This window comes from Gossypium hirsutum, chromosome D06 (assembly GCF_007990345.1).
Source record: "Gossypium hirsutum isolate 1008001.06 chromosome D06, Gossypium_hirsutum_v2.1, whole genome shotgun sequence".
Taxonomy (NCBI): Eukaryota; Viridiplantae; Streptophyta; class Magnoliopsida; order Malvales; family Malvaceae; genus Gossypium; species Gossypium hirsutum.
In genome coordinates, this window is record NC_053442.1 from 6,495,747 (window position 1) to 6,567,408 (window position 71,662).

At 32.4% G+C, this 71,662-nt stretch overlaps 5 protein-coding genes and 1 long non-coding RNA gene across 11 annotated transcripts in view; 4 read left to right on the forward strand and 2 right to left on the reverse strand.

The window, feature by feature from the left end:
- Positions 1-2,626: 2,626 nt before the first annotated feature.
- LOC107901412 (uncharacterized) lies at positions 2,627-4,436 on the forward strand. Its single transcript, XM_016827407.2, has 3 exons — positions 2,627-3,454; positions 3,887-4,008; positions 4,106-4,436. The coding sequence occupies exons 1-3, from the start codon at positions 3,053-3,055 to the stop codon at positions 4,254-4,256; spliced, it is 675 nt and encodes a 224-aa protein (XP_016682896.1). The 5' UTR covers positions 2,627-3,052; the 3' UTR covers positions 4,257-4,436.
- Positions 4,437-9,699: 5,263 nt separating this feature from the next.
- LOC107901413 (uncharacterized) lies at positions 9,700-11,620 on the reverse strand. Of its 5 annotated transcripts, none has more exons than XR_001685242.2 (3): positions 11,272-11,620; positions 11,004-11,121; positions 9,700-9,940 (listed from the first exon to the last, which is right to left on the reverse strand). XR_001685242.2 is itself a non-coding variant. In XM_016827409.2 (3 exons), the coding sequence occupies exons 1-2, from the start codon at positions 11,570-11,572 to the stop codon at positions 11,072-11,074; spliced, it is 351 nt and encodes a 116-aa protein (XP_016682898.1). In that variant the 5' UTR covers positions 11,573-11,620; the 3' UTR covers positions 9,700-10,940; positions 11,023-11,071. The 5 variants fall into 5 exon arrangements, 2 of the variants coding, with proteins under 2 accessions (XP_016682898.1, XP_016682897.1); XR_001685241.2 differs by having other exon boundaries at positions 9,700-10,929; XR_001685243.2 differs by having other exon boundaries at positions 9,700-10,940.
- A 688-nt stretch (positions 11,621-12,308) lies between these two features.
- Positions 12,309-19,725, forward strand: LOC107901414 (small glutamine-rich tetratricopeptide repeat-containing protein beta). 2 transcript variants are annotated; one of them, XM_016827410.2, is made up of 11 exons: positions 12,309-12,596; positions 13,568-13,629; positions 13,740-13,824; positions 14,684-14,717; positions 14,860-14,996; positions 16,273-16,339; positions 17,033-17,105; positions 17,929-18,092; positions 18,698-18,744; positions 18,813-18,863; positions 19,132-19,725. In XM_016827410.2, the coding sequence occupies exons 6-11, from the start codon at positions 16,276-16,278 to the stop codon at positions 19,510-19,512; spliced, it is 780 nt and encodes a 259-aa protein (XP_016682899.1). In that variant the 5' UTR covers positions 12,309-12,596; positions 13,568-13,629; positions 13,740-13,824; positions 14,684-14,717; positions 14,860-14,996; positions 16,273-16,275; the 3' UTR covers positions 19,513-19,725. The 2 variants fall into 2 exon arrangements, with proteins under 2 accessions (XP_016682899.1, XP_016682900.1); XM_016827411.2 differs by lacking the exon at positions 17,033-17,105 and having other exon boundaries at positions 12,313-12,596; positions 13,568-13,824; positions 17,106-18,092.
- Positions 19,726-38,887: 19,162 nt separating this feature from the next.
- LOC107901415 (long chain acyl-CoA synthetase 9, chloroplastic) lies at positions 38,888-44,140 on the forward strand. The gene is made up of 12 exons (XM_016827413.2): positions 38,888-39,195; positions 39,951-40,443; positions 40,544-40,624; positions 41,021-41,275; positions 41,434-41,565; positions 41,692-41,865; positions 41,958-42,187; positions 42,587-42,704; positions 42,933-43,064; positions 43,168-43,302; positions 43,377-43,583; positions 43,774-44,140. Exons 2-12 carry the CDS (start codon positions 39,997-39,999, stop codon positions 43,936-43,938), a joined length of 2,076 nt encoding a protein of 691 aa, XP_016682902.1. The 5' UTR covers positions 38,888-39,195; positions 39,951-39,996; the 3' UTR covers positions 43,939-44,140.
- A 763-nt stretch (positions 44,141-44,903) lies between these two features.
- LOC107901416 (uncharacterized protein At4g08330, chloroplastic) lies at positions 44,904-47,170 on the reverse strand. The gene is made up of 2 exons (XM_041095155.1): positions 46,784-47,170; positions 44,904-45,566 (listed from the first exon to the last, which is right to left on the reverse strand). Exons 1-2 carry the CDS (start codon positions 46,876-46,878, stop codon positions 45,170-45,172), a joined length of 492 nt encoding a protein of 163 aa, XP_040951089.1. The 5' UTR covers positions 46,879-47,170; the 3' UTR covers positions 44,904-45,169.
- A 24,373-nt stretch (positions 47,171-71,543) lies between these two features.
- The window catches only part of LOC121218255 (uncharacterized), a 3,309-nt gene continuing 3,190 nt past the window's right edge, over positions 71,544-71,662 (forward strand). Inside the window, exon 1 of the long non-coding RNA XR_005914439.1 lies at positions 71,544-71,662. This exon is cut by the window's right edge and continues 33 nt beyond it. This is a non-coding gene — a long non-coding RNA (uncharacterized lncRNA).

Genomic DNA, 71,662 nt, shown 5'->3' on the forward strand with positions numbered 1-71,662 from the left:
TTATTTTATAGAAAAGAGATGAGATTATGACTCTCATGTAAGTGAAACTTAAATTTTACCCAGGTTAAAAGATACCGAGAGATTGAGAGAGCACAAATTTGTGCAAGTTAGGAATGCTTTATGTATGCATTGTTTTTGCAAGCAATCAAAATAGTCTCTTGTATTTCAAAACTAAGCTTTCGAGGGAGAAGTTTAGTGCGAGAGCGATTTACTCTTTGTACAATGGTGAGATCGCTAAATTGGAAAGTATTATGTCGATCTTAGGACTTAAATTGGTAATATATACTATTGAAAATGTGCATATTAAAATTAAAATGTATAAAAAAAGTTTTGATTAAATGGTAAATTTAAGGATTTATCAATTCAATTAGTACGGGTTCCAATCTTTTTATATGCATATATTTCTTAAATAAAAAGAGTAAAATGTTTTTCAAATAATATAAATTATTTTAAATACAAAAAAAATATTTTTATAATTTTTTAATAAAATTAATATCTTTAAACTCATGACATCAATTTAATATAAATAAATGTATAAATGATTAAGTTGATTTGAGAAAAAAAGTAAAAAAGGGTATAAATGTAATTTAGAGAGTAAAAAAGAAGCAGTTAAGGGCGGGTTACCCGGGAGCAATAATTTGGAAGCGAGGGAGTAAGGAGAAAACAAAAAAGGAAAAATCCAAAATAATCCCAATTCACGAGGGGTCTCCTCCTTTTTACTGACGTTGCTTTTTCCTATCTTAATTAATTTAATTTAATTTAAACATTATTATCTTCAAAATAATTTTAAAAATGGATGTAATTATAGGATTTGTGTCAGAGCAGGAATTCGTACTGTTGCTAACGTACCAATTAATAATGATGATAAGGCAAAATAAAATTAAAAAAAAAGAAATATATCCTTTTTATTTTATTTTCCCTTTAAAATTCATCTCTAGAGTTTAGGTAAATGCAAAAAAAAGAAAGAAAAAAAAATAATTAAACTTTTGAATATTAGTTTGATTTTGAGCTTTGACATGACATTTCAGTAAGAATCTAAATCTTATGCATCTGTCTTTCAAACTCTTCTGAGATTATGTATAATATAAAAGTTAAAAATATTATTTTTAAAATTTAAATTTAAGATTGTTCATTAAAATTGTAAATGTATTTTATCGTTGCATCTAATTATTTATTAATAAAAAATTAAATTTTTAAAGCGTGCTCAAAAAGTCCATAATCTTTTAACTTGGTACTGTAAAAAGAATTTACATCTTTTAATATTTAATTCATATCTAAATAAGTGCTTAACATAAATCAACTTTTCACATGAAACAAAGACTTGCTCAAGTACACAAATTAGAAGATAATAATAGCTTATTTTGAGTCTAAAAGTTATGATGTTTTAACTTTTCACATGAAAATGTGCATAAAAAGTTCTAAACAATCTCTAATCGGATCATATCTGTTATTTTTAATACAATGCCTAGAACCGCCATATAAATAGAAGGATAATACAATTCAGCAGACTGAAACTACATCTTCTTGCATAAACAACAATACCCATATTAATCGAACTGAAATTCAATCCGTTAAACTATTGTTTATTTTCTGAAAGAAGTATTGAATTAGGTAGATAAGAATAGGCATAGGGAAACAACATAATTCAAGCCATGAATAAAAAACCGACCAAAAGAACAGTGTTGAGGGGGCATAGGCTATAAAGTAGAAGAGGGGGGTCCATAAATCCATTTCTGGTCACGAGAAAAAGAGTAGGCAAACATAAATGGTATGTTGCAATTTATAAGTTGGCCCCAATCTTAATATAAAATGGACCCTATTTTTGCTGGCATGAAAATCACTGTTCATCTTAGAAAGACAATGGGCAAATTTATTAAATTATATTGCCATTTCATTTACTTTGTCAGAAACTAAATTAAATGAAAAGAAAAAAGTATTGTACTCAGAAGAGAATCTGTAATAATAGAGACTGAAATAGGTAAGGGATTGGCATTTCACAGTACAAAAAAGAAATAGGTTTAATTCTGCCCTTAATCCCTTTACTTTTTGGTTCTTTTAACATTTAGTGCCTTCTGAAAAATTAAAATTCAATTCATAACTCTTGCTATGGATTCTCATTAAATTTGAATATTTAAAGGTCTGATTTAAAGATTATAATTCAATCAATATTACATTTCTAATTTAATAAAAATTATTTAAAATAATATTTAATCAAGGTTAAAATATGTTATAAGCCCCTTTATTTTTCACAATTTAAAATTTAATCCTTGTACTTTTATTTTCAAGAATTTAATCTCTGTACTTTTCAAATTTTCAAATTCAAATCCAGTGTTGCCACTGTTAATTTTTTTGTTAAATTTATAAATGTAACATTTTAAAAAAAATATTTACTTGGTAAGCATGTAACTAAAAAAAATATTGTGATGAACTTAAATTTAATAAAAATAATTCTATCAGTATTAATAATTAGAATTAAATTTTGAAATCTAAAAGTAAGATTAAATTCTTAAAAATAAAAGTAAAGGGACTAAATTTCAAAGAGTATATAGACTGAGGGTATAATTATGAATTAGACCAAATAAATAAACATATAATATAACTAAAGAAACCTGTTTTTCAGCATCATGAACCTGACATTTGCAAATTATTTTTTTAGAACAAAAAGGCCACGAAATAGCCAGTGATTCCCGTGACTTTAACCTGCAACAAAGATAAAAATTATCATGGTTTTGCATCATCACGGTTGCCTCCAAACACCCCCCACTTTAACCCCTCCCTCCTCCCATCCATTACTCTTTTTTGTCTCTCTCTCTCTCTCTCTCCTTTTTTTTTTTCAGTATTCAGTTCATTTTTGGCCCCCGTTGGCCTGTTACTACAGTATCAGTCTTCTCTCAATATTAAATCCCCACACCTGCCCAGAAGCACCCCCACCAAGGCCCTCAACATAACCCTCCATTTCTTTTTTCTCTCTCTTCTATCCTCTTTCTCTTTCCCTTGGTTTTTAGTTAAGTGTAGTAAGTGTCTTTGGCAGCCAAATTTAGGTGGAAGGAAAATGCCAAGTTCAGGGTCATTTTTGAGGCAGTTAAGTGGAAAAGAAGGTTGGAAATCAACATCTTGGAGGTGGGGAGGAGGGAACAGCAAGTATAACAATGTTGGTGGGAACAGTTGTGGTGGGTTTGAGACAAGTTTGACTCAGATGGAAGGGCTTAACATGTATGGCAATGGGGTTGATAATGGGTTGGTGTTAAGGAAGAGAGTGATGGTTGTAGTGGATGAGAGCTCGCATTCTAAGCATGCAATGATTTGGGCACTCACTCATGTGGCTAACAAGGGTGATTTGCTTACTTTACTTCATGTTATTCCCCCAACCCAAAAGACTTCTTATTCTTCTTCTTCTTTTTCTCCTTACCTTGCTAACTCTCTTGGGTCACTTTGCAAGGCTTGTAAACCTGAGGTAATAACATGAAAATTTCAATTGTCTTTTTTTTGGGGGGGGGGTTGTTTGATTGATGGATCCAATAGGTTAGGAGTTAAGAGCTGGAGAATAAAGTAATCTTGTCTTTGTGTTTGAAAGATCCCACTTGATTTGATCTTCCTTTTTCCCCTCCTTTGAGCACCTTTTGGGTGAGAGGGCAATTTTCAAGTTATTCTTGGGTGTCATAGTTTTCTACTCTACTCTTTTTAACCCATTTTCTCTTTCTACTTCCTTGCTTTTGCTTTACAAGACATGAAGTCTTTTCCTGCTACAGTTTGTCTTCCCCATGGGAATTTTTACAGATGTTTAGTCTTCATATGTTTTCTTTAAGTTGCCATCGCACTATTGCCATAAATCATGTTTGTTTGCAAATTTAATCTGGGCTGGTGTGTTTTACTTGCATGTGCACAGGTTGAAGTGGAAGCACTGGTAATCCAGGGGCCAAAGCTGGGGACAGTGATGAGCCAAGTGAAGAAACTTGAGGTTTCAGTGTTGGTACTGGGTCAAAAAAGGCATTCTCCATTTCTAAGCTGGTGACTCCTTTTAACTCTTCTTCCACTACTTAGATCTTCATCTCCCTCCCTACATTGTGATATATCTAACTGGTTCAACGCATGCTTTGAATGGCAGTGTTTGTGGGAGCAGCAGCACAGAGGAGTTCGTGGAGCGGTGCATCAACAATGCAGATTGTTTAACCATTGGGGTTAAGAGGCAAAGCAAAGGCGTGGGGGGCTATCTTATCAGCACCAGATGGCAGAAGAACTTCTGGCTCTTAGCTTAGCTTAATTTTCCTTTAGGCAACTAATTATATGGTCCTTATAGTTAAGACATATCTAATATCATCATGTGCATGCTGTAATAATATTATTAGCTTGCTGATCTTAGATTTACTATTCCCCTGATATAAAATTATTACTGTAGTTGATCTCCATTGATATAAAAATCTATGACTAGTTCTGCCTCTTCCTTCCTTTGATTGAATGTTTCATGTTCATGCAATAAATACAAGAGATGAGCTTTAAATTCATAAATTTGCTGTTTTGGAGAGAGGAAAATATAAAATGTTAAATTTCTTCCAACTAATGTTTCATTATCCCAACTTCCAAATGCCAACAACTCTGGACATCACAGTTTCTTTTACTTTTTTGAGGGTGACATGTTGTAAGCAACCTGTAGATTCAATTGCAAGTGCAGCACTCTTTCTCTAGTTGTAGAAAAATATATTAATACACGTTCAAATTATGACAATATACCATTGCACTTCGGATTCTAAAAGTGTTTTTTCTTCATTGCATTTGGAGTTCCAGAAGTGTTTGCATTTAGGATTCTAGAAGTGTTTTTTTCTTCGTTGCATTTGGGTTCTAGAAAGTAAAAATGTATTTTTGATTTTAAAGTTTTGTAATTATCACAATAACCTTATAAAGTATATAAAAATTTAATTACATTAAATTATTTAAATAAATTATATTTAAGTTTTTAAAATATGTTATGTACGGTTTACTTTACAAACAATTTATATTAATTACATAAAAAGGTATTAAAAATTCATACTTCAAGTACTGTTATATTAAATTATTTAAATGTCATATAACTTAATTAACTTTTAACTTTCTATTATCATGTTCAAAAAAGACATTTTAACTTTCAATCTCAATATTTTGTAACAACGGGGAATACTAAAAATTAACTGCATTTTTAATAACACTTCTCTACTACAATTTTCAATAGCATTTTTTTTAAGAACACTTTTTTATCGCAACAACAATGGAGAATTAGCCCTAAAAACTAGTAAAGTCCAAACCAAAGTCCACAAATGGTAATCACACATGATGTGACTAGAAAACCTATGTATATAATTGCCCATAAACACTTTTAAATCCAACAACAATGGAGAATTAGCCCTAACAACTAGTAAAGTCCAAACCAAAGTCCACAAATGGTAATCACACATGATGTGACTAGAAAACCTATGTATATCATTGCCCATAAACACTTTTAAATCCAACAACAATGGAGAATTAGCCCTAACAACTAGTAAAGCCCAAACCAAAGTCCACAGATGGTAATCACAAATGATGTGACTAAGAGACTTACGTATATCATTGCCCATAATAAGTTTCGAATCAAAGGTACTCAGGACCTAGAACCTTTGCTTTTGCCAATTGAGCATACTATTAATTACCTAATTATTAGTAAACTACACTAGTTGTCATTCAATTATTAGTAATTTTTTTCGATCATCCAATTATGAGAAGTTGTAAAATGATCACCAATTATTCAATTTTGTCTTTTTTAGTCACCAATAAGCTAATGGTGACAACTTTTAAAATTGACATAATAGTACTTTAACCCTCAACATTTATAAATTGTGTCAATTTAGTTTTTAATTCTAAAAAAATTGACCCTCAACATTTACACATTTTGTAATTTGGCCTTTTTTTTTTGCAGTTTTATTTTTCTTTGTGATATTAAGAGTTAATTTTAAAAGAATGAGAAAAGACGAAAATTGTTATTTTGGAAAAGACGAAAATTGTTATTTTGGATTTTTAGGTGTTTCTATTTTTTATATTTTCAATCAAATTTAGCTGATAAATTTATTTTTTAGCTTTTTAGATAAAAAGGTTACAAAGAAAATCAAAACTGCAAAAAAGCCCAAATTAGTGTAAATGTTGAGAGTTAAATTTTTTAGGATCAAGACTAAATTAATATAATGTATAAATGTTGAGAGTTAAAGTTGCTATTATGCCAATTTTAAAAGTTATTACCTCTAACTCCGAAAAAAAAAAGTCAAATAATTGAGTTAACAAAAAAAATTACTAATAATCGGATAATTATTATGACACATGCTTAACATATCATGATTTGCAAGGGTAATAATTTCCAGCTTGTTCCCACAAAGCTGTTGAGAAACATTTTATAGACAAAATCTGCTTCCTACGAGTGTGATATCCAAAAAAACTATTAAGACTCGCCGGTAAGTATGAAATCCAAAAGTACTAAAATCGAGGGTTTCGAAAGTACTAAGTAATGGGAAAGAGGATCGAAACATACTATTGAAAGAGTCTATTGAGACAAAGATGGACTGTCAAGAACGTAGAAATGATAGGATGGGTGATTGGTCAGACCTAGTATAGATTGCACATAGACGGTAGTTGGAGTTAGCGGTTCCCCTGGGTTCCCCTATTTAGGATTCCTGGGGAAGAGGATCAAGTTGACGCTTGCGAATAGCTTGATGCATTATCTCCTTTCAACCCTTTGAGTAAAATTCGGCAAAAGGAAGGAAAATCCATGGACCAACCCCATTGTCTCCACCTTGTAGGAACTACGAGATTACCCCAAGGACGCCTTCGGTATCCATGGGTTGTAGACCGACCTTAGAACCCTGTTCAATAAGCGGAATGCATTAGCTGTCTGCTCTCAAGTTGGGCAATAAGGGTCGAAAAAAGACAATTACTCATTCAGAAGGGGGGAGGGGGGAGTTTTTGCCCATCCTTGGCCTCTATGGTAGAATCAATTGGAGGCCTAGAACTACCCATAATCCCTTCCCAACCCATAAATAGGATAATAATGTATTTCAATGCACTCGAATCTATGTCCTCCTACATTGACAACAATATCCATACCAATCGAGTTAATATTAATTTTCAGATCAAGATTTTCATTTGAGATTAAAATTGAAAGCAAATTCAGGGGTCAAAGCCCAAAACCCAATTCAAAGGTTCAAAAGCCCGATAATATATTAAATCTATGTGTTGTTGATTTATGTATCGACAATTGAGGTAGTTGATTTATGTGCTGTCGCTATCTCCATCAATGGGTGTCGATTAAATAAGTAGCAATAGCCTTAAATATGGCTCCAACAACAATAACTGCTTTTTATTCCCGATGCTATGAGGTGGCAGTTAGTAACTATAATACCAACATAGAAGGGACATAGAGCGTCAAGCTCGATATACAACAGTTAAGGTAATAATCTATCCTTCTCTCCCATCTGAGTAAAACTAATTCAAAATGAGTGAAAGGATTAGATTCAACTTCCCCATCTTTGATATCAATGACTTGATAGGTGGCTCCTTTACAGACTTTCCTTATCAAACTAGTTGGTGTAAATGTGCAATATTTACTCTTTCTCATTAATTAGTTCTTGGTGTGGTGACAAATGATTTGTGTTATTTAAGTTCTTGTTGACATCGAATCGTGAGTTCAAACTTTGGAACAGCTTCTTTCCTTTATCGTTGATTAAATAAAACTAACAATTTCTCTAAAAGCTTCAAATTAGGATAAGATTGGCTGATTTTCTTGTTTTTCCTTTCGATAAAAATTTCAACTTAATTATCTTAAACTCGTCTTATACTTTAGAATTGTGGAGTATTAAGGGCGTGTTTAGTTGGGTAAAAAAGTGGAAAGAAAATAAATTTTGAGTATGCTTGGTTGGGAAGAAAAGTGATAAAGAAAGAAAAGAAGAACGGTGATTATTTGCCATCCTAATATATAAAAACCAATCCTTCCAAATTGGAAAGATGAGAGAAGAGAAAATAGAAGAGAAATGTAGGTTAGTTCAAAATTTATATCTTTCCTACTTAAAACACCTATGAAAAGAAAAATTATATTTTTCATAGTACTAATTTTTTACCCCTTTTAATTTTCCATCTTTCCAAATTTCTTTCCTTTGTACCAAGTAAACCCTAAGTTCTCAAGTTCCTCATTGATTTGAGAAATGTGACTAAAGAAATTCCAACCACCAAGTCAAGCTTCAAGAATGTTTCCCTTTAAATTCCAATGTAGTATTCGTGCTCAGGTGAATTCGGGCTCTCTTTTTACCTGTTCTCTTAGGCTCATCAGAGGTGGGCTTGGATGATATTAATTGGAAGGTGTCTGAATTTGGCAAACATTGTCATTCAATTATCTTTTTTAAAAAATAGGGAATGGCATGAGTGCTACTTTAGAGTTTATTCTAATGTCCTATCTTTATTGTTAAAATGTTTAATTTAGTACATAAAAGTTTAATTTTATCAACCAATCTAATTTTTGACCATTTGATATATGAAGTTTTAATTCTATTAACCAATCCAAACTGTTTCAATACATGGGTCAATCATGGGATGACTCAGGTATATTCGTTGACTTTGATTTTGACTTAAAGTTTAAGGATTTAAGACTAAGTTACCAATAATTCTTAATAAAAGATTTAATAAATTTTTTTTTATCTCAAGCATGGAGTTTAAACTAGGAATTGATCTCAAACAGATGAAGGAACACTAAAAAACCCCAAAATGCTTTAAAAAAAGAGAGAGAACTTCAAAGTCGTTGCACAAGATCAGACATCAATCCAACAACAAACGTGAAAAAACAAAATCATCCAAATGGATCCATTTTCAAAACTAAGCCCACTTTCCTTTTCAAGTTCCTCTTGGAATTTGACGCAAAACTATCAAATGTCGGTTGAAATGTGAAATATATTGCATGATCTAATTGATTCAAAGTCAAAATTTCAAATTGCTGGATTTTTGAAAGCTCTCCAAATTTTTATTTTTATTATTATTGCTCTTCCTTTTTTTTAAAACCCCCCCCATTTTTTCCCTTTAAAATTTTGATTTGGCTTTAAATAAATAAATTAATTAAAAAGAGTCTATGTAGAAAGAAGGCTTAAAAACAGAGAAGGGCAGTGAAATCTGAAGGAAAAGGTTCATGGAAGTCCCTGTCACTACCTCCCTCTCACACAACTCATCATCGGCAACGAAGCTCCAAGCCACGACGTAGAAAAGACACATTTGAAGAAATTTAAATTAAAATTCAATTGATAGCACTTTCTATGGATTCTCATTAAATTTGAATATACAACAATTTTAAATTTAAAGGTCTGATTTAAAAATTAGAAATCTATATTACATTTCAAATTTAGTAAAAATTACTTAAAAATAATATTAAATCAAGGTTAAAATATGTTATGCGTCCCTTACTCTTCACAATTTCAAATTTAATCCTTATACTTCTATTTCCAAAAATTTAACCTATGTACTTTTCAGATTTCATAATTCAAATTGAGTGTTTAAAATTTTTTTTGTTAAATTTGTTAATGTGATATTTAAAAAAAAAATTCACTTGGTAATCATGTAATTAAAAAATAATATTGTGATCAACTTGAATTTAACAAAATAATTCTAACAATAATAACAATTGAAATTGAACTTTGAAATCTAAAAGTAGGACTAAATTCTTAAAAATAAAAGTAAAAGGACTAAATTCTAAATTTATGAAGAGTGACAGATTTTAACCTTAAATAAAATAAGGACTAAATTTCAAAGAATACATGGACTGACGGCATAATTACGAATTAGACCATATAAATAAACATATAATATAACTAAAGAAATCTGTTTTTCAGCATCATGAACCTGACATTAGCAAATTATTTTTTTAGAACAAAAAGGCCACGAAATAGCCAGCGATTCCCGTGACTTTCACCTGCAACAAAGATGAAAATTATCATGGTTTTGCATCATCAAGGTTGCCTCCAAACACCCCTCACTTTAACCCCTCCCTCCCTCCTCCCATCCATCATTCTTTTTGTCTCTCTCTATCCCCTTTTTTTTTTTTTGAGTATTCAGTTCATTTTTGGCCCCCGTTGGCCTGTTACTACAGTATCAGTCTTCTCTTAATAGTAAAGCCTCACGACTTCCCAGAAGCACCCCCACCAAGGCCCTCAACATAACCCTCCATTTCTTTTTTCTCTCTCTTCTATCCTCTTTCTCTTTCCCTTGGTTTCTAGTTAGTGTAGTAAGTGTTTTTGGCAACCAAATTTAGGGTCTTTTTTGAGGCAATTAAGTGGCATGAAGGTTGGGAATCAAAATCTTGGAGGTGGGGAGGAGGGGACAGAAAGTATAACAACGTTGGTGGGAACAGTTGTGGTGGGTTTGAGACAAGTTTAACTCAGATGGAAGGGCTTAACATGTATGGCAATGGGGTTGATAATGGGTTGGTGTTAAGGAAGAGAGCTCACATTCTAAGCATGCAATGATTTGGGCACTCACTCATGTGGCTAACAAGGGTGATTTGCTTACTTTACTTCATGTTATACCCCCAACCCAAAAGACCTCTGATTCTTGTTCTTGTTCTCCTTACCTTGCTAACTGTCTTGGGTCTCCTAGTTTACTACTTCTACTCTTTTAAACCCATGTTCTCTTTTTACTTCCTTGCTTTTGCTTTACAAGACATGAAGTCTTTTCCTGCTACAGTTTATCTTCCCCATGGGAATTTTTATAGATGCTTTAGTCTTCATTTGTTTGCTTTACCAAGAACACAAGCTCTTCGACTCTTTATTTCTTTACGACAAAGACAGTACTTTCAAGCTTTCAGTATATATGAATACTACAACATTTATTGCTTCGATTTTTAAGAGGCTAAGGCAGGAAAATTCCACTCTTCTCTAAATCTGTTGATTGGTTGATTTGATTCTACAAAATTACTGCAGTTGATCACAGAACTGTATTATTATCAGAAATTTGATCTCAAAGAAGAAGATATTCACCTCTCAACTACGAAAATACCCAAAAGTTCTAGCTTCCTCGCAAAGATTACTAAAATCCGATTCAGAGTTCAAACAACGAACTTTGCTGGTGGTGATTTTACACCTTTTGCAGCATCTCCTGGCAAAAAAAGAAAAAAAACACAAAAAAGGTCAACAAAATGCATTTAAAGTGCTTCATATTAATGATTAGTGCAGATCCATGAGATATTTTTCAATTGAAACATAAACCCAAATAAACCCTAATAAACCGTAGAGGAAAGGAAGTTACCGGTTGGAGGGGTTGGGGATTCGCCGTAGATAGCTTTGAGGGAATCGAGAGGGACAAGAGGAGACGGGGAGGACGCTTCGGCGAAGAGCTGCTGCTTCCAATCCCACATAACCTTTTTGAGGGCTTTGTTAGATTTGGTCAAGGAATCTTTCTCGGCTTCCAAGGATTCAATAACATTTTGCTGGTTCAGAGATCGAATGCCTAATACCGCAAATGATGTGACCAAGCACACATCGATCACCACGTTGTTGTTGGCGGCTGCTCTGCTTGCTAGCCCCACCAATTTGTTAGCAAACTCCATTTCCCTTTTGGGTTTTGGGGTTTTCCAACTTCCAGAGATTTTAAATTTTCCATGAAAAAGAAGCAAGGACAAGTTTCACAAAAACGGGGCTGGGCTTGGGCTTGGTCTTGGGCCTAAGCTATAAATATCTCCATGTCGTAGGAACTCACATCAAAATTTTCTTTTCCAAGTTTTTATTTTTTAAGCTTAAATTCTATGTTAATCCTTATTGTTTATATTTTAATTTGATTATTTTTAATCTATATAATTTTTGAATTTTAAAATTTAAATACTAATTTAATAATAGTTGTTAAATTATCTATTAAATTAAGTTTTTTTTATTAAAATATGAAACTAAAATTTAGAGCAATTTAATGAATATATTTTATATTTATTGTATGATATGATTTATAAATAATGTTTTAGCTATCTAAAGTATGGTCATTGGTAAACTCTTTGGTCATGATGATATGTGTTAATTCACTTAATAAGTGTATAAAAAATTAAATATTAAATTTAAGTTATAAATCTATTTAGAGTATTATTTAAAATTAAATATTGATTATAATTAAATTATTTAATAAATAATAATTTAAATTTAAATGAAATGAAATGAAATAAAATAAAAAACAATTAATTTTATTGTATGTGCTTATCTATTTATTATTTTTTATAAAAAGAATAAATTTTATCGTGAAAAAAATCAATTTATCAAACAGGGCTTACTTTATAGACGAGTAGAACAAATTCCTAATAGAAAGATAGATACGCTTACTCCACTTCCAAACAAGAAGAAAATTCGTGGGTGCCCGATTTGGTTCTTGTAAGCAAAGAACAGAATACTGTTAACCCAGCATCCAAACATAGTATAATTGAATTGTTTAGCTTCCTTTTCTTCTTCTTCTTCTTCTTGTTGCTAAATTAGAACTGAAGTGAATTGAAGTCCCCAAATATTCTGTTTGCAAATTTTGGATGGGTAATTTGAAGACTCATTCTCCCCTCTCTCGTCGCATCGTTCGTTCCTTCTTAGATTTCCTCAACTCCGGTACTCTCTTTCTCATCTCTCATTTTTTTATCCTGTAATTTTCTCATATTTTGTCATTCAATTAGCTTAGCTTAGCGTTTCTCACTAATTCCTTTTTTGTTTCTTTATTTTGCTATGCTTCGATTGATTTTGGCTTTTGAGAAAGCAAAATTAGGCAGTTATTGTTGGGAAGTAGGTTGTGTATAATCTATGAAATTTAAAGTCCGAGTTGAAGTGAAAACTTGCTTAGTTTCATGAAATGTGATTAGTCGAAAATTAAAAAAGAAGACTTGTATGAATAACGAGTGCTGTTTAGGTAGAAATATATAATCGGATTAAGTGCTTGTTTCGATTCGATGAATGTGAAAATGATAGTGCGTCAATGGTGTGGCATCGGTGATATAGGATTTGGTTGGTCATTGATCTTTAAATTATCTGGAAAAAAAGTTATAACATTTGAAATTTTTTCCTTGGAGCAGCAACTGGAGTTTCTGTAACCATGAGCTGATGGTGCTATTTGTTAACTAGTTAAATTGTCTTAGGATGCAACCTCAATAGGTTGGAAGGAAACAAGTGGATTGGTATTCGTGGGCAACTTCTTTGAGAGTAATTGTGGAAGGGTACTTTTGGAATGCGTGATTGGTATCATGTCTGTTAAGTTTCAAGACTTTTGAGATCATAGATGTCATCAGATAATGATGGTTGCTGGCACTGAGATTATATAAAGTTTCTCCTTTTCTTCCACCTCTCTTTATTTATTGTTTGCGGGGTTAGGGCGATGGAGGGCTTAGGGGTTGTGAAGTGGGTTGATTTGAGGTTTGCCTCAAGCATAAGATGAATTTGTTTCTGGATCTTATTTTGTTTAGATTGTGTGTCACTATTATATCTCCTTGTTGTGGTTTAATCGTATTTGATTATTTTCTACTTGATTTACTGTGTTTACTCAACCTGTTAAAACATTTCTACTAATAGGTGTGTTTTCTGTTAAATAGTTGAACCTGCCCCAGGGGTTGATTTTGAAGGCCTTGAAGTTGCCAGGGAATGTTTGACGGAGGTGTTTAAACTTGACTCAGCTTCTATAAATGATGTGAAATCTGATAGTTTAGTTGACATATTCAGTTCATTGGAAGCAAGTGAGGATAAGAATATTAAATCTGATCTCAGTCACAGGGGAACTTCTGATAATGACCCCTGTTCGTCGTCTGCCTGTGATGTAAGAAGTGCTAATTCTGTGGAGGCAGCAAAACTGGTATTTTGTCTGTCTTCTTGTTTTGGAAATTTGTTAAAGCATTCTGGGCTTTAGGTTTTAAATTAGGCAAAATTTAGTGTGGAAAAATTTTCTCTGGAAATGAATACCTTTCTTTCTGATTAAATTCATGTTGTTGTCGAGGTAACTAACTTTCAGTAACATTTTTATTGGAAATAGTGGGATACAGTCTCATGTCCAATTCTGGATGCAAACTGTTCTATGTGACTTGATGTTTGATAAAGTTAAAGGGGGATCTGGTTGGGTGGAAGGGACTGTGTACTGTAGCATGGATATAGTCATTTCATGAAGGGACTATTATTAATGGTTTGTTACCATCTTGCTGTGTCAACTGCTGTGATAACAAATTGCATTTAGAGTTTTTGTCTTGCAGAAGTAAGTAACTACTCAGTTTTGAATTTATTCTCTGACTATGTAATGTTAAACCTCTAGGCATTATAGAGGCTGACCAATTTGCTTTCTGAATTAGATTTGCACTAATTTTTCTGTTCTAATTCTCCAATTGGTCTCTTATCTTTGTGATTAGCATTTTATTCAATGAGCAACTGAAGAACAATGAAGGGAGAAAATGTTCAAATCAATTGCTTCATATAAATATTGACGCATACTTTTATTCTGCATTGTCTAAGAACATAATTAAAGTTCTTATGCTCTTATGATAGCATTGAATTATTACAATATGCGTCTACAAGCTATTAAAATTCACATGACATTTTAGAGGCATTATATTATTGCGGTATGCATCTCTTGTAGTACTTGTGTTCCTTTCTGAGTACTTGGACAATATTTTTTTTTCTGATTTCTTCCTAATGCGATTTGTTTGTTGGTTTTGCTGAATCAGGGGGATAACTGGACTAGAGAAACTCAGTCTTCTGGTATGACCATGCTATTTGTCTTGATAATTTCACATTTTTTATTTTTTAGTTTTGGAGTTGAAATGGTTTTACATTTGTGTCATCTATTTCAATGCTTTAGTTTATACAGAATAATTAAATTTGATACCAATGTAACTTGCAGGAGTCTCTAAGGATGAACTCTTTGGGCAATTCTTTGCTGCACTGGAGAAAATTCACTTTTTTAGGCCCATGCCTGATGGGAATGATGGTCCTGCCCAACTGGATAAAGCCACTTGTTTATTTTAAGATGCTTTACATGTATGTTTTGCTCTTTTATATGTTATAAATGACGAGTTGGTTGTTTCTTAATTTAATTATTCCAAAGTGATTGTTCTTATTGAGGTATCGTCTAGTTTGCCATATGGATTCTAGTTTAATGTTACATTGTCCACGTTCCATTTGAATTAGTTTCTGTGTATTCCGAGCTTCGATTCCATTTTTAACCCACTAAATAAATTGGCTGAATCACATGGGACAGGCCATCTAAGATGATTTTTTAGTCCTCATGTTTAGTATCTTTACTGTAGGACATTCAGAAGGTGCACTGAAATTAAATAGCTAAATTACTGGGTTTAAAGGCATTAAACAATAATATTTATCCTGTGTCTTTCCAGAGACTTGACTGAAAGTCAATGTCCAGGGAAGTAAGTTCTAGCATCAAAGGATAGCCAAGGATATGGGGGGTCATGAATGTTTCAGAAGGGCATGGATTTATTCATCAGTAATGATCTTTTTCCTAAATATAGCGATTTACTATTCGGATCTCTGGTGGGTGTCTTCTGATTATGTAATCAGAACCAATCATGTCCTGCCTAATCATTGACCTTGGAGAATTATGCAAAGTATTTTCATTTCTTTCTTAAATTGCCAGTTGATCTGGCTCAGCAGACAATGGCATCTTTATTTCCTCTAGTTGATTGATGAAACTTCTTCCTTTCAATTGGCCAACCTTTGAAGCCTTACATGACACATTACAAGCTCCAGCTTATGTTATCCCTTATATAGAACTCTATAAATGCATATATCTTAGCATCATATAGGTATGTGGCTTGTGAATCTGAAAGTCAGATGCTAACGGTTGAACTTCTGTGAAATAAGCATCCTTGACCAAGTTGCTTCCAGTATTTAGACGGAAAGGAGAGTTTGCAGGTTAGCCAGTAATGACTCAGAGGAAGGTAGAAAGTTAAGGTGGAAGTGTTGTCAGTTGCATTCTATCTAGCTGATGTAAGCATGTGCCTTTGTGGTTTTCCTGTGTAGAAAACATTAGGAGGGATTTTTTGTAGGTTTGATTCTCGATAACTTTTCATTTTAGTGCTTTGAACTAGTTTAGAATTGGGGATATCAAAATCCATATTGCTTTTACATCATTAAATCAAGACAGTTTTGGATTTGATCTTCTTCATCGTATTCTCATCCAGTTTAGATAATTTTTTGCTAATTACGTTTAGTGTCATATCTTTTTTACTTATTCTTTATAAATATGCCAGTTACCTTCTGTTGTGCCTTTATTGATACCTTAATTCTGCTACATCAGGAGATGGAAAGATCTGGATGTCCGGCATTTGACTGTAGAAATCTGGCTGAGACATTCAAATGTCAAGGTAATAAATTATTTGTGTGCCTTTTTCATTTTGTTGAAAATTATTGCTTTAAATGTGTAACCTTTACTTTCACATATTATTTGTAGAGTCCAGGAAAGTTTTTTTTTCCTAAGTTGTAATGTTTAAATAACCAGACTGAAGATCAAAGTGGTGAGACATCCGGTTATCAGTTCAACTAGTTAGACCGGTTGAACCAGAAAAAGGAATTTAATCAGTAGGTATTAAATATTGAAAGTATTTAATGAGAATCTCTATTTTACTACATGGGTCTGACTTCAATATAAACTTCAGGGGTTAAATGTCCAAATTTCATCACTTACAATAACTGTCCAAATTTCATCACTTACAATAACTTTCTCATTGAAAGAAAATTAAAAGCCAACAGTACAAAAGAGCAGTGGTTAATCCCCTTGTTGGCATCTCAAAGACCAGGGTTCAACCCTTTCGTTGTCATCCCTTCCCCCAATTTGTTATATGTACCAAAAAGAAAAAGAAAATTAAAAAATGAGTTTAAAAACGACTTTTATGGATTTTCCGGTTCTTTACTGGTTTTTGCTTGTCTAGCTGGTTCTTGGCCAATTTGAAAGATTCTCAGTTGGATATTATATATCTGGCTGGGTGGACCACCAATTCCTGGTTCAACCGGCTGGTTTGGTCTGTTTTTTTAAATACTAATTTGTGTGTGTTTATCAGTTGTTTTGTTAATAGTCATGAAGAAGAGGCTGAGAAAAGCAGACTCAAACTGTCTGCATGTCTTTGCTTTCAGGTAATAGGGCCATGCAGTCAAAGCTATACTCTGATGCGATAGAATTATATTCTCTTGCTGTTTCTCTTTGCGATGATCATGCAGTTTATTATTGTAATTGGTGCAGTATTATTTGTCCATGCTGATTGGTTGATGTATATAAATTTTATAAATTTGTGCATGCAGTTTACCATATTTATTGGTTTAGTGTTAAATAAACTTTATAAGGATGTGAAAGTCCTTAATCCTGTTTTGCCACATTTTTTTTTGAGTTATTTGGCCATACTACTGCTGTAAAAGCTTTTAGTCTTTGACTTTTAGAACTGGTAAACCTGTCTTTTATGTTCATCATCTCTTGATAATATCAGATTTAGATCATCCTAGCAGTGTCATTGAACACCGCAAAAATCCCTAAGCCTGTTATGCCACATTATTCATGTGCTATTAGGTCATCCTACCAGTGTCATTGAACACTGTAAAAGCTTTTAGTCTTCGACTTTTAGTTTAGAACTGGTAGACCTACCTTTTATATTCATTATCTCATGATAATATCATATTTAGATCATCCTACCAGTGACATTGAACGCTAAAAATCCCTGATCTTGTTATGCCACATTATTCACGCGCTATTAGGTCATCCTACCAGTGTCATTGAGCACTGTAAAAGCTTTTAGCCTTTGACTTTTAGAAATGGTAAACTTGTCTTATGTTCATCTTCTCTTGATAATATCAGATCTAGTAATTTCAAGAGATTTATTTTATTTGATTGTAGCGAGTTTCTACATTTTCCGATATTTGTTCCATGAAATTGTTGTGTTATTGAATTATGATGTATGCTCATCAGGGCTGCTGCTTATACTCAAATTTGCAAGTACAATGAAGCCATTAAAGACTGTCTTAAATCCATTGAAATCGATCATAATTACTGCAAGGCGTACAGTCGTCTTGGTTTAGCATATTATGCTCAAGGCAACTATGCTGATGCAATTGAGAAAGGATTTAAGAAAAGTTGGTTGAAATTATTTCTGAGCTATACATGATGTTACTGTTGACTGAGAAATGTGGGTGGCATTATCAAATTTTGTTCTCTATCCTTGTAGTTTTTGGCTAATGTGGTACTCTTTATTATTCTATCTGACTTTTGCGAGTCCGCAGTCTTATCTATTTACATACTTTGCAAATTTTATCTCCGTCTGTCCATGATGAGATGCAGTTGGCCTTATTATAAAGTACCTGAATACACTGACCCATTTCTGTGATTATTTTATGCTTGAGAATATAGTCAATTGACTTTGAATCGTATGTTTTAGAAGCTATTTGATCCATGCAAAAGGTTGTAGCTATTTTATATAGTTCTCTATTAGCGAGGCTTCGGTTTATTGTGTTAATCTTTTGTCTTTAATAAAAGACAGATCCTGATCTAGGATATTATTTAATAGCATTTCTTTGATGTCTTTTTGTGTGGATTATCATACATTCAGTTATAGAAAATTCCCACATTTGCTCAAGGCCTGTATTTCCTTCAACCATATCAATAACAAATTGATGTCTATGGATTCTTGATGCTGTAAAAAAAATGTAGTTCCTAACTCCTTTACATTTAACTTGTGCAGCCTTGCGATTGGATCCAAACAATCAATCTGTTATAGAAAATATTCGGGTATGTTTCCGTGTTCCTTCTCTTACATTGTCATATGGTGTTGTCTTGACATACTGATTGTGTAACAGGTAGCTGAGCAGAAATTGAAAGATGAGCCGCAGAGAGCAGACTGGGATCGGGTAATATGAACATTTACCATTTTATTGAAACGTAATTGTAGTTGTTTAATAACTGAAAGATTAGTCCATCGTAATTAACACAATATAATTACCATTACCACAATTTGCCACTAAAGCTAGATGGTATGACTATCTCAAACCTGTTCCCCTTTAAATTTGTCTTTGCTATTTGAATTTTATTTAAAAATAATTTTTTGGGTGTTTTTCTGCATATAAATCACTTACCTTTTTTTAAAAAAAAAAAACAATAGATTTCATTGTCTTGCAGAGTGCTAGTTCCAGCCATAATAATCAAGGATCTAATAACCATTCAACTGGATCAAGAAGTCACGGTGCATCACCTCCATTTTCGATGCCTTTCGATATCAGTGCCCTTCCCACCAATATTGCGAACATGTTCATAAATATGGCTGGAAGTGCCTATCAGGGACAACCATCTCAAAACCGGCAAGGGGAAGACAGGAACGTGAATGGATCAGAAGAAGCCGGAATAAGAATGGGTGGGGGGAACACCAACTTGAATTTCGGGCAAATGAACATGCCGGAGGAGTTAACTGGAGCCTTCAGATCTATGATGGGCATGTTCTCAGGGACATCACCCCATGGAAACAACACTCCGGACACAAATGGAAGATCAGCTTCCAACTAAATAATTGCACTACACTACAGACATAAGTATGTATATAACAATGGTTTTCTGTCCATTCCCTTTGAACTAGAGTTTAATCTATTCAAGCCCTCGAGCTTAAACTCATAACTTAAAAGTTTGATTTTCTTTTTAAAAATTAGAGTTGATGTGACACGTGGCAATGATACAATCATTTGAACTTTTTAATCCGAACAATTTATGTTTTAGTCCCTACCATATTCTTTTTGACGCAGTAAACAGAAATAGAAATCCTCAGTATTATCAACTGACCCTTTAAAAATAGTTGGTTAACTAACAATTATGTCATTAGATTATAAAATTTTAGATTTGGCTTTTTTAATAAAATTTTTTATAAAAAAGTTTCTGCCATTTAAATAATTTACGGAAAAGATGATATTAAATTAATACATAATAGAATAAATATATATGAATTTAAAAGTTTGCAAATACTATTAATGTAGATTGATAAGAAGTTTTTGTACTTTCTAAAACATATTAGTGATGTTTATAATATATAATTGTTATTAAACTTTTAAGTTTAAAAGTAGGATAATTCTCTAGATATTTTTTTCTTCAAAATACTTATTAAATTATTAATAAAAGAAGCACAATATATTTATAAATTTAACGATTGGATAATTAAAATATTAATCGTACCAAAAGATATAGAAAATTAATAGAAGAGGTAAATAAATCCCTTCCCTTATTAATATCTCAATACTTATTAATAATATTGTAATGACTTGAATACTTATTTAGCCTCTCAACTTTGACACTTTCTACCAATTTGGTACCCAATTTTTTTAGTCAACCATTTCGGTAATTTTTATAACACCATTAAATTTAAGACTCATGACATTTTGAGATTATAATACTTGGCTGTCATCATATGATTTTTTTTAAAATATATAAAACTAAAATAGTAATAAATAATAAAAAATTATAAATGAAAATTAATATATATTTAATTCAAAAAATACAAAAAAATCAACCGATAATTACAATTTCACAATTCTACCAAAACTCAATGGATTGCTAACCTAGTTGCTTGCAACTATTTCGAAGTCTCAATTTCTATTTGTCATGATCTTATTAATGAAATACCCAAGTTGTCAGCCTCACTAATGCTGGCCCTTTTAGTGTTCTGGATGTTTATCGTTTTGAAATGTTTTTTTTTTAAACTAGTAATCCAATTATTAATAATTTTTTTCAGACATTAATTATGAAAATTTATAAAATGTTGGTTAGATATTCCTTGTAAATGTAGCTGTAGATGTGTTGACATTGAAATGGCATGTTCACGAGAGGCGGGAGTGGTTCAATAAGTTTATGAATGATCACCCTAAGATTCTCCTGCCTCGTAATATCGTTTAGGCTCTTTCGAGAGTTATTTTATTGTTATTTTTTTAGAATTCATTATTATGCTTTTGTGGTGTGCATGTATAATGGTTAACACCCCGAGAAATGATGAGGTTGAAGTTGAGTAGGCACTACTAAATAGTATGAATGCCGGGACTCGCCAAAAGAGCTCCCAAATTGATGAGTGCCCATTCTCGGAGCAGCACCGGTGTATATGGTCTTCCTCCTCATCCTGTTTCTAATGGAGGGGAGACTACTGTTGCCTCAAATCTAGCTATTTCAGTTCCATCTGTTGCACCTTTTAGTGCTTACGCTGAGAGTGCTTTTATCAAAAGAGTGCTTGGTACACCTTCCAGGACCATTATGATGGTTGGTACCTCCCATGCTGCACAGCCCCAGCCTGTCTTATGCAACATGCCTACTGTCTCTTTTAGCTTAGGTTTGTGTTCGTTCTTTGTTATGGTTTTTGGCTTTATTCTTAAGAACTGTAAACTTTCTGATGCCTTTGCCATTATTTTGTTCATAGGTACACCTGTCTTTATGCCCCTTTTGAGGGTAAGCACCACTGCTGGCAGTTTTTATGGGATTCGTCATCCCAGTTTTGTGGAACTAAGGATCCACCTTTCTCAAGCGCGTGAAGCTTGGTTCTCTATGTGCCAGGAGTTGCAAAACTTTTGGAGTTTGACAAAAAAGAGGCTGCAAATGGCTCTTCAAAAGGTAGAGGGTGTGGCTGAAGCAAAGAAAGGAATTCGATAAGAGACATTTTAAAGATACTTCTCGAGTTCAAGGAGAAAGAAAGGGAGCGAGTAGAAGTTGAAGTAGCAGTTCGCTGCTTGAGAGGAGGAAGCAAAAATTTGTATCAAGCAATTGATCTCAAAGGATAAAGAGCTACAAAGGTGCAACGACAGCTAGGAGGTTGAAAGGTAGGTTGGCTGCTTACGATTCTTTCGATCCCGCATTGAGAAATAGCATCGTTGGTGCTGTGCAGGTGCTTTACAGAACCTTAAACTTCGGTAATATGGATTGGAATGCCCACTAGGCTGTTGCTAAAGGGGGACTAGTTTTTTATGCGATGAACCCTTCGAGGGAAGAGTGGCCCAGCTTCAAGGCCATGATGCGCGATAAAGTATTGTCACCTCCAGGTACTTCCCAAGTTGAGGGATCATTAGTGAAGGGTTATGAAGCGCTTTTAGAGGACGACATTGGGAGTTAGACCTAAGTTGAAGACCCATTTGCTGTGACCAAGCCCCCTGCCACTGTTACCACTCCTGTTGGTGTGTCTTCCTTTGACTCCCCGAATATAACAGTTTATTCTCTTGCCGAGGAGTAGATATAGCTTTGCTTGTAAATTTTTCTTCTTTTAATGAAATTGCCCCTTGTTCATTTTTCCTGAGTTTATCATTTACTACTTTGCTTTTGTTTTGGACTATTGCATATGGATTCTAGTAGTTTGGAAAGGTTTCATTGTAGGAACTGTTTTGTTATTTCGTTATACCTTTAAAGAGTATGCATGTTTGGATAAATGAAATTTGGTTGTGACTTAAAATGCTAGCAATGGCTCTGCTATTGACTTAGCTAGTAGTACCCTCGAAGGGTGTGTGTCGTTTTAACTTAATGAAATTTGGCTAAGTGCCTTTGAAGGCTAGCAATGGCCCTGCTATTGACTTAGCTAGCAATATCCGTGGAGGGTGTGTGTTGTTTTAATGAAATTTGGCTAAGTGCCTTATAGTAGTGGCTTTGCTATTAGCTTAGCTAGCAGTGCCCTCGAAGGGTGCATGTGTTTTAACGAAATTTGTCTAACTGCCTTAAAAGGATAGTATTGGCACTGCTATTAACTTAGGGCCACTTCTTCATTGCTTTTGAAAAGTGCTATGGAAAAGTGCTTTTGAGAAGTGCTTTTGAAAAGTTTGATTTAAAATTTGAGTGTTTAACATTACTGTCAAAAAGTACTTTTGAGAAATAAAATGTCTATTTTAGACATGTTATTATCAAATAACAAATATGCATTTAAATAATATTTAAATTAATTAATATTATTATATTTTAGTAATAATATAAAAAAATATTATATCTTGTTGTTAATATTTTAATATATGAAATATAAATTGTAAATATTTTTAAGCAATAAATATTAATTATGTATAAAATTTAAATATTAGAATATATAAACTATATTTTAAATATTTAAATATAACCATTAAATATTTGTAATTAGTATTTTAAAAAATATTTTTTTTATTTTTAATTAATGATTTTAACACAATTGTAATTAAGCACCAATAAAAAAAATACTATGTTATTGGATGGGTGAAAAAGTAATTAAGCACCAAAAGTGCTTTTAGGAGAGGAAAAGCTAAAATTTTTAGCTCCTCATTTTTAGCACCTTTTCAAAAGTGCTTTTCAAAAGTGCTTTTCAAAAGCACTTCTGAAAAGCTAAAACTTTCAACCAAAAGCAGCTTATTCTTCACAGCTTTTCTTTCAAAAGTGCTTTTAGAGTCAGAAGTGCTTTTTTTAAGCAATGAAGAACTGACCCTTAGTTAGCAGTACCCTCAAAAGGTGTGTGTTGTTTTAATGAAATTTAGCTAAATGCCTTAGAAGGCTAGTAATGGCTCTGCTATTGGGAGTGTTCATACATAAAATTTCTTTAAATATCTGATGTTCCACATTTTGAGAACTATTTTGCCTCTCATATCTACTAGTTTATAGGCATTGAAGCTTAACTTTTTGATGACCTTGTAAGGGGCCTTTCTAGTTGGGGTCATTTTTCCTTTTTTTTGTGTAAAAGTATAACTAGCTAACATGTTTTTCATTACTAGGTCCCTTACCTAAAATTGTTTACTTGACTCTGGCATTGTAATAGTTGGCCACTTGCTAATTTCAGGCCACCAACTTGATTTTAGATTCCTCTTTCTTTTCCTCCATCAGATCCAGGTTAGCTTGGAGCATCTCGTCGTTGTGGATAGGTCAAAATATGTAGTCTTGAAGGAGCTTATACCAGTTTCTGCAGGGATAACAACCTCTATCCCAAACATTAGGTTGAAAGGGGTTTATCTTGTTCTTGTATGTGAATTGGTCCAGTGGGCCTATAGTATTTGGGCAACTCCTTTAGCCATGTTGCCTTCGCTTTACCAACCTTTTTCTTTAGAGATGCCAAAATCTTTTTGTTGGTGGCCTCGGATTGACTGTTCGTTGAGGTATCCTCACTGAACTTTTCGCTGCCATAATTTTCAAATTTTGACATAAGTCTTAAGTTTTCCTTGGAACTGCATGCCATTATCGGTGATAATAACATTGGGATGACTATACCTATATATGATCACCTTCCACATGAAGTTTTCAATTTGCCTATTTGTGATAGTGGCTAGTGGTTCTGCCTCCATCCACTTTGTGAAGTACTCCACAGAGACCATAATGAACTTCTTTCTTCCTATGGCTTCTAGAAAAGGGCCAAGGATATCCATCCCCTAGGTCGCAACGACTAGTGATTAGAAATCGCCTGTAGGGATTTAATTGGAGTACAAGGGATGCGGGTAAATTTCGGCAAGGCTCACATCTTACCACTAAGTCTAAGGTGCCCTTGTGAATGGTTGGCCAGTAATAATCTTGCCTTAAACTATTTTGGGCAAGTGACCTTTTACCCATTTGATGTCCACAAATGCCCTAGTGAACTTCTCGTGGAACATAATCTGCCTTATTGGGGCCTAGGCACCGAAGTAGGGGCTAAGAGAAACTCTTCTTGTACAATACGCCATTAATAAGTATGTACCTCATAACTTTGTTTCTCAATTTCACCTGTTCTTAGAATTCAATGGCTTCTTTCATCTGTTAAGAATTTCATGATTAGTGTAATCCAATTGCGTCATTCATCAAGATAGTACACTTGCCGTTGGACATAGCTTGGATGGACCTGATGTTAGAGTAATATCTTACCCCTCTGTTGAACCTCGATTGTAGTTGTGAGTTTGGATAATACATCTACTCATGAATTCTCATTGTGGGCTATTTGTTACAGGTTCATGGTCTGGAACCTTAAAAAAAGCTTGTAACCTATTAATGATATTTGGCGAGGGTAGGCTCTTTAACCTTGTTTCCCCAGTTACTTGGTTGGCCACTAACTGAGAATTTATATATACTTGTATTTTTTGGCCCTAAGTCGGACTATTAGTTCAAGTCTTGCCATCAATGCATCATACTCTGCCACATTGTTAGAGATACTAAACTAAAAAGATAAGCCATATTGCTACTTGTTAGAACAAAACTCCGGTAAGGAAAATCTAGAACACGCGATCAAAACTCGAAAAGAAAAAAAAGAAATAGGACAAGGCTTTAAGGCGTGTATTAAGCCACTATATTTAAGGTTGTATTCGCCCCCACTTATCTTTGGTATGCAAATGAGTTCCAAGCAAATTAACCTCGAGGATACAATGAAGCCAATGACTATTTGCGTTTTGCACTGACGAGAACAGTCCACTATGCACTGAGCAATGTATAACAAAACTCAATTTCTACAAAGGATTTCTGCAGTAATACTTTATAGAATAATCTAATAATATTAGAAAATAAAGGAAGAAAAGAAAGAATATTAGAATTTGTTGATATATTTTCAAATGAAATCCCATTCCTATTTATAGGAATTTTCATGTCTCTTCATAGAGGCATATTTCAATAGGTGTCTTTATGAATAAATAAATAATAATTCATTTAACTTTGTAACTATTCAAATAATATTTTTTTGAATAGTTATAATTTTTTTAAAAAAAATCAAATGATATAACTTTTGACCAATGACCAAAAGATTTATCTTTTGATTAATTACACCTATTCATTTATAGTTATTGGGATACTATAAATATTTAAAAATGTTCCAACAATCTCCCCTCATTTTCAAAATATTTAGATTTTGATATTCTTGGAAATCAATTTGCATAAATAAAGGTGTCTTACGATTGAACATTCACTTAGTGAAAACATGTTAAAGTTAATCGAAATTGCATGGTAGACTAAGCTTTGAACCAACTATTCCATTTGATTAACTGAACACATTTCACACAATAATTTCAACATCAGTCAATGCATAGTATCTAGGGACACTATTATAGCCATGTGTCTATGTCCTGTTTTCATGAGTGCTGTCAGAGCCAAGCCCTTAAGCTCCTAGCAGCGGCTACACTTCCACTCACATAGGTAGATCCCATCAAAAGTGTTCCCGTAATTATAACACTCTAACATATTTATGTTATGGGTCCATTAAGAGTACATTACTCATCCTTCCCTTATCATTACGGGTACCTAGCACTTTAATCTTATGATGAATTTATTTATAGTGCTAACAGTTACATACTAATGATGTACTTTGTCTCATTGAACTTAAGACTTGACGTTATACCAAGTGTTGAGTCGAGTTTCCATCACGGGTGACTCTAATTAATAGGCTTGAGTCCCATCCCTCTTGAGGTCCTTTTTACTGCATCTCTAGCAAGACTTTTTGTCAAAGGATCTGCCAAATTTTCACTTGACCTCACATAATTAATAGTGATCACTCCATCAGAGATTAATTGTCGGACATAACTATGTCTTAATCTAATGTGTCTAGACTTTCCATTATATACTTGGTTATATGCCTTTGCTAGAGTAGCCTCACTATCACAACGGATAGAAATAGGTGAAATTGGCTTAGGCCATAAAGGTACATCATAAAGCAAATTTCTTAACCATTCTACTTCTTTAGATGCAGCGGCTAATGCAATAAATTCCGCTGTCATGGTGGAATCAGTAATACATGTTTGTTTATTGGAACCCTAAGAAATGACTCCTCCACCAATAATGAAGATCCATCCACTAGTAGATGGATGATATTCCAAACTTGTAATCCAACTAGCATCCGAATACCCTTCTAAAACTGGAAGATATCCATTATAACACAATCCATAGTTAATAGTTTTCTTTAAGTACCTAAGTACTCTATTCAAAGCTTGCCAATGCAAACTACTTGGATTACTTGTGTACCTATTCAATTTTCCAACAGCTTGTGCAATATCTAGTCTTTTACAAGTCATTATATACATAAGACAACCAATTAGACTTGCATATTTCAATTGATCAATTTTCCTACCAGCATTAGTTACTAATTTTAATTGAGGATCCATGGGTGTAGATGTTGGTATACAGTTGAAAATATCAAACTTTTTAAGCACATTTTCAATGTAACGTGATTGTGATAAAGCTATAGTGCTTTCATCTCGGGTTATTTTAATCCCAAGAATAACATCTGCTATAACCATATCCTTCATAGCAGAGTTGTTTGACAAGAATTTCTTTGTGTTTTCTATTTGTTCCAAATCCGTGCCAAAAATAAGCATGTCATCTACATATAAGCAAATTATGACACCTTTTCCATTTTCAAATTTGCTATATATGCACTTATCGGATTCATTTATTTTATAGCCATTAGCTAAAACAACCTTGTCAAACTTTTGGTGCCATTTTTTTGGTGCTTGTTTAAGCCCATATAAAGATTTAACAAGCTTACATACCTTATGCTCTTGTCTTGGAACAACAAATCCTTCCGGTTGCTCCATGTACACTTCCTCTTCCAATTCACCATTTAAAAATGCAGTTTTAACATCCATTTGGTGAACAACCAAATTATATATAAAGGTAAGTGATATTAAGAGTCTAATTGTAGCAATTCTTGCTACTGGAGCATAGGTATCAAAGTAATCAATACCTTGTCTTTGTGTAAAACCTTTTGCTACCAATCTTGCTTTAAATTTATCAATGGTTCCATCGACCTTCATTTTCTTTTTGAAGATCCATTTACAACCTATTGGTTTGGAACCTGGTGGAAGATTAACTAAGATCCAAGTTTGATTTCCCATTATTGAATCCATCTTGTCATTTATTTCTTCTTTCCAAAAAGCAGAGTCTTGAGATTTCACTGCCTCTTCAAATGTAATAGGATCAGATTCAGTATTATAACAATAAGGTATCTTATTGCATATACTTTCACCTTTTCCTTCTACAAGAAACATAATGAAATCTGGTCCAAAATTTTTGGCTTTTTTAATCCTCTTACTTCTTCTTAATTCTTGACAAGATTCATCATTATTATCAGTTTGTTTCAATGGAATCTCATTCTCATTTGATATAGAATCAATTGTTGTGTTTGTAATTGTCTTGATATAGAATTAAATCTATTTTCATCAAAAATAGCATCTCTTGATTTAATAACAATATTAATTGAAATTGAATCATTTGGTTCAATTACCATGAACCTATATGTCTTGCTATTATGTGCATAACCTATAAATATGCATTCAATTCCTCTTTCACCTAACTTTTTACGTTTAGGTGTTGGAACTTTTACAAAGCTCTACAACCCCAAACCTTCAAATAATTAAGGTTTGGTTTCCTTTTCTTCCATTGTTCATAAGGGGTTATTTTAGTTTCCTTATTAGGAACTCTATTCAATATATGACAAGCTATTAGAATAGCTTCTCCCCAAAAACCTTGTCCAAGACCTGAATATGATAACATTGAATTTACCATTTCAGTCAAGACTCTATTTTTTCTTTCAGCTACACCATTTTGTTGTAGTGTGTAAGGGGCTGAAACTTGATGGACAATTCCAGTGAGTTCAAAATAACTTGGATTATAGTATTCTCCACCTCTATCCGATCTTAAGCACTTGATAAATGATTCACACTGAAGTTCAACTTTAGATTTATAAACTTTAAATTTATCAAGTGCTTTATCTTTTGAATGCAATAAATATACATAACAATATCTAGAACAATCATCAATAAAAGTAACAAAATATTTCTTTCCACCTAATGTATGAGTATTATGCATGTCACATAAATCACTATGTATCAAATCAAGCAATTTTGTTTTCCTTTTAACCTTAGGGAAAGGGTTTCTTGTAATTTTAGTCAACATACATGTATTGCATTTTTCAATATTATTATTAAAAACAGGAATTAGATCTAATTTATACATGTCATTCAATTTTCTATAATTCAAATGACCTAATCTATAATGCCACAAACAAAAAGATTCAACCATATAAGCAGAAATAGTATTTTTATTCTTATTAATAATATTAAGTTTGAACATGTTCTCATACATATACCTTTTCCCCACAAAAATTTCTCCCTTAGACAAAATAAACTTATCTGCCTCAAAAACAAGTTTGAAACCAAACTTATTCAACAGACTTCTAGACACTAAATTCTTTCTAACTTCTGGTACATAATATACATCATTTAAGGTTAAAACCTTTCCAGAAGTGAATTGTAGTTCAACAGACCCTTTGCCTTTGATTGCTGCGGTGGAAGAATTTCCCATGTACAAGACATTGTCATTTTCACATTGTGTGAACTTTGTGAAAATGCTTTTGTCTTTGCACACATGTTTGGTTGCTCCGGTATCAATCCACCATGTATTATCATCTTGTGCCATATTAATTTCAGATATCATTGCAACAAACTTTTCGTTATTATCAGCCTTAGAAGATGATTTCTTCTTTAAAAATCGACATTCATTCTTGAAATGTCCCGGCTTTCCACAATGATAGCATGGGCCCTTTTGTTTCTTTTTGAACTTAGGTGCTCTATCAGTCTAATTGAACTTTCTCTTGAATGGTTTAGTAGTCTGTACTTCCTCTGTAACATGTACTTTGGAATTTTCAGAATTTAGGTTCTGATCTTGTTTTCGATACTCTTCTTTAATACGAAGATGATTTGCCAAAGCCTCAAGAGATATTTCCTCTTTCTTATGTTTTAGACTTCTTTTAAAGTCTTTCCAAGATGGAGGAAGTTTGTCATTATGGAGGATACCACAATTATTTCATCCATTTTCATATCATATTGCTTAAATTGATTCAGCATATTTTCAATATCACGAAATTGTTCCATAACAGAAAGACCATCAACCATTTGATAATTATTGAAATGACTGACAAGAAATTTCTTACTTGTAACATCTTCGGTCATGTATCTTGCCTCCAATTTGTCCCATAATTTTTTAGCGGTGACCTCATTTTGGTAGGTGTCGAACAAACCATCAGATAAACCATTCAATATGTGGCCCATGCACATATAGTCAGCATTGTCCCATTTTTGTCTTTCTCGGGTTGCAGCAACAGATTCATTTTCATTCTCTTCAAGTTTTGGAGTATCCAAAACATAAGCAATCTTCAAAGTTGATAATAAGAAGTGCATCTTTTTCTGCCATCATCGAAAATTGGCACTATCAAAACGATCAAGTTTAACAAAGTTGGAAGCCAACTCCCTTAGTGTTCCACTTTCATGTGTTGTGGTAGTCATCATGAAATATAACCTTAAAATTGTAAACTCCGGTAAAGAAAATCTCGAACACACGATCGGAACTCGAAAAGAAAAAAAAATAGGACAAGGCTCCAAGGTGTGTATCAAGCCACTATATTTAAGGTTATATTCGCCCCCCTTATCTTTGGTGTGCAAATGAGTTCCAAGCAAATTAACCTCGAGGATACAATGAAGCCAATGACTATTTGCGTTTTGCACTGACGAGAATAATCCACTATGCACTGAGCAATGTATAACAAAAACTCAATTTTCACAAAGGATTTCTGCAGTAATACTTTATAGAATAATCTAATAATATTAGAAAATGAAGGAAGAAAAGAAAGAATATTAGAATTTGTTGATATATTTCCAAATGAAATCCCATTCCTATTTATAGGAATTTTCATGTCTCTTCATAGAGACATATTTCAATAGGTGTCTTTATGAATAAATAAATAATAATAATTCATTTAATTTTGTAACTATTCAAATAATATTTTTTGAATAGTTATAATTCTTTTTTAAAAAATCAAATGATATAACTTTTGACCAATGACCAAAAGATTTATCTTTTGATTAATTACACCCCTTCATTTATAGTTATTGGGATACTATAAATATTTGAAAATGTTCCAACACTACTCATTGCATTGTGGGTCTATGAGCAAGACTCTAGGAACAGCTTCATCCTTACCGATTGAAACATCTACAAATAGGGTCCACCAAGCTTCAAGCAAAGGGCTTACCCAATTCACATGTTTTGACTCCTTTGTCTATCTAAAGGTTGCCTGTATTGGTTAATTCTCTGCCATATCCTAATCCTTGTTTTCTTGTGATGAAGAAAGGAGCATTCAATAATACATTTTGCTAATACTTGAGCTTTGATGGCCTTTCGTGAGAGAAAATCTAATATAAATACTATGAGCTCAATGCTTCACCTAAACATTCTTCTCGATGACTCTATTCTTTGTAGGACTTCTTTCAACGGTTGATCAGATAACACTAAGATCAAATAGGCTTGGAAGTACTATCTCGACTTCCTAACAACTACAACCAAAATGAACACAATATTCTCAATCACTGCATAGTTAACTTCACCATTTTAGAGGATACGACTGACATAATACACTAAAAGTACACATGTAACTTATCCTCTAGCTTTGGAGAGGTGAGCTTAAGCATTATTTCAGCTCTACAAATGATCTATGACACTCTAGGGTCCACTGGAATGGTGTCGTATGGAGAGTTTTGAATAACGGAAGGCATTTTTCAGCCATCTTTGAAACAAATCTATTGAGGGTCATTATCCTTCCTGTTAACCTCTGCACCTCTTTGACTATTTGAAGGGGGTTTATTTCTAAAATGGTTGTTATTTTCTCTAGATTGGCTTCTATACCCTTACTAGAGATTAAGAAACCCAAGAACTTCTCCTACTCCAAAGGCACACTTCGCAAGATTCAACCTCATGTTATAGGAATGCAACACTTGAAACAGGTATTGTAAATCTTTTAGATGTTGGTCCATGATAGTGCTTTTGACCATCATGTAGTTAACATAAACCTCCATGCTTTGAAAACCTTATTTACCATCCTTTGGTATGTGGCTTCTATGTTCTTCAACTTGAATTACATCACCTTATAACATAAAAGGCTATCTTTTGTATAAAAGAAGTTTTTTCCCTGATCATTGGAATCTATTAACTTGTCAATAGACGAGGGAGGAAAGCTTTCCTTTGGGCATGACTTGTTGAGGTTGGTAAAATCTATACACATTCTCTAATTTTCGTTGGGCTTCTTGACCATTATCACATTTTATACCAAGCTGGATAAACCACCTCTTGGATGAAACCAATAAGGAGGAGCTTACTTACCTCTCTTCTGGCTCCTTGGATTTTTTCAATCGAAAAATTCCTTTTTTTTTTTGCTTGACTAATTTTACCGAACTGTGTAACACCCCAACCCGAGTCCGTCGCCGGATTAGAGTTACGAGGCATTACCGATCAAAATCTGACCCAAAATTATTATTATTATTATTATAATTGAATCAAGTAATAGATATTTATTATTACCAAAATTGGTCAACAATTTACTTACAAAATTCGGACCAGATATTAAAACATAAATAGACACAACAATTGCCACTTTTGGACGGTATTGCTACAAGTTTCAGTTAGTTTTAACCTTTATTACTCCAATCATTTAATGTTCGCATGACTCAATCAAAGATGTCCTATTTTGGATAGCATAATTACATGCTTTAGATAGCAATAATCCTCCTCCTAACGACAACATTTAACAACTAAAATACAATAAGTGTCTTAAATCGGACAACCAATGATTCACATCACAACATTAGCATATTAATTATCTAAATACCATAATTGTGCCCTAATTAAGACAGTCAATGCTTCATAATATAACAACAGCATATTAATTAGCTAATAACTTGTCCTAAGTTCAACTTTAACTCCCTTATGCAGTATAAATCGAACAGCATGTAAATTAACTTCAAATTATTTTTATATATCGAATGCAATAATGAATGAGCATCAAATTAATTAAAATTTCAAAGTATTGAGTTCAGCAGATTAAATAACACTTACTTATCTATCATAGCTTATAATATAATCAACTATGCATAAATAAAATCTCCATCTTAATGACATTTAAAAACTATATGCATAGGCACCAAAATGGATTAAAACAAAGTAAGCCATTTTCGCATGGCTCATATTCACATATCCCAAAATTTAAACATATTAACTAGACTATACATGCCATAGGTTCGAATTCAAAATTTATAAAATACCAAAGATGGTCGATAGTGTGATAGACTATGCTGACGATTCCCGAGCTCGTAACGCGACTTCAAAATCTATAAAATAGAGGTAAACAAATACAACACACATTAAGCTATTAAAGCTTAGCAAGTCATGAGCAAAAATTTAAATATATGTATATATATACTTATACTTATTCCATCATTAAGTTAAAATAAACTAACATCATTTATATATTTATATATGTATATCAAATGCATATAATCACTTAATTTAGCATATTCGGATCACCGGTACTTAACCTGCTAGGTTTATAACCTGATTAATATCACCGGTACTTAGCCTGCTAGGCTTATAGCCTGATTCAGATCACCGGCACTTAGCCTGCTAGGTTTATAACCTGATTCATATCATCGACACTTAGCCTGCTAGGCTTATAGCCTGATTCAGATCACTGGCACTTAGCCTGCTAGGTGTATAACCTGATTCAATTCACCAATTCTAAACTTGATAATTCAATGATTCAACCGAATACATTTATATATATATTTGAGTCTATCATATACATATATAATTACGTACTTATAATCAAAGCATGAATTTATACTTGTATACTCATACATATTCGAGTCTAATATATACATCCCTAATTTCATACTCTAATCCATATAAGGTATCATACATGTGTATACAAGCTTGTTCGATCCACATATATATATAAATATAATTTTATATATATATACCTTTGATTAAAAAAAACCAAAAATTGTACATGTATATACCTTAATATATATTCGAATCTTTTATAAACTTATTTAACATTCATACTTTAATTAAGATCAAGAATTTAAATATTTATATTACACACATATATATTCGCACATTATATAAACACAACCATAACATTTGAACTTTTAATTGAATCCAAAAATTTACACTTTTATATACATACCTATTCGAACATCACATATATATATGTATAAAATTCACACATCAACTAACATCAATTTTATACTTGTAGTTATAGCTCATTAATTATAAAATAAATATACTTATATATATATTGATTCGATAACATAAATTTTACTAACAGACTTACCTCGGATATCAGCGAACACGATCGACTATTCTATTACTTTCGTTTTCCCCCGATCCAAATTTGTTTTCTTCGTTTCTTGATCTAAACATAATCAAATTTAATCTTTTTTATTCATCAAAAAATTCAATTAATTCAAAAAATACATAAATGGGAAAATTACTATTTTGCCCCTTATATTTTGCACTTTTTGCAATTTAATCCTTTTTGCATAAAACACAAAATACACAAAATTTGTGCATACCATATCTAGGCCGAATCTTCCTATAGTTCATCTAAGTTCACACATTTATTTATTTCACATTCTAGTCCCTAAAAATATTATTTTTGCAATTTAGCCCTAATTACTCAATTTCACCAAAAATTCCAATACAAAATATATTAATCTAAAACATATCTTTCATTATTCATTATCAACATCACAAAACACAATTATTCATCAATGTCATAGCTCAAAATATTCATCAAAATCAAAAATTCAAGCATGGGTCAAATAGTATTCGAAGCAACGATCTCAAAAACATAAAAATCATCAAAAACCGAAAAAAATTCATACCTTAATCAAAGCTTGAAAGTGCCGAATGAAACAAAGTTTTAAACCCTTTTTTTTCTCTCCAATCCGGCTAAAAGATGAAGAACATGACATTTTAATTTGTTATATTAAACATATATTAACCTTATTATTAATTTACTATATTAACCTTTACTAATATATATATAAAACATATATAATAAGGTTACATTAGTCCTTTGCCATCCACTAACTTACATAGTGGGCTAATTGCATAATAAAACCTCTAAATTATAAAGACAACAACAATTAGGCACTTTCATATTTAACCATTTCATTTTTATTTTACGCTATTTAATCCTTTTATTTAATCAGACACTCAAACAGCGAAATTAAAGCACGAAATTTTCACATTAATAATTTCATACATAATGAACACAGAAAATAATATAAAAATATTTTTTTAAATTTGGATTTGTGGTCCCAAAACAACTGTTCCGATTAGGGTCAAAACCGGGTTGTTACAAACTGTCTGCATTGAGAGAGTGAACGATCATCGAGGGATTGGTACGTGGCATATCTGCAACGGTCTATGCAAAGATGTCGGCATTACTTCTTAACAGTTGCATTGAGACCCTTCTCTCCAAATTACGAAGACTCGCTGCAATCTTAGTTCCTTTATCTACCTTACCTTCAAAAAGGGAGAAGGCTTCGATTTGCTCAGCTAATTCTACCTTGTATAGACTCAGTTCTAGCTCCATGTCTAAACTTTTCAAACTTAAAGTGGTTTTATCCAAGAGATTCACCTGGTTGTCTATATTCATCTGGACGGGCCTTACCGTATCCTCTTTTCTTTTAGCCTTGTTTTCCAAGGGGCCCTTTTGTGACATTTGCAGTGATAAAATGTGATAATGTCTTGCTGTCTGCTGGTTGACCTTTATATAACCGATTCTCTAAAGAGTTGAGAACTTGACCGTTAGGCTGAAGGTGGCCAAAATCAATTTTGTCTTCCCTATTAAGGTCGCCCGAATATGGCGTTGTATGTTGAAAGCTAATCTACCACCAGGAACTATGCATTAACCATGACTATGTGTTCCCCATCTCCCATGGTCACTAGTAGGACAACTAATCCTTTAACTTCAATCGATTGATTCGCAAAACCATAAATGAGTCTAGATTTCCCCAATCAAGATTTTGAAATTCCCATATGCTAAAATGCTTTCCAGTGCAACACCTCCATAGAGTTGCCACTGTCGAAATTACCACCAACGGATCGTCAACATCTTCATCCAAGACCATTGCAAAATTCATATAATGGAGTTAAAGTCATGTACCCTTGCTATAATCGAATGACTCTACTTTCCACGTTGTCGTTTTAAACTTATTCAATGGGCTTTATGTTTTTGAAGTAGTCCTTTGTTTCTTTAAGATGGTGTATGAAATGAGAAACTCTACCTTTGCTTTCATATTTTCTTTTTCTCAAATAATTTTCCACCCATTTGTGCCTTCACGTTTAAGTTTTTAGGTGATCAATTATTTTCTAGAAGTGAATTGTAAGGTTCATCAGTTCAATCATTTTTTAGAATTGAATTAGATTCAATCATTTTCTAGAATTGAATTGTAAAGTTGATCTAGACTTGTTCATGAGTCGGGTTGGGTCGAGTTTGGATTGGGCCAAGTAAAATATTTAGGCCTGTTTTCTATGCCCGAGCCCAATTTGACCTAAAAAATTGGCCTAAAACTTTGTCTAAACCCAACTCAGATAAAAATACTAAAACCCGATCCTGAATTGGCCTGCATTAAATTTTTTTATATTATTATTTTTATATAAAAATAAATTTTAAAAAATAAAATACATCAAATACACTGAAAATATTAAAATAAATGTTTTCCAGCAAATGGAAAAAAATTTAAAAAAACTTAAATAACACTAAGATAGGTGCAATGTAGCAAGCAAATACCTCTAAAATAGTAGCAAAATTAATAATAAAATAAGAGTTATACTATATCTAAATAATAACAACAAAATAATAGTAATATAATAGCGAAATGATAGTAAAATAATGAAAAAACAATGGCAAAACAGTAAAAAATAGTAACAATTTTTTATAAATTTGGGTCGGGGCCAAAAAAGCCTACCCGAGACCCAGTTCGTTTAGAAAATGAGTTTTATTTTTTTGTCTAAACCTTCTCACTTTCCTATCGGACCTTCGAATCGGGCCGAATAAGAACAAATTTAGGTTAATAGATTGAATATTTTTTAGAACTAAATTGGGAAGTTGATGTATTGGATGGGGAAGGTCATATTTCAAAAACAAAGCATTAATTTTTCATTTCACTAATATGGATTCCAGTACTATTGTGATATATTTCCAATTTATTAAAATAAGTTGATGGAGCTTTTGCCGATTATCACATTGATCCTTTATTGATGTAATATTTTTAATAATATTAAATGTCAAATATTTTATTTTGTGAATTAAATATTAAATCTTTTAAAATATAAATATTCTCAACGAGAAATTAGATTCAAAAGTACTAAAAATATTAAATTGCTAAAAAAATTATTACTTTTCATTATATCAAACACTATATATAATATATATACATTTATTTATTAACACTGTTTTCATTATGAATGTAATAGTTAATACCATTTAATTAAAATTTGGATCCATATTAAATTATTTTATCATTTTAGATTACTTTTTACTTATTTAGTATAACAATTATATACCAATTAAAGCTAATATTTAGTACTATTTAAGGCATTTTCGTTCAAAATTACATCTAAATAATTATTGGAAAAAATAATATTTTAGTATTATTTAATATATTTTGTTTGAAATATATGATTTTCATTATTATTTGATATTCGATAGTTTTACTATTATTTATTTTTAATAATATTTACGTAATTATGAATATTATATACCATTGTGTTGTAAAATATTACATCAAAGACAATGAAATATTAAAATAATAATTTAGGTAAATTTTTGACTCATGACAAACTATTTTATCTAATCTCTCAATATTTTACCATCATTTTTTTCATTACTTTTAAAATACATTTTTATTCTCTTAATTATTTTTTAAAATTAATAAAATTTTATTATAAATCAGACTAATTCTTATTCAATTAGCAAATATATTTTTAAAAACTACAAAAATATATTATTAAAAAAAAACTAAAAATCACATGCAAAAACCATCTTTCTAAAAATGAACAGACAAATTACCATTGCGTATAAGCAATTGAAAATAGGGGTGAGCGTCCGATTAAATTTTATTATAGTATAACTAATTAATCAAGTTGACGAATCCTATTTTATCATCTTAACTCGAGTGAAATTGTTTGAGTTAAATTAAAAAATTAAACATGTAGATTTAAAATCTTATTATAGTATAACTAATTCTATATTAGAGCACATAAATTTGAAACTATATATATTTTTGAAAACTTTTTCAAAACAAAATAATAATAATAATAAAGATACTTTAATATGATAAAATTGAGCAATTAATTAACTTATTTAAGTCCTCAAAATTATTATTTTAAAAAAAATTAATTTAGAATTTTTTAAAAATTATTATAATTTAAAAAAAACATAAACTTTTGAATTTTTATAAATATTTTGAAATTTAAAAATTATTTTGAATTTCTTTTTGTAATTTTTGTTGAGGAAGATTAACTCATTTTCAAAATTAACACAGATAAAAAATATATTTACACTAATCTGTTATTCAAATGATTCAAGTTATTCAAATTGTAACATTTAACTCGATTCAAACTCAAAATTCATATTATTTATTCGAAAATAACTCAATTTAATTAACTTAAAATTTAATTTTTTTTAAATTTTTTCGAATCAAAATCAAGTTTTATTTGTCCTTACTCTGAAATATACATATGGGGTGGGTAAGAATTAAGAAACTGAAGATTGAAAGAAAAGGAGGAGAGGAGGGTTCTTCGATTGCAGATGGCTGCTGGGCCACACAACTATGACCACATCCACCACACTTTCACTTTTAACACTTCAACTTGAAACATCTGAACCTCAATTTGCCATCTGTTTGGTCCTCTCTCTGTCATTTCCCCTGACCGAATCTGTTCTGCCCTTTTACGCCACAAGCCCCATACAACCAGGTTAATTCTACAGTACGTCTCTAAATCATTTCAACTCCAAATATCAATTAACTAAACAACAATTATATAATTAATAATATATATTCATACTTTGAAATTTATAATAATATTTTTTTTATAATTTGATAATCGATACCTAGGGACATTTTATGTAATTAACCCACGAATAAAAAAATTTTAAAAAAACTTAATATAAACGCCAAGGAAGTACACCCTTTTTCAGAGTCATAAACTACTTCTGCAACACCAACTTGATTCAGTCTCGATCTTTCCGCCGTTAATCTGCTACCCTGTCCCTCCAACGTTCTATATTTGATCTCTTTACTCTAAACAAATCACACCACCCACCTTCTGTTTTACTTCAATACCCCCTCCCCATTTTTCTGCTGCTTTTGGGGTAATGCTGATTGCTTGAACTGCATCCCTTTGCTTTCTTACATATTTCAGCTTGGAGATTTGAAGGTATTTTTGGGTTTTTGCTTGTTTCACCTTTTGTTTTTGTTTTTGTTTTTTGATATTACCCTTTGTTTTGATCTAAATATGACTGCTTCAAAGTTTTAACTTTCCTTTATTTCATTGTTGATTTGCTCTTGACTTGATATTTTCAGGGTGGATTTTTTTATTATATTTTTTTTACCGTTTTATGTTTTTTTTATGGTTGGGTTTCCTTAACCCAAGAAACTTCCTTTTGAGGGGAATTCATTTAATTGAAAATTTGCTTTTGACTTAGTCACACACCATTTGAATTTTGATGTTTTGAGGGTGGAAGTTTTGGTAACACTTGTTTACCCCTCATTTTTCTCTTTCTTTGATGATTGGTTTCTTAAAATCAGGAAAAAAAGAGATTTTAAAGACACTGTGGTAACATCTAAAAGCACCCAGGAAACTTCCTTTGAAGTATAATACTTGTATATATTGGTTGTGGATATATCAAAATTAGGATTCTGTTTAATTGGTTAAAAAATGCTGTTCTATGAAGTTAATAATGATTAATAGGAACATGGATTTTGTTCTGTGTCAATGCCTGGGTTACCTGTTAACCGGTTTCTTTGTCGAATCCATCTTGTTAGAAGAAAGTGATGTCTCTGTATCTACCTATGCAGCTGCATGTGCACTTTGTCATGCATGGTTTGGCTGGCAGCTGGCCAAGGTTTGCTTATGAGAAAAAAAAAACATTTTTGGTTAGTGATAGTGATTGGATGTGATTCTGTTTTCAGGAGAACTGAAAGATATATTCTTCTGGGGGCACAAAATCCTATAAATATGACTGTTTATATCGTTGGTGCGCTTGTTCCTATTGTTTTTACCCTTCTCCTTCGGAGTTCAAAGAAGGTGAAGAAGCGAGGGGTGCCAGTCGATGTTGGTGGGGAACCAGGGTATACAATCCGAAACAGTCGATTCCCTTCCCCTGTTGAAACGTCATGGGAAGGTATATCTACTCTTGCAGAACTTTTTGAGCAGGCATGTAAGCAACACGCAGATAAACCATTGCTTGGAACTAGGAAAATGATTTTGAGGGAGGTTGAAGTAACTGAAGATGGAAGATCCTTTGAGAAGGTTCATTTGGGAGATTATGAATGGTTGACTTATGGGAAAACATTTGAAACTGTGTGCGATTTTGCTTCTGGATTGGTTCAACTTGGTCACAAAAGGGAAGAGCGTGTGGCAATCTTTGCTGATACCAGAGAAGAATGGTTCATTGCATTGCAGGTCTTATACAAAGCTTGTTAATTTTAAGTTGTAACTGAGGTGTAACATGCTTTCCTTTCCACAGATTAGAGAATACAACTAATATGGATACTTCTTTCAGTCCTGCTTTAGGCTCAATGTGACTGTGGTGACCATATATGCATCTTTAGGAGAGGAGGCCTTATGTCACTCATTAAATGAGGTTCCATCTCTCTCTTTCTCTCTCTGCGAACATATTTGCATTTTTATAGATTTTCTTTCTTCCATTGCTACCAGTTCTAGTGCAAAGGGTCTGTTGGTAGTTAATAACTTTTCAACGATTTGCTAATTTTCTTTTTATTGAAGTGAAAAATATCATATCAGGAAGCTTATTAAAGGTTACATATACATTTCTATATATATGGTTAAGTTACTAAGTTGGTAATGCACTTTCCCAAGGTTAATGAGGTTACCGAATCATAATAGTATTCCCTGCATCTTATAATGTGCAACCAAGTGGAAAAAGTGAAGATTCACAGGGTTAATTCTATTGAAGGTTTTTATGGTTTCCACATTCATTACTCATATTTATTTAAGTATACAATCTTTGCTCTTACAGACTGAAGTTACGACGGTGATTTGTGGTAACAAAGAACTAAAAAAACTTGTCAACATTAGCGGGCAACTAGACACTGTCACACGTGTGATCTGTATGGACGATGAATTTCCATCCAGTGCAAATAGTAGATGGACAATCTCTTCTTTCGCTGATGTCAAAAGTGTCGGCCGTGCAAGTCCCGTGGATGCCGATTTACCTCTTTCAGCTGATGTTGCAGTTATAATGTATACTAGTGGAAGTACCGGATTGCCTAAGGTTAGAAGCGTCTATTTTTGTTCCAGTTCTTTTGTTCTCTTATTGATTTATGTTAGCAACTAGGTGGTAAGCATGATGTTATCTTTTGAGTCTTGCAAAATGGTTAAGATTAGGCATCCATATTGTTAACCCTATTGAAATACATTAAATTTGTACAGGGTGTGATGATGACACATGGCAATGTACTAGCTACGGTTTCTGCAGTTATGACAATCGTTCCTGGACTAGGGAGCAAGGATGTTTATCTTGCTTATCTGCCGCTTGCTCATATTCTTGAATTAGCGGCTGAGGTATGTATGTTGTCTTGGATTGGATTATAAAGATTAACAGCAACTTGGTTTTGATCTTTGATTATATTCCAAATTTGTATACCTGCAGAGTGATAAACATTTTTAACTTTCTTTTTGCTATTATAGAATTTAATTCCTGCTGTTGGAGGTATCATAGGATATGGAACCCCTTTGACTCTCACCGATACATCCAACAAGATAAAAAGGGGAACAAAGGGGGATGCCACTGTTTTAAGTCCAACTGTGATGGCAGCCGTCCCAGCAATTCTTGATCGTGTTCGTGATGGAGTGCGAAAGAAGGTTAGAAACTTTCAATGCTTCAAACATGCAACTACTTTATATGCATATATACTGTGAGTAAACTCATTTCTTTCTTGGTTTGTGAACTTTAGGTAGATGCAAAGGGTGGACTAGCAAAGAAATTGTTTGACTTGGCTTATTCCCGTAGATTATCTGCAATCAATGGTAGTTGGTTTGGTGCCTGGGGCCTGGAAAAGTTCCTATGGGACTTTCTTGTCTTTAAAAAGGTCCGAGCAGTTCTTGGTGGTCGCATTCGATTTTTGTTATCTGGTGGTGCTCCTCTATCTGCAGATACTCAGAGATTTATCAACATCTGCCTTGGGTTAGTATGTTTATTGCAATTTGAGTTGATCATTATATAAAGTAAATATATGGATCCTATGGTGCTGCTCTTCCATTCCCTGGCACATAAGCTTGCAGTCAACACACAAGCACATTTCTGTACTATAACAATTGTTGTTCTGAATATAATCAAGGTGTTGTTTAATGAATCCCTATATTTTATATACTGGTTTATAGAATATACTATATGACTTATAGTGATTTTACATGTAATAAAGAGTTAGAAAGAAAAAGACCGGTGTAATTTTATCAAATGATATAAAATCTCTGAATGCAATAAATTTAACTACTAAGCATTTTTTTACATTGAAAACATTCTACTAAGTGGTTTCCATTTAATATTTTAAGTAGCATACTCTCATCGGATTTCATTTTTCAGTGCTCCAATTGGCCAAGGGTATGGTTTAACTGAGACTTGTGCCGGTGCCACCTTTTCTGAGGTCGATGATACATCCATTGGTCGTGTTGGTTCTCCACTTCCTTGCTCCTTTGTCAAGGTAAGAGATGGTTGTGATTAATTTCACTAGTTTGCACAGAATGACTTTTGACCTGCTCACATTCTTTACTTAAATGTTCTAAGGAACTCTATTTAGAATGTCTGGTCAAAGCTTCATTTTATCCTTGTTATTCTCTCTCTATATGATCTATGTTGCGGGGTTGTCGATTCTGGTTGGTGGATTCATTTCTGACTTTAATCATATTGCATTATGTTTTGTTTCTTTCAGTTAGTAGATTGGCCTGAAGGTGGGTATTTAATTAGTGATTCACCAATGCCTCGTGGAGAAATAGTAGTCGGTGGTCCCAGTGTAACACTTGGATACTTCAAAAATGAAGAGAAAACAAAAGAAGTGTACAAGGTTGGCATTAGAACTCTCAAAATCCGCATTCCTTTTCTTTCTCTTTGTTCTTAAGATTATCTCTTAGTAAACTGATTATTTTGATCTTTTTGATGCGGAGAAGGTTGATGAGAGAGGAATGAGGTGGTTCTATACTGGTGATGTAGGACAGTTTCACGCTGATGGTTGCCTCGAGATAATTGACCGTAAAAAGGACATTGTCAAGCTTCAACATGGGGAATATGTTTCTTTGGGAAAGGTATGAATCAATGTTTCTAATCAAACAAGGATGTTCTTTGGATGTTCCATGGTAGCTAATTTTATCTTCTACAGGTTGAGGCTGCTCTCAGCATCAGTCCCTATGTCGACAATATTATGTTGCATGCTGATCCGTTCCATAGTTACTGTGTGGCTCTTGTCGTGGCTTCCCAGCATGCAGTGGAAGATTGGGCCTCTAAGCAAGGAGTTGCTTTTACTGATTTTGCGGAGTTGTGTGAGAAAGAAGAAACTATCAAGGAAGTACTCTCGTCTCTCGTTCAGGTATATCTCTACTCTCTAGAATAACATTCCATTGATTTAAAACTTATCTTAGTTGTAGGAGGATCTTTGAATTTACCGAATAAATTTTAAAAAGAAAAGACATAAGCTTTTAGGAGGGTGCCTGGATGTACATTTTTTCACCGATTATCCCACCCCAATCTTTCATTTTGAATACTGCTTTAATTTGCAGATCGGCAAGAAGGCACGACTGGAGAAGTTTGAGATTCCGGCTAAAATCAAATTGCTTTCAACTCCATGGACTCCAGAATCCGGGCTTGTCACTGCAGCTTTAAAGATCAAGAGAGAGGCCATCAGGAAAGCTTTCTCTGAAGACCTGGCTAAGTTATATACATAATAGTTTCAAGAGGATTTTGCTTGTTTTTACATGGGACTTTGCTGATGAATGAAGACTGCTTGACGATCATCTGATTATACATTCCTTCTTTTGTACCTTTGTACTTGCAGTTCAGGTTTTCTATTCTATAGAAACAAGCACTGGTTGTTCTTTATTTTAATTTTTATCATTGCAATTCAGTGCTCTCCCAGTTTAATTTTAATTCATACCCCTTTCACCTATTATAACCTTGATTTTTTAGCCTTCTGCTTGCATTAAATTGATATAGGAAATTGTTGGTATTTTCTAGTGAAGGTTATCTGGGTTAAATGCTGAGCAAATAATTTTTTGTACGAGTTTGCACAGCCAGTAAGTGTTGAACCCTATTCTAAACCTAAATCCTAACCCTAAAATTCTGCTATAATCTTACTCCTTAAATCTTAAATTCTAACTAACCTTAATCCTTTGATTAGTTTTTATTTAAGTAGGATGTAGTGATATTTGAAAGATGCTAATTACAAATTTTAATTTATTTAATAAATGCTCTAGTAAGTACTTCAAAAATAAGTTCTTAAAATTATTCTATTTAAAAAAATACCCTTTTAACAAAGATCATTTCGGCACCAAATTAAAAATTTTAAGAAATATATCAAAACAAATAAGTAAATTATAATGTATATAAAAAAATGTGTAGTGTAAAAAGTTATCATTAAAAACCTTTTATTCTTGGATTATAGATATGCCCCTGAGATCTTTTTCCTTCAATGCTTTATTTTTGGATTGGGGACGTAAATCGGTAAAATGAAAAAAATTAGCACTTTAGCATTAAATTACTCAGCAATGGTAAATTTAAAAGTTTAAAATTTATTATTTCATAGGTTTAAATTTTATCATGATTGAATTTTTATTGATTTTATATAAAAATATAAAAAAAATAAGAAAACTTAAAATAATTAGATAAGGAACAACAATAAGCAGATGATCAGTTCAAAGGCCAAAAGAAAAATACTTGATTTAATTCAACTCAAACAGATATTACACTTAAATTTGGGTAATGACATTACTGTGCTCAACCTCATTTTAAAGCTCCACATTACTTACCTTTCATATATACACTTAACAGAAACACAGCAAAGACAGCATAAAATGGAAGACTCAAACCAACTAATAGACAGCAATAATCCCATACGAAAACGCTCAGTCAGTCGTTGATAATTCAAACCGAAGACCATCAATGATGCACTGCAGGAAATCACGCAAAAAGTGGAGAGCCGAGTCCTTCAGCAGTCGAAGGCTGTAGGGCACGGATTCTAACATCATATTTTCTATGGTTAGAAGGTTCAGTGCCGGAGGATGAATCAGAACCATCTAAGACATGAGGGTAGCCAGAAGATTTATCATCATAAGCATCGCCAATGTGGTTCCCACACTTGCGACAAAGTAATTTGGTTCTATGGCGGAATAAACCCCATGAGTGCTTCGAAAAGTAGGGTCTGCATTGGAATTCATCGACCTGCGTAAATCTGGTCTCGTCTATATTGAAGAATGATATCATCCCTCGCTTAATCAATTTTCCATATTTAGAGCCGATTGTTGCGGTGTTTCTACTAGAGGAACTTAGGTTTAGCTCATACCCACAAGAACCACAGCTGCAAGAAAGAATTGTTTCTATCATTTTATTGGAGTACGCTAGGATGAAGAGTGTTTGAAACTTATGAGGCATTGCGAGCATGAATCATCCTATACCATATATATTCCATAGTTTGTTTCAACACATTAGGACAGCAGTAGGTTTACTGCAGAAGGGATCATCCTTTGTACTATTGGTAGTATCGAATTAGTCATTTCAGTTTCAAAAAGAAATTCAAAATTAACAGTTCTTCACTACATATAAATGGTAGTCCTAGAACTTTTAAATCTCAAATCTCATTCTGAAATACTCAAATGAGAAAGTAATGGGAAAGTGAAACTATTTCAGCCCTAAAAGGTTCCTCCGAGTTCATCGCCTTCCTTTAGTAATCTAGATCCGACTGAGCAGATAAATTACAGAAGGTCAAGTACTTGTAGTACTACCAAAGGTATAGAAATCAAATCCCAACCCAGCAAACCATAAAAATTGCAACTTTAGATGAATGCCAGAATGTCAGTGTGTGAAGGAGTTAAGTTACTGTATATACAAAATAACATACATAATATTTTCCCTAACATGCTAACATGCATATAAGTCCTACAATAAATACTATCAGCCAATAACAACCAGACTACTCTCCCAAGAAAGGCAAAATATAGAGAAGCTTGTCTAATCCGACCACCCGAATCCATAATTTTTAAAATTGATCAAGTAGGCTGCTAATGCAGACAGATTAGCATTCACCAAGATACTAGTCAAATCAACTGGTTTTGCAAGGAAATACCAGTGACTAAGCCAATTTCATTATGATAAAAAATCATTTTCATGGTAAAACAAGGCAGTTTTTGGATATGATCCTGGGAGATTTCAATTTCACCATTTACTACCCAAAGTGGTCACTATATTGAAGATTTTCTTCCAATCAAAATCTCACTGAAAATTCAGTCTTGTACTCCATTCAAGCTTTTAATTTAACTCTTAATTAATCTAAATCTGTCCCCAGCTTTACAATCAATAGACACAGTTAAAAACAGAAACTTTGCACTATTTAACACAATTAGACACAGTCAACAAAGTCAACTTCCTTAATAAGTAAATAAATAAATAAAAACCCAGATTATATTATCTCAAAACAAACAAAACCCAGAACTCAAAATCCAAAAATTCACACATACAATCCAACAAAAGAAAAAAATCAATCAAAATTCACCAAAAAAGAAAAAAAAAAGAACAAACCTGTAAGTTACATCTCTTTGAGAAACAGAGGAAAAAGAATGGTGGAGATTTCCATTGAGTTGTTGTACATCTTTAACAAAAACAGATTTCTCCATTACTTTTTTCCTTCTTCCTACAGAATCAACACCTTTGATTATCACTATAACGGCAACTGTGCTAATAAAGCGACTCAACTTTATGAAGTGTTTAATTAACTGCTGAGTTTGTGCGAGGATTTTGAGTGAGGAAACGGTTCCGCCTGAATCGGGTTGACGTTAACGGCTCAATTTTCAGGGACTGAGTTAAAAGGATGAAAAAAAAAACAGCAGCAGTTTCTAGAGAAGAGGGAACGCGCTCCTCGAAGAAAAAGGAGAATAAAACTTCAATTATTTAACCCGAGGGCCGTCCATTTCATGGTAATGACGTGGCTTGTTATAGAAAAAACAGAAGAAAAGCTTGATTAAGAATTAATTAAAATTAATTAATCAAGGTTAACAAACAGTGTTGAGAGACGTTGACTTGTCGAGGTGGCGGTTGGGGCTTATCTTTTAATTTATACGTGCCCTAGTTTTAGTTGTTAATAAAGGATTAATCAGTGACGAAGCCAGCAGGGCTAAGCTAGAAAATTCATTTATAATTTTTACAATAATAAAAATATAACTTTTAAAATATTAAATCAAAATTTTATCATTACAGTACAATTTTATTTTTATTAATTTAAAATTTTAAAAATTTTAAAGGGTTAAAGTAAAAATTTTCCATTTTAAAGGGATCGGCCCCTGTCAGCCCCCCAGGTTCGCCCCTGGGAGCTAGGATGTTAATTTCAAGTGGGTCAAGTTAAAATTAAACGTGCTACGTAATTTTTTTTTCTTATAACATATATTATGTATGATAATTATACTACAAAAATTAGATAAAATTTTTATTCCACATTATATTTTCAAATATATATAATCTCCACAACTTGCAAGTGTGGATGGCTACAAGGAGAAGAGGCTAGAAACGTAGTGTGAGTGCGAAGAACGAAGACGACTCTTTTCATATTCTAATTTTTACTTTTGAAATTTAATTTCTTCAAAAAGCTTTTTTATTTGTTTTTATCGAGAATAATTTTTTAATATTATTTTTAATATTATAAAAATATTAGATGGATCTATTTTTATATTTAGGAGGGTTATAGTATGTATATTAAGAGAGAAATTGAAAAATCTTAAACTTTGAAAGGGTCATGGCCCTACTGAGTCTTTTAGTAGCTCCGCCATTGGAGTTAATTAAAAGAAAAGAAAATTTGTTGTTTTATTTTTATCATAAAGGAAGAAGAAATATTTTGGGTTATTATTATTAACATTCATTGGAAAGTAATTTATATATATATATATATGGATTAAATGATGTTTTAAATTTTATAACTTTTAACGATATTTTAATGAAAAATGATTTTATAATTTTTTGTATGAGAAAAGAGTAAAAAATGAAAATTTTTAGTGTTGTTTTATAATTTTTTTTAAAAAAATTTCAATGATTTTTTTAATAAAATAAAGAATAAAGAGAGTAAAAAACAAAAGAAATAGAAGAACAAAAATAAAAATATTTACAATGTTTTTCATTAGAGTACTAAAGTATATCAAACTTCTTATCTTGATGGATATTCACTTTATAATAATAAAATAGTTATAACACTTTGCATTGGAAGCCTATCGGTAGATAATGTGTTTCATTAAAACTTTAGTAAGATAAAAACCATGTGGAAAAAAAATAGCGAATGAAAAAGAGATAATACATGTTAAGGATCGACCCGATTAAGCAACAAGTAACCAAAGTAGCAGAATAAATTGAGAAATTGAACACACAAATTTAATGTGGAAAAACCCCTCCAAAGAGGATAAACAACCACGGGCAACGATAATTTTACTATAGTGGCAAAAAAACGAAGAGTACAAAAGATGGAGATAAAACTAAACTCCAAACCCCGAAAATAAAGAACCCTCAAAATGTAAACACAAAATTCTCCAAATGTGTTATGAATTCTAATCTCTAATGGGTGTATTATCTAAGGTTGTAAAAGAGCCTATTTATAGGCTAAATTCATATGTCAAATAATAATAAAATAATCTAAACTAATCAGTATTTGATTGAAACAAATAAACAGAGTTTAACTAGAAGATTATTTCTCAAATTTGACTGAAAATATGAGTCATACTTAACAAATCTCCACATTGACTCATATTTCTACAACGCCATCTTTGCCAAAGCCCGCCACGAGCCTATCTTGAACTATGCAGGGAATTAACTAAGTCGAATCTGTGCTTAGAAACTGGAAGACTTCTAGCCTTCGACTTGTACACTGCCAAATCAAAACTAACCCGGGTCTGATTTTCATGAACACAGTGCCCTAACTTTTCAAAACCTGTATCCAAATGAGAACCTCTCTTCAACGAAACGGTCATACATTTTTCCCTCCTATGACCAAGTTGCCTCCGCTCCAAACGAGTTGACTTCGACTCTATAATGGACGAGGGACGTCCGATTTCACCGGTCACTGTAAAACTTTCCAAAATATAAAGACTGCCAGTTCTTTTACCTTTTAACAAAACGAGAGCTCAACGAGATACTTTAATGCCGCTTGAATCAATGTTGATTCTGCATCCTTTCAAGTCTAAAATACTCAAGGAGATGAGATTCTTTCGTAAATCAGGTACATACCTGACATTTGAGAGTGTCCTAATCGTCCCATCGTGTATCCTAATTTTAACAGTACCAATACCAATTACCTTACTAGATGAATCATTTCCCATGCGCACAAATCCACCTTCAACCGAACTATATGTGGAGAACCATTCTCTATTGGGACACATGTGGAAAGAACATCCCGAATCTAGGATCCACTAGGACGTAAGCTTGAAGTTATCGCTCGTTGACACTAACAAGAAATCATCACCGCTTTCATCAATCAAATTAGCACCAGCTACATCTTCCTCGTTATTATCAGCAGCTCTTTTATTTCGCAGTTTATAACAATCTGCTTTGATGTGACCTAACTTTTTACAAGAGCGACACCTTTTGTCTCGTTTCTTTGATGCCATCAAAACGGAAGCTTGCCTATCTGTCTTGCTATCCAAATGAAGCTCATTGTCGAGTTTGTCTCTACTCAACAAATGACCCTTCACATCTTCGAACGAGAGTTTGTCTCTGCCATAAATCAGGGTCTCCCTAAAAGACTTGTATGAAGGGGGTAAATAGCACAATAATAGCATAGCTTGATCTTCATCATCAATATGAACCTCAACGTTCTTTAAATCATTTAAAAGAGTAATGAATTGACTGATGTGATCTCTAAGAAGCTCACCTTCGTTCATGCGAAACGTAAATAGATGTTGTTTCAACACTAAATGGTTAGCCAAAGACTTAGTCGCATAAAGAGTTTCTAACCTTTTCCATAAGGCGGATGAGGTCTTCTCCATCAATACCTTCTGCAATACTGTATTCGCGAGGCACAACTGGATTGCAGACAAAGTCTTTTCATCAAGCTCTTCCTATTCTGTTTTATTTAGATTCTCAGGCTTTTTCCCGGTAACAACCTTTTTCAAACCGGATTGAACTAGAATTGCCATCATCCAAACTTGCCACAGGTTGAAATTTGTCTCACCATCGAACTTCTTAATTTCAAACCTTGTTGCTGTCATATCTGAATGGGTTGATCTATGAAAATTGAACTAGCTCTGATACCACTTGTTAGGGATCGACCCGATTAAGCAACAAGTAACAAAAATAGCGGAATAAATTGAGAAATTGAACACACAAATTTAACGTGGAAAAACCCCTCCAAAGAGGATAAAAAACCACGGTCAAAGATAATTTTACTATAATGGCAAAAGAATGAAGAGTACAAAAGATAGAGATAAAACTAAACTCCAAACCCCGAAAACAAAGAACCCTCAAAATGTAAACACAAAATTCTCTAAATATGTTATGAGTTCTAATCTCTAATGGGTGTATTATCTAAGGTTGTAAAAGAGCCTATTTATAGGCTAAATTCATATGTCAAATAATAATAAAATAATCTAAACTAATCAGTATTTGATTGAAACAAATAAACAGAGTTTAACTAGAAGATTATTTCTCAAATTTGACTGAAAATATGAGTCATACTTAACAATACATATAACATGCTGCTTCATTAAAAACCTTACCAGGAAACTACAATGGGATAAAATTTTGATTAAGGGAAAAAGAGTACAATGCACATTTGCTCCCCTCCATGATAACATCACATGATATCTCATATTCTACATATTTTAATCTTGAATACTAACTTTTTAAATGATCACTTTGAATGAATTTGATAAACGTTTATTCCATCATTCTTTTGGAATACTAGTTTTTCAAATATCAACATGTGATTTAACTATATTAATTATTGCCTTATTTATTTGAATAACAATGTATTAGCTCTTCTGAAGTCTTGAATTAATTTTTTACTATGAATGATTAACGTGTTTCGTTGCCACATTGAACATGGGGTAACAATATATTAACTCTTCTAGAGCCTTAAATTAATTTTGTACCACCAAAGATTGGTTTGTTTCCGTATAACAAGAAAAATATTTTTTACCCTTAAGGATAGTATGCACTATTATATTGTCTATGAGACATATGTTTCCTTCCTTTCAAGGATATTAATTGAATAATAGAATATCTAGGTGTGTCACAGATACATAACCAATGATTTTTCATATATTGAGAATTAATAAGCGTGTAATTTCCTAATTATTTGTGATATTTCTCTCATTGAATGATGTTATTTATGTTCTCAATTATATTATTTATACTTATATTTTATTTAGTATTTATTTAAGGAATAATTGGAGAAAAAGAAGCTTAAAGTTTATTTTTTGCAAGTTTTTGCATATTGAATTTTCACACAATGCAATTTCAATATTTTGGCTAGAGCTTAAGCTATAGATTCTGTTTTGGGCCCATAAAATACTGATTCGAAGAGAATTGATAGATCTACCCAAAGTTATTTAACTACTCAAGCCCAAAAAGCGTCAGGAAAACACCCAACAATGGCTTGAAAGTCTGACGTGAAAATTGCCAAAAATTCTAAAAAAATTTATGCTTTATTTAATTAAGGGCACTTTTGTATTTTATCCCATATATTATTTTTTCCCTATAAATAGACATAATTAGGTTAAGACTACGGGGGGAGACAGAGACGGGGAGACGGAGACATAGCCACTCTTAGTTTTATTTTGATTTTGTTTTTATTTTCTTTATGAGTTTCTAAACTCTTTTTCTAGTCAAAATAAATTTTGAAGTTTGATCTATAAATTTTGTGAGATCAAATTGTTCTTAATCCTTTCTTCATTCTTTAGTATTTGTATGTCTTCTGGTTGAATTACAATTGTTCAAGTTTGTTAAATATTTGGTTGGTATTTGAAGCTTAGAATGATTGCTTTGTCAATTAGAGGTTTGGTCGATTGGTTGATTTATAATATTTGTGACAAAATTTATAATCGTTTATGTTGTAGTTTATGATTATGTAGCGTGGGCATGTGGTCTAACTTAAATGAGCCCTAATTGTGTGTTTGTTGGTTAGAATTCTCTTTTATTCGTAATGTTATTGATAGATTAAATCCTAAGTGATCAATACATGTATGTTTGTCAATAAGAGAAGTAATTTAATGATGATTATCTTGATTATCGAGAAGGTAATAAATGATTAGGTTGCTAGGCGATCATCGGTAACTATAACCAATTTATTAAAAAAGATTAAAAATCATCTTTTTATCAATGATCAAACCTTGAATCAAATGAGACTTTTGCTTTGACTAGAGTTTTTCCTCATTGATTTTCTTACATTTTAATTTATCATCTCTGTGGATAGGAACCTACTTGTTGATATCTACCAATTTATATTTTTAAGTAGGTTTTTATTTTTGTAGGTCTCAACAACCTATCAAAATTTTGAATATAAGTTAATCTCTTCGCTTTGAAAGGTTATCTTGAGAACTTCTATTACTATCTTCTAAAACTTTCATACTCGATTCTTATAGCTATCTTTTGGACAACCATTTGTTTAGGTTCGTTTTAACTTGAATTTTAGTAGAGAAAAAGTTTAGAAGAGAAAAGGGAATTGCGAAAAAAATTTGAGTATCGTGCTAATAACATGTAATAAAATAAATAATAAAAAGGGTAAAGTGAACAAAAGAGAAGTAATTATTTGAATTGATCCATAGGGATAATTACAATGATTCTCCAAAGTCTAGGTTTATAAACATAAGAAGTATGAATGATATAAAACTCTATTCCTAATGACATTAGAGTCCTAAAGTATATCAAACTCCTTATATATTTTTTATAATATTTTTACTGATTTTTATAGTATTTTTTTATTTTTATAATTTTGGAATAAATCTAGACATATGGGTGTCTAGTTGCAAAATGAACTTAGACAACCATTTGCCTAGGTTCATTTTAACTTGAATTTTAAAATAAGTTTTTTAATTTTTAATTTTTGCTGATATGGCAGTGCTAGGTCAATAGTCGGTGGTGACATAGATTGTCGCATCAACATCCGATGGTTGACTTAAGACCTTTAATGGTCATGTTAGCATTGTTGCTAGTTTCTAATGGTCAACGTTGGTCAAAGGATCTCACTAGTCAGAATTGTAAGTTTAGGGGCTCAATTGAAAGGAAAAGCTCGGGAAGGGCTTGATTGATTTTTTCAAATTCTTCGAGGGCCTTTTATACCATCAAGCCAAAATTTTAATTAAAACTAAATGAGACTTTTGTTGAAACAGTTAAGTTAAAAGTTTTAAACTCATGTGTCCTAAGTTCAAATTTTAGCATATTATTATTTTATTAAAAATGAAAAGCTAAAAATACCATCGTATTAATATATGTTACTTTGTAAAAAGTAATGGTATTTTAGAAATTTCTCAATTGAGTTGGTACTCGGTTCAATTGACTCTGTTGAATAACCGGGTTCGGAAAACGCAGCGGAAAATAGGTTTAAGGGAAAACCAGAGTTTTAATTTTTTTCCAAAAATAAGAATTTGGTTGTGTTATCTAAAGGAATAAACACTTAATCAAAATCGTACCTTTATAATTCGTCTAGGATGAATGCTTTGATCGAGTAGTCTTCTTTGATATCCTTAAGCTCACGTCTGTCGAGTGTGGGCTCGCTTCGAATTATTATTTTTTACCAATGGGGTAATTTCATAATTTCCCTAAATTTTTGGGGTTAAGTGTAAATAACAAGAATATCTTTAAAAAAATTTGAAATAAAATTTTCTAGGATTAGAATTAATCATATTAATATTAAATTAATAAAATATTATCTAGATAAATATTAAATTAAATTTAATATCTCATATTAATATTAAATTTATTAAAATAATATTATCTTTGGAAAAATTAATTTGAAATCAAGTTACCTGGTAGAGTTCACTAGGAGTTTAATTTTTTCACTGCTTTACAATAAAAAATCTACTGTCACCAGCCATTCATCGTGCCCGAAGGTGCCATCGTCAGCGCGACTCCCCCAGCACCCTGAATCGTCGTTGTTTTACCTGAATGGGCCTGACTGGTTCAGCTGTTGTCTATTTGGTCCGAGCCAACGATAACTCGATTGGTGCGGTCCAACCACCAGTTGGACCGTAGGCCCAGTTTCATGCACATGGCTCGATTCAACCAATTTTTGGGTTTTAATCTCGGGTTTTCGTTCTCAGATTCAATTTTTAATCTCATGTCTAATTTTAAATTTCAATTACCCATTGGGCTAATTATTTGACTTGAAAATTGATTTCTTCAAATATCATATTTATTTTAATTAATTTGATTAATTTGATTTTACTTGATTAAAACTAATTTTTCCAAAAATCACTGAAATTTTCTAAATTAATTTTTCAAGAAAATTCTTTAATCAAATTCTCTAGTTGAACAATTCTCATGACTACCTAACTTAATTCCACATCGAATAAATCAACTCAATTAAATTATTTCCAAAATTATAGAATTTTCTTCTGATTCAAATGTAGTTCGATCGAGCTTTTGTTGAGGTAGTGAAGGGACCAATTGGACATATACAATTAGGCTCGAGCAATTGCAATTATGTCTAGAAACATCGTTTCGATAATTCATAATTTACTTAATTATGAAGTTAGTCCACAAGAAGTACTATAATTGAAAACTCCTTATTGTATACTTTTTACAAAAGCAATTCATCCAACTGCTTTGTCCAATGACATCGCAATGTATGTGTTACCCTCATATGATATCATTGATTCCTTTAAGTTAAATTCATTCACTCAATACAATCCTATTTTATCTCACTGTCACCATTGTATCTTCTTAATTATTACTATAATGACTGTAATAAATTGCTCGTTCGAGAACTAGCAACCCGTGATCGTATTCCAGATTTTTCAATTCATACAATACTAATGAGAGTATATCATTAACTCTTTAATCGAGTTATGAATTCCATTATTGCTAGTAAAGCCATGCCATACACACGTCATTTACCCAATATATCGGCTATCGGTTCGATCATCTTTAGAGCATAAGCCTCCACTTATATCAAAGCACATGAGTTATATACACATGGTCAGTGATTAACTCAAGATTTAGGTAAGCCACACAATGAACGTCACAAGTGAATTAATTCACAAACGAATTCAAAATTAATTCAACTTGGGTCCAGTCCAATGTATCATTCTTCTAATGAGTACATCTAAGTCTCTACCTATAGAGTCAGCTGCTCCAACAGCCAAGACTAGCCATCTGCTCAATTGTAATTGTAGATGACATAATAATCCTTCTAAGTATTTGAATCAAATGCTCGCTTTGATTATTTTACGGGATTACAGACTCATTTAGATTATCTACTGAAGTAAATTATGTTTCTTGTAATGTAAACGTTCTTACAGTGCCACTTATTATCAATCTGAACTTAGACATTCAATGAACTAATATTTGTTTGTCATAATTTCGTCATGTATGCAAAACATGAAATATAGGAGCACAAAATATATAATAGTGAAATGTGAAATTAATTTTATTCATTTATTCATCGTTCAAATACATAAAAAAATAATTACATGTTTATAACGATATGGTGACATTTTCCAACAAACTCATGATACCTACTCAGTTAGGGGCTTAATATAATTATAAATAGATATAGATAAATTAATATAAGTATAGATAATATTGACTAAAATATGGATTTCTAATTTAAAAAAAAATATTTTTATAGGTGTTGTGATCAATCATATGTTTTGTGTCATTAAGTTTTTCAAGTCTTATGTTTTGTGTCATTAAGTTTTTCGAGTCTATTATGATTATTGATTGATTAGTAGAACCATAATACCCATACGTGTTGAGATCCTTGTATTTTTTTTGGTAATTATCCTTGTAAAGTTTTATATATTTTGTAATGATTGTATATAATACTTAAACAAACATCCGTAAGTATATGATCCATAGCCAGCTCAGATGATGCCACCAATGCCCAAGCAAATTCAATAGCAAGTTTTCACACAAATGAGGTTGGTGAAACCCTTGCTGAACTTCGAGAAAAGACAAAGGGAAAACAGCCAATGGAGGAGTACACTGACCAGTCACAAGAGAAAAACACAAAAGGGAAGCTCGTTCTAAACATAACCGTGATTTTGTGAAGGTAATACCCCATGACTTTGCTAATAATGATGCAAAGAAAAGATTGAATGTTGTGCCCAAAAGGAAGCTGCTATAGAACGACTCATTGTTAAATAATAATTTGAGAAATATGGGTTGATACATCTACTAGGTGCTACTCATTTGTTGAAATCATTTTTGTTTGCCAAGCCTTTTGTTTCATTAATTGTCTATGAGTTTTATTGCAACCTATAGAATAGAATTGTAGATAAAAAATCAAGCCGCTATATGCAAGTCTATTTGCGGGGACAAGAATTCAATTTAAACCCTGATGTGATAAATACTGTCCTTGACCATCTTGGTGTTAAAGGCAAATGCACCAAAAAGTTTGATAAATTGCCTTTGTCATTACTGGCGGTGTTGTCAAAGCTTGGCCAGAAGGAGGGACACTATCACCCTCTCGTTTAATGATGAAGTATACAGTGCCCCATAAGCTTGCTCTCAGGAATTGGATGCCTTCTAAGAATAAGTCCTCAGTAAACAAGGACCTTGGGAGGTTGCTTTATAAGGTTGGGAAAGAAATTCGCATCAATCTTGGAAAAATGGTTTTCAAAAAAATTGTAACTCATGCTGAATCTTCAACTACAAGAGAAATTCTTCCCTTTCCCTTCATTATTTCCCATATTCTTATGAGCCAGCACAATGAGTTGATTTTTAAGGATGAGGTGACTGCTATTCCACAACCCTTCAAGATCCTTAACAAGTTGTACTCTACCAACGGAGTGAATGATCTTGTTCACTTAGCTTTTATTCCTACTGATGTTGAGATAGATGAAGCACCAAATCCTTCAGTTGTGGCAGCTGAAACAGGACAACTCTTGGAACTTTTGAGGAGTGAGCTGGACTCTTTATCAGTAGAGATGCAGAGACTTGCAGCGAAAAAGGCTAAACTTGCTGAGATTATTTGCAATCTAGAGAAGACACCCTGGTAGGGAAGTTGATTTGGCCTTTTGATAAAAAAAAGGGGAGATGGAGTTTGTCAAGGGGAGTTCTTTGTTGTTGTTAGTGAGTTTGTTATTACTACAACTTTGAAGATTCTTTTATTTTGTTTCTTAGGAAAGATGAATAAATATGTTGCTCATGTTTGAGCATTCACCTTGATGAACTTTTGTTTCATTTGTCTTCTTGTTCAGTGATGGATTTTCTTATGTATATTTTTCAAGCATTACCTCTTGAGATCTTTGCATGGTGAAAGGGGAGTTATTATGTTTTGTAAAAAAGCTAAAGGGGTAGATTGTTGGGACCTTGGTTGTCCTCATAGTATAGTTCTTTCTCATGTTGGAACAGCTTCAAATATATGCTTTGTCTCCATGTCCTATCGCTTGTTTGAATAGCATGTCAGGACAGACTTTTGGACAATTGGACATCTCTTCAAGACAACCTAAGTGCAAGTTTCCATTTTTTATCTTGATTTTCATGTGTTACACTATTAAAAAATGACCCCTAGACTATAATTTATTCTTTGGTCAATAATGTTGATCAATTTTGGAGAGGAATAGGAGGAAACATTGACTTTACTTATCTCAAAAACTTCTCTTTATCCGAGTAAATTAAACTTTAGCTAATAAATTATTCGACTAATTGTTGAATACTCATTCACTAAACAAAACTTCATATAGTAGAATTGTTTTTCAAACTACATTAATAAAAGTTGCGTGCCTACTTCTCTTTTACTCTTTTTTGTTTATTGCCTTTGTTACAAAGTCGTGGTTCAAACTTCTATTAAAATATCTATTGAGATTAAATTGGAACAAAGGGGAAATAGGTTAATTTTTCAACATTAACTTTTGATTCCAATTGAATCACCATAATCCTAATGCATTCAATACACTTCTTATTAGTTACAATCTCATTTTATTTTTATATCATTTCACTTTATAATTGACAATATGCTTTTTTTAGGATCTAATTAAAATTTTTTAAAAACTTCAAAGAAAAAATCATAATTTCCTAAAATTTGGATGCCTTCCCTCAGGCTTTAATCGGTCCGCCTCTGCTTAACCATTCTTGACTGTTATCACTAAATTACTCATTTGTTTATACTTCGCTATTTATTAAGCCATTTCATTGTTTTAATGATTCCATCAATTTGGCTACCTCTCCCACTATTAATTAATTAATTCGTTACGCAAGATTGTCTATTTATTAATGTTGTAGCCGATTTACCACTTGACCAAATTCAGAACATGTCCATATACTAATCCATTAATTATCCAACTCTCTAACTCCATTTTTTTTAAGTAAAACAAACAAATAAAACTAACTACGTAAAATTTCTCTGTGTGATTCTGTCAATAGAAAAAAGTGCTAGCACCTCCCTCGGAATTTCCTCAAATGTATCTTCAATCATTGGTTTGTTCCCAACGCCATTTTGGCAAAGCAGCCAGCAATTTGGTTGCATTCTCTAGGAGGATAGTAAATGACCCAAGATCTTGCATTCACCAACAGGTGATGAATACGTCTAATGAGGACAAAGTTTGAACTTGTCAGAGAAGAATCTTGAACGGTTTTGACCACCTCCACACTATCAGCTTGAATCCTCACACCATTATAATTCATGTTTTGGATAAGCGTTAAACCATCAAAGATATCCCATAGTTCCATTGTTCTTAATCAAACCTTCCATCAATCCTTTCTTGAATCTCTTAAGTCATCATAACTCATTCCAATAATTTTACTAATTCATGCATATGTAATAATTGATTTAACTCTTTATCGCCTTGTACTTAGGTATTTTACAATCATTCATGATAAACTTATTTATCGTATTTATATAAAAAGAATATAAAGGCCTCTATATTAGAGGTTAAATTGTATTTTTTTACTTAAATAAATTAATCTCGACACGTTAAATTAAAGAGAAAATTATTATTATTTTTTTAAATTTCATTCATTTGTACAGTTAAAAATTGATGTGGCTAACAGAATAATCAAAAAGTGACACCACGTATACCTTATGCTATTGTGCAAAGACCAATTTTTAATAATAAAACTGGATGAATTTTTTTTACAATATAGAGACTAATTTATTCATTTTTTTCAACTTATATATATACCCCTTCTATTAACTATATAATTCAAACCATTTACTAAGTATAACAAACTTATCACAAAATATTTTAATCGCAAATCATCCCCAAAATTAATTGGTGAGTTTAGAATTGAAAAAACACTTGCCTATTATTATTCCAATTCTTCTAAAATGCCTTCGAATTATTGGTCAATCTTTTTCAATCTCCTTATAGCTTTATCTACTTTCTCATCACTTTTTTGCCTCACAATTTAAAATTGCAATATTAATTTCCAAATAAGATACACATAACATGAACTCCAATTTGTAAGCAAATTATCTAAATACATACTTTAACACCTTACTCACTAGCCAAATCTAGCTTTAACTCCCCAAGGCACTCTTAATTCGTTCTTTCTCTTCATGATTGAGTAAGACATCTCACGACTACATGAATGAGCTTTGTACAATCTTTATATCTTGTTAAGGCTCACGGTTTACGATGGACAGCACTAGATTTCCATGGTTTCATTTGGCTAAGAAGAAGAAACCAATAAATTCTATTGATTCCCCCCCCCTTCCCCCACACAATCCGTCCAAGCCAAAGAATAAGAAAAAGGAATATGCTTGCTCACACCCATCCATCCGTTGGCTTCACATGCACCCATAGGTAGGTGTGAACAATTCTCTTAGCCACCAATTCATGCTTAAGACACCTTGCACACATGTTTACCCCCACTTTTACGGCTTAGCAAATGAACCATTTAAATATCAAAATTAAGTTAGTGGAGTTATACATCATGGCTTTATATTTCCGCTTTCTACTTAAATTACACCATTAATTAATTGGTCAATTTCAACTTTAAGTTCCCCCACTTTCAATTAAATTTCAATTTAGTCCTTTCTCCATTTTTCATATATCCTCTATCACACAAGTCCCTATGTTTATAATTATAATCAATAATAATATTATTATTCTGAAAAGACGAAATTATATTATTGTATTCTCGAAATTTATTATTTATTCCAATAATGACGAGTTGTATGTTACATATAGAGGCACTAATGTATCTTGTAAATAACACATGACTTAATATAACATTTGTTGTAAGTTTATTGATAAGATTTAACTCTTCTCCAACATGCAAACATTGGAATAGAATTAAATATATATTTAGATATTTTCGAGGGACAATTGGTATGAGCTATTTTACTAAAATGTTTCACAATCTTAATTAGTTGGGTATGTTGATGTTGATTTTATTGGATCTACATAAAGGACGATCTCAAACAAGATATTTATGTGTGGAGGTATATCCATATCATGGCATTCAACAAAACAATCATTAGTTACCATCTCTTCAAATAATACAGAAATTATTGCAATGTATGAGGTTAGCTAAGAGCGCATTTGGCTAAGGCTAATGGTCTAACATATCCAGAATATATGTAATTATCTCTATAAGAAAAAGACCCAACTATCTTATATGAAGATAATGCAGTGTGTATAGCTCAATTAAAAGGAGATAGAATGAAACATATTTTGCTAAAATTATGCTTCTCTCATCATCTTAAGAAGAGAGATGGCGTAGAAGTTAAACAAACTCATTTTAGTGATAATTTTACAGATATGTTTATCAAGACATTACCAACTTCGGCATTTGAAAGGTTGATATACAAAATTGGAATACCTCGAATCAAAAATGTTAAGGGATATTGCCATTGGGGGGAGTTCAAAACATGTTGTACTCTTTTCTTTTAACTAATGTTTTGTCATATTGAGTTTTTTTTGGTAAATGTTTTTAACGAGACAACTTACAATTGAAAATTATGTACTATCTTTTCTTCTTTAAATTTCTATCTCACAATTTTTTTTTGATAAAATTTTAATAAAACACATTTTTCGATGACGAAGTGTCGTAATTCTTATTAATTGTAGATGTTAATAACCCTTCAAAATCCCATCAGTTTATGAGAGCAAATCCTATAAGCCTAAAGATGTTTCAATATGCAATTAAATAAGTAAGTTTCAATGAAGACAATGAAATATTTAAGTAAGCCTTCATTTATTATTTGTAGCTATTTGAATACAATGAGCATAGAGCTTTGTGAATGGCCCAAGTAAATATATGAGAATTAGTTGGATAAATTTTAAAATTATATATAAATTTTAATTTAATATGTAATTTGAATTTATGATTTTTAATTTGATATAATATTTATGCATATGAAATTTTGATTGTGGTTTAAATATGTATATAAAATTTTAATTTTAATTGAATTGTAGAATTTAAAGAAATAAATATATAAATTATTTTTATATTAGATAAATATAATTATTTCTGTATGTAACATATAAACATAAAATGATGTTACTTCAATAACTATGTTAATAATTTGTGAAGATTGGATCAAATAAAAATTTGTGTATAAAATTGCATAGTAACCAAAATTTATGTATAGTTTTGAGATTTATCCATTTTTCGCTTTATATTTTCTTGTATGTTGTTTAACATTCGTTAATATCACCTTATTATAAATATTTAATGTAATATTAAATACATTAAAAGTTATAAATTCAAAATATATATTAAAAATTATAAATAATTATTTATACTACTATAAAAGTTTTAATTGAATTAGATGTAATGAATCACCTCATCATTAATTTAATCGGAAAAAATATTTAAAAATAAAATTAAAACCATATATTTTCAAATTAATGGTATTTTTAATTCATGTAGTTTCTAAATTAATATTTTTTTGACATAATGTTTAAAATTATCCATAGTCCCCAAATCTATAAATAGGAGGATAATAGACTTCAGCGCAGTCGAACATATGTCTTCCTGCATTGACAACCATACACATACTAATCGAGCTAAAAATTTATTCGGGAAATGAATCTAATACTTAGTTAGCAAGATTGATGATATTATTTTACCAAGTGACCCCAAGATTCTTTCTTACTATTGTTAAAGAAAGTTCCAACAAAGCTGACCCTTTTACACGGTTACAGTCACACCATCGTTTTCAAAGCAGCAAATGCGAACAGCCGACAGAACACTGTGCCAATGCCATGTCATAAAGGCTTTTAGAATTAAACAAGTCTTTTTGAAAACCGACCAACACCTCAAGCCAATAAAGAGGCCTTGAAATGGGAATCTAGTTAGTGGCAAATTCCAGGAATTTCATTACCTTTTATTTTTTTTCTTTTGCAAAGCTCAGGATCCTCAAGAGAGAATCCTGTGCTTACCCTTTTCTATAGAAGATTTTATCAAGAAACAAGGAATCTGTTTCTTTATTACGTACTAACCCCATTTGAATATAATGACAGCTAAAAAAGGAATACCTTGTTAGGAGGTGCTTTGGTCTTTGTTTTGAAGACTGTGAAAGTGGTAAATGCTTTAAATGAAGTAGGAACATGAACATTGTTTGGCTTAGGCAATGAAAGATGCTGCTGACAATGGCTAGGCTAACACATCACCAATGTTTCTATCGCACAAATTGAATTACCAGTCACCAATATGTCATCTATATACACAATATGGTATGTACGTAGTAGTGTCACCAGCTTTGTGAGTGACCAAAGAAGGATCAGCCTTTTAGGACTGAAATTGAAGCTTGCTAAGGAGTTGTTCTAGTTGGGTAAACCAATTGGGCCTGCCTAAGACCATATAAGGCTTTATGGGGTTACCATCAGAATACTGTTATTCAACATGTACAATTCTTCAAATAGATCACCATTATCAACTTGTTTGAGTGATCATTGATTGGCGGGTGCTAAGGACAGCAGTATGTCAACTAGAAAATCATGTAGTGGTACTTCCTTACAGGTGGTAAAGTTACCGATGACCATGTACCATTGGCCATGAGAGCATTCTGTTCTGGAAGCACAACATCTCTTCAAGCTACATTGTTAAGTGCTGCAGTTTGCACTTCCTGTATATATATCCCATTACAGAAGCTAAAGAAACTAACATTTCAGTGATCCACCAGCCCAGAAGAGGTGTTTATGGGCTGGACTGGATCTAAACATAATGTTATTTTATGCTTGCCTTATTCCGGCTTTTAATTTTACTTAAATCTATTAATATTTAAAAATAGTTAACTCAAGTCTATTTTAGGTTCGCCCATATTATTTTTTAAAAGAATAAAATAAATATGTCATTTTAATTAAATATTTGATAATTTTATATATTTTTTATTTATTAAAATTTTATATATAATTTTTTAAAAAAAACACTACTATTAATAGGAACTATGAACAACAATAATACAAATGATAAAATAAAGCACTACAAACTAATGTACAAATGTCTTGTCTACAAAGTAATCTAAAAAAAAAACAACAAATTGGCAATAATTACAACACTGGAATAATTCAAAAATAAACTAGAGATACATCAACTTGATCAAATCGTAGAAATTTGTATCTTAGCCTCGCCATCATCAAATCAACCTAATGATGAACACCGATCAACCAAGAAAAAACTGCCAAAAGCCCCAAGAGACCCACCACATCAGTGATGCACAAAAAGTCAAGTCTCAGATGGCCTATTCTTCTTCTCATCGTCTATGATCTATCATGATAAAACCCTTCAAGAACGACTAATAGACCTGGTGGCACCGTTATATTAACAAATTTTTACTAAAAATTTAAAGTAAAAATAAAACCACCATTGCTTTTAAAAAAACGGAGTGGACAAAAAAAACCTAGAAAAACGTAGACAAAATAAAACCATGAAATTATGGACAAAACCACGATAATGTGGACTTAAATTTTTAAAAAAAAATTAAAAGTGCAAAAAAAATGTTTGAGAAACCACGACCAGCTACTAGCCCAAAGGCCAACGCCGTCGCCGATGAAGCAAAGATTTAATTTAAAAAAGTTAAGTATGAAAAGAAAAGAGTAGCTAAGGTTTTTCTTAGAATATTCAATTCTCATACGATGATGCCATACATTTAAATTTTATATGTTATAATTTACATAATATAAAATATTATAAGCTTAAAAACAAGTTAGATTAGGTTAGGCTCAGACTTTGGATTTTCAAGTTCAAACACGATTCATATTTTAAACAGACCTATTTTTTTTATTCAAATCCTCTTAAATTTCATACAGACCTTCAAGTTTTAACGGATAATCAACTTATGAACAAATCTAAAACCTAATATCTTTGTTAGATTAAACTCTGAAGCATTTCTCATCCCAAAAGTATGTTTTTAGTGGTTCAAAAATTCAATCCTACACAAGTTAAATAATAAATGCAGAATAGTGGAAGCTTGCTTCAATCACAAGGGAAGGGTAGTGTGAAGAAGAAGCACTTTTGCTTGCTTTCTGATCACGCACTACAACAACCAAAGTTCCAAAGTTCTGCTACGTTTGCATTACAGAAAACTGTTGGTGTTTGGACATGTAAACTAAGGAGAATAAAATGAACGCAAAGAAGTTTGAACAAGAAGATGACTGAAAAAATCTCATATATTTCTCATTAAGATAATAAACATATATGTGATACAAGGCAGCCACATAATGTATAACTGCTCTCACTAATACTTGACTAAAACATAGTTTAAATTACACACAAAATAAAGTCGACATATCAGCTATTACATCACATCGGAAATCATTCAAATCAGCAACTAATCCTACTAACTCAAAGTCAAATTACAAAACAACTAAAACAAATTACAAATGAACAAAATGTTGCTGCTGCACTGGTTCAGCTTCAATGCTGGTCTGTTGTTGCATTGCAGGCCAAAGTTCAACAAAAACAAAATTTTCTCCTATAGACGAATGGTCTCATCTTTTAACACAAATTTGATAAATGGTGTCTTTTAAAGATGATTATCTAAATCATTCGAATTAAATTCTGAATTTAATTATTCTGGTATGAAAATAAGATGTATATACTGAAGTTGACATTAATAAAATCCAAAGCCATCATTATTTTATGTAGAAACTAGGATTGAACCGATCCCATATGAATCCAGTTCAGATATTTTATTTTCACCCATCATCTCCTCAACCTCCATTCTCAGAACATGAATGACAAATGATGACCCAATTGTCTTTGACTTTGTGATTGTAAGTAGATGCTTTGCTTGCTTCCCTCCCACATACCCTATGATGTGATGCCCCATAACTGCATGGAATTATTAATTAGTGTGGGCACTACTGGCATTGACACCGGGGCATATATTATGTATATTGGTTCGATGACATTGCTCTATTATTGGCTCAAGGCAACTTTATTTAATCGTACCACACCCCTAAGACGCTAAAAGTGAATCAAAATTAAGAAGTTTGTGGTGAATTGGTCATTCTGCATACCCATAAAAACAAGCCAAGTTCCCTTTTTCTGTTTCTGGGGCAACACTGCTTAATGATTGTGATTTTTGAACTTCAAAGCTCAGATATGAAAAAAGTTACAGTCTGGCAACTCATAAAATGTAGCCAAAATGAATACCCCACCAGTTCCAGCATTTCAATTATTGTTTCAAATTCACTCACTATCTTTTTCTTTTCTCGTATTACAAATGGTTGGGAAAGCTTCAAATGTTTAAGATTCAAAATCATAATTTCCCATTAATTTTCAAATTATTGTTAACTTTTGATTCGAATGAAAAAAAAATTATTAGATTTGAATTTTTCAATTTAAAAGTTGATATGAGTGTCTCAATTATGCTCTTCCAAAAAAAATGGTATGAAATGTGCATCACAGTTATTTATATAAAAACTTTTTTTCTCCTATTTAGATTTTGTTAAAAAAAATATAGAGGTGATTTGTGGTCATGATTTACAACATGAGAGTAAGGAAAGCTACTAAGATGAAGGCAGTTCACACCATAAATAATACGAAGAGTCATTATGCTGGAAAGGCTATGAGAAAGAGTTTTTACAGAGTAAGGTCACTTGCCTTTCCTCCACCCTCATGAGGAGTATTTATAAGGGAATAAGGGCTAGGCGTGGGTCCCAGTCATTAAGTTACCCTTCCTTTTGTGTGCGATGATAAGATATCATGTGTTAGGTTAGAGCACTGTTGGAGTCGAGTTGGATGAGACCGGACAAATTGTCTGCTGGATGTGATAGATTGATAGATGTTCTTAAGAGCTCTTTCAATATATCTTCTACAGATTGTGTGGGTAACTTGGGGATGATACCCATGCGATTTTAAGGTCACTACACCAAAACAGGCTTTTAGCGGCATGTTTTGTGGCGTTTAAATGACAAACGCCGCAAAAAATCGAGCATTAGCGGCGCATAGCATAAAGTGCCGCTAAAGATCTAGCATTAGCGGCGCTACTTGTAATACGCCGCAAAAGAACATCATTAGTGGCGTTTTCAAACAAAAGCGCCGTAAAAAAAAACTAACAAAACGCATCGTTTAATCTTCACGAATAGCGGCAATAGCGGCGAACTATAAAAACGCCACTATATAGCACAATTAGCGGCGTTTATTTGTAAGCGTCGTAAAAAATGTTAACCAAAACGCATCGTTTGGTCTTGAGGTATGTTAGTATTTGTGGCGTTTATGAAAAACGTCGCTATAGCATATTATCAGCGGCGTTTTGCACGAAACGCCGCAAAAAATGTTAACCAAAACGCATTGTTTGGTCTTGAGGTATATTAGAACTGGTGGCGCTAACTAAAAACGCCGCTATAGGATAGTATTAGCGGCGTTTTGTACAAAACGTCGCAAAATATGTTAACCAAAACGTAGCGTTTGGTCTTGAGGTATATTAGAATTAGTGGCGCTTCCAAAAAAAGCCGCTATAGGATAGTATTAGCGGCGTTTTTATGAAACGCCGCAACATATCTTAACCAAAACGCAGCGTTTGGTCTTTAGGTATATTAGAGTTAGTGGCGCTTAGGGACAAACGCCGCTATAGCATAGTATTAGCGGCGCTTTATAGAAAACGCCGCAAAGTATCTTAACCAAAACGCAGCGTTTAGTCTTCAGGTATATTAGAATTAGTGGCGCTTATTGAAAAACGCCGCTAAAGCAGAGTATTAGCGGCGCTGTGTAAGAAACGCCGAAAAGTATCTTAACCAAAACGCAGCGTTTGGTCTTGATGTCTATTAGAATTAGTAGCGCTCATGTAAAAGCACCACAAAATATCTTAACTAAAACGCATTGTTTGGTCTTGAGGTATAGAGCGAATAGCGGCGTTTGGTTTAGGGTATTAGGTTTTAAGGTATAATGTTTATTATTTTTGTATTAGTTTTTGAGTTTAGGGTTTACGATGTATGTTTAATATTTTTTATTTAGGGTTTGAGAGTTTGGTGATTAAGGTACCGTGATTATTATAAGTTAAAGTTTATCGTATAAGGTTTAGGGTTTTAGGGTTAATCATTATATAATGTTTATTATTTTGTGATTGGAACTTTAAGTTTAGGGTCTATGATGTAGGTTTAGTGTTTTGGGTTTAGGGTTTAAGAGTTTTAGGTTTAAGGTTTGGGGTTTGGGTTTGGAGTTTAGGCCGCTTTAGTCATGTTAAGAGGTTAGTGTTCAAGGCTTATAAGAGGTTAGTGTTTTAGGACTTGATGCTTGTGGTTTACGGTTTGCAGTTTATAATTTAATACTTAGAATGCATGGTTTTAGGGTTTGGGTGATTTAAGGTTTATGGTTATGAGTTTTAGGGTTTAATGACTTTTTTGGTACTAAATTAAAAAAATGGCAAATACGTATTGTTTTTTAATTATTATTATGATACTAGGGTTCTAATTGACAGAGATGATAAGTTTACAAATTGACAAATGGCATATTTATATGATATATATGATGAAAAAACAAATTACTTAATTGTGTTATTTACATATATATATTAATAATTTATATATTCACTTAAAAATAGAGTATATATAATTTTAAATTTATAATACATTATTTGAATACTTCAAAGTATTAATAATTAATAATTTTGAATATTGATAATATTTAAATTATACACTCTCTAAGATTTATAAAATTTATAAAATTTTAACAATTGAAAATAATAAATCTGTATAAATTTTTTAAATAATATTAATAATATTAATAATGTCATAATTTTAATGTATCAATTAAAAATAATGTCTAGAAGAATGTATAAAAAATATATAAAAAATCTAAATATTAGCGGCGTTTTTTTACAAAACGCCGCAAAGAATATATAAAAAAAAATGAAGCAATACAGCACCGTTTCGTTGACGAGTTAAAGATTGAGGCGTTTTTTGTCAAAACGCCGCAGAGGTTGTGAAAGTAGTGGTGTTTCTCCGTAAGCGTAGCAAATATTATAATATAGAACGATGTCGTTTTCATAGTAATAAAAAGTTAATCGTTACTGGCGTTTTGATTTAAAACGCCACAAAAATCTAAAATTAGCGGCGTTTTTTAGTAAACGCCGCAAAGAACATAATAAAAATTAAACGAAACGGCACCGCTTCGTTGACGAGTTAAATTTTACTGGCGTTTTTTATAAAAATGCCGCAAAGGTTGTGAATGTAGTGGCGTTTTTATGTTAGCGCCGCAAATGTTAAAAATATAATACGTTGCCGTTTTTAACATAAATAATATTAATATAAATTTAATCTGTGGCGGCGTTTTGAAGTGAAACGCCAGAAAATATAAACATTAGTGACGCTTGTTCGTAAAACGCCGCAAAGTGCATGTTAAAAATTTAAGAAAATGGCACAGCTTCGTTGCGGAGTTAAAATTTAGTGGCGTTTTTTATAAAAACGCCACAAAATTTAAAGTGATAACGACGCCATTTTTGTCCAAAATCAGCTTCTTTCTCTTAAGTCGTCGCCCCAGGCCCGAATTCCCCAATTTCTCAAAATCCCTAAACAGGCAGAGGGAAATACTCCAAGAGATCAAATCGTCGAGAAGTTTTTCCCCCGATTCATCCATTGGTTGTTTTAGCAGCAAGGAAAAGGTTCATTTTTTGGGTTTCTTGCAAAGTTACATAACCCACACAGAGAAGAAGGTGATTTTGCTGTCGGTTTTTGTTTTTGGGTATTCATTATTTAAGGTACCATTTTGATTATATTTTGCATTTAAAGGTTGCATTTTATTGTTTTTCTTAAATTTCTTGTTTGTAATTTGTTGATGACCCGTTGAATGAACTGAAATGCGAGTGTTCTCTGTGTCTAGGGTTTGTTCGGTTCGAGGCTTTCATTTCTGTTCATCGCAATCAAGGTACTGTAATGCTTTAATTTCTGTTATATTGGGAATGCGCACAATCCTTTCTTGACGGAGTTTAATGATTTTTAGGGTTTTGGGAAGTTTAAGGTCTTTTCTGTGTTTAGGGTTGGTAGGATTGTTGATTTTGAAAAACACATTACTTGGTATTCTGTTTTGGCACAACACTTACGCAAATGACTTTGTGGATTACTTGGTATTCTGTTTTGGTAGGATTGTTTTGGCACATTACTTGGTAATCTGTTTTGGCACAACAGTTAAGCAAATGGCTTTGTGGATTACTTGGTATTCTGTTTTGGTAGGATTGTTTTGGCACATTACTTGGTATTCTGTTTTGGTACTCTGTTTTGGTCGGGTTCGATTTCAAGGATCTTTGTTAGTCCAACCCAATATTTCGGATCCAGCTCGCAGCTATACATGGCTTCGGGGAGTCAGGCTCAAGCTGAAGTTCAGAGATTAAAAGACCAGATGGCTCAGATGCAAGCGACCACAGTTAAGGTTCAAAGGAAATATGAAGAACTCTAGCTACAACTTAAAGCAGAGGCCGCAACGAGGGAAGCAGAGGTTACAGCGAGAGAAGCAGAGGTTGCAGCGAGAAAAGCAGCAAGAGAAGCAGAGGCTGCAGCTAGAGAAGCAGAGGTTCAAAAGAAATATAAAGAACTCCAACTAAAACTTAAAGCAGATGCGGAATCGAGAGAAGCAGAGCAGAGCAAAAAGTACGACAAACTTCAACAGCAGCTTGAGAGTATGATAAAGATGTTTCAGCAGTCGCAACTTCCGCCGTCATAGTGTATTGCATAAATATTTTTATCATTTTAAATTTTAACATTTTTGTAAAGAAAAGTATGAATTCACTTTTATTTATTGATATTAATATTATTTTATTCGTTTAATTTGAAATATTATATAAATTTATTGCTTTTGGCTGGTTTAGATCTGGTTGCTTTTGATTTGTTATTACAGGAGGGCTGAAAAAATGGAAAATTTTATTTTACAAAAATTCCAAAATTAGTGGCGTTTTCTGTAAAAGTGCCGCTAAAAGTCATGTTCTATAGCGGCGTTTGTGAAAAAAGCGCCGCTAAAGAACATTTCTTTTCGCGACGTTTGTGAATCAAGCGCCGCTAAAGAACATGATCTTTAGCGGCTTTTTTCATTAAGCGCCGCTAAAGAACATGATCTTTAGGGGCGTTTTTTATTAAGCGCCGCTAAAGAACATGATCTTTAGCGGCGTTTTGCATTAAGCGCCGCTAAAGAACATGATCTTTAACGGCGTTTCTCTTTAAGTGCCGCTAAAGAACATGATCTTTAGCGGCGTCTTTTTTCTAAGCGCCACTAAAGAACATGACCTTTAGCGGTGTTTTTTTTGGTAAACGCTGCAAATGTTAGCGACGTTGTCGTTAGCGGCTTTTTTTGCGGCGCTTGTAGAAGCGCCGCAAACATCTTTAGTGGCGCTAAAAAGCGCCGCTAAAGGCCTAAAAAAACGCCGCTAAAAACCTGTTCTGGTGTAGTAGGTAGCGATATAACAATGGTCCCCTTGTCTCCTTAGACAAAACATGTATTATAAAGTGGTCTGGCTTGAATCATCTATTCGAATGAATGAAAGGATCGTTGGTTGGATGACTTCTATTTTTTTTAAGTGTCATCATTATCCCTTCGATCATCATGTCTTCCGCATTGGTTGCTTTTCGAACGTGTGGCTTTCCTTGACTTGTGCTGAAGGAGGCGTCGTTTTTGTTTGTCGTCATTTCGCTAAAAGTGCCTACTCATTTTCCTACTTCAATGGCTATAAATAGGGTATGTGCTTTATTTGAAGATTGGTGTCTCTTTATTGTCCTCTTTGTTTATTTCTATCTTTTATCGCGTGATTGGGATTTCCTTTTTGCCTTATGTATTTGTTGTTTCTTTGTCTAAAATGACCAAAAATTCATTGATAGAGGATATCGTAATTGAAGGTGTAGAGTTATTGTGCACCACGATGATGGAGGAGATGATAGCCGTGTT

Excerpts from the sequence above, each read along its gene's own strand:
- LOC107901412 (XM_016827407.2), top strand. The coding sequence starts at position 3,053 with ATGCCAAGTTCAGGGTCATTTTTGAGGCAGTTAAGTGGAAAAGAAGGT. Across the intron at positions 3,455-3,886 it reads GCAAGGCTTGTAAACCTGAG|GTTGAAGTGGAAGCACTGGT; the intron begins GTAATAACATGA and ends GCATGTGCACAG. Across the intron at positions 4,009-4,105 it reads CATTCTCCATTTCTAAGCTG|TGTTTGTGGGAGCAGCAGCA; the intron begins GTGACTCCTTTT and ends TTTGAATGGCAG.
- LOC107901413 (XM_016827409.2), bottom strand. The coding sequence starts at position 11,572 with ATGGAGTTTGCTAACAAATTGGTGGGGCTAGCAAGCAGAGCAGCCGCC. Across the intron at positions 11,122-11,271 it reads ATCCCCAACCCCTCCAACCG|GAGATGCTGCAAAAGGTGTA; the intron begins GTAACTTCCTTT and ends TTTTTTTGCCAG.
- LOC107901414 (XM_016827410.2), top strand. The coding sequence starts at position 16,276 with ATGGAAAGATCTGGATGTCCGGCATTTGACTGTAGAAATCTGGCTGAG. Across the intron at positions 18,745-18,812 it reads CTGTTATAGAAAATATTCGG|GTAGCTGAGCAGAAATTGAA; the intron begins GTATGTTTCCGT and ends ATTGTGTAACAG. Across the intron at positions 18,864-19,131 it reads AGAGAGCAGACTGGGATCGG|AGTGCTAGTTCCAGCCATAA; the intron begins GTAATATGAACA and ends ATTGTCTTGCAG.
- LOC107901415 (XM_016827413.2), top strand. The coding sequence starts at position 39,997 with ATGACTGTTTATATCGTTGGTGCGCTTGTTCCTATTGTTTTTACCCTT. Across the intron at positions 40,444-40,543 it reads AATGGTTCATTGCATTGCAG|TCCTGCTTTAGGCTCAATGT; the intron begins GTCTTATACAAA and ends TACTTCTTTCAG. Across the intron at positions 43,584-43,773 it reads TACTCTCGTCTCTCGTTCAG|ATCGGCAAGAAGGCACGACT; the intron begins GTATATCTCTAC and ends TTTAATTTGCAG.
- LOC107901416 (XM_041095155.1), bottom strand. The coding sequence starts at position 46,878 with ATGGAGAAATCTGTTTTTGTTAAAGATGTACAACAACTCAATGGAAAT. Across the intron at positions 45,567-46,783 it reads CAAAGAGATGTAACTTACAG|CTGTGGTTCTTGTGGGTATG; the intron begins GTTTGTTCTTTT and ends TCTTTCTTGCAG.